Source organism: Ptychodera flava, chromosome 7, assembly GCF_041260155.1.
Source record: "Ptychodera flava strain L36383 chromosome 7, AS_Pfla_20210202, whole genome shotgun sequence".
NCBI lineage: Eukaryota > Metazoa > Hemichordata > Enteropneusta > Ptychoderidae > Ptychodera > Ptychodera flava.
This window is the reverse complement of record NC_091934.1, coordinates 10,585,597-10,644,036: the sequence shown is the minus strand read 5'-3', so window position 1 is coordinate 10,644,036 and position 58,440 is coordinate 10,585,597. Positions and strand designations below refer to the sequence as shown.

At 37.1% G+C, this 58,440-nt stretch overlaps 1 protein-coding gene across 1 annotated transcript; it reads left to right on the top strand.

The window, feature by feature from the left end:
* Window positions 1-20,729: 20,729 nt before the first annotated feature.
* Window positions 20,730-46,725, top strand: LOC139136753 (paired box protein Pax-3-like). Its single transcript, XM_070704570.1, has 7 exons — window positions 20,730-20,985; window positions 21,501-21,992; window positions 24,752-24,939; window positions 29,694-29,862; window positions 31,453-31,628; window positions 43,895-44,072; window positions 45,390-46,725. The coding sequence occupies exons 1-7, from the start codon at window positions 20,940-20,942 to the stop codon at window positions 45,500-45,502; spliced, it is 1,362 nt and encodes a 453-aa protein (XP_070560671.1). The 5' UTR covers window positions 20,730-20,939; the 3' UTR covers window positions 45,503-46,725.
* The last annotated feature ends 11,715 nt before the right edge of the window (window positions 46,726-58,440 follow it).

Genomic DNA, 58,440 nt, shown 5'->3' with positions numbered 1-58,440 from the left:
ATTCGGAGTTCCTGGTGGTTCAGCAACACCTCCTGCAATTTCACTATCCAATATATCTAAGATGTTACGCGGCACATTATAAGGCATGAATTTCTGACTAGCCGAATCCCATGTCAGAGCAAAAGGAGTAGAATCATTCGAAGCCTTTGTGGCGTCAATTACAGTTTCATCAATGTCTTTAAGTTCGGAAAATTCTACAGCATGTTCGTGGGTTGCACCGCGGCATTGGCTAAAACGAAATATTTTTCGCGGGTCCTTGTAACGAAGGACGTAATCCTTATTATGATTAGCAGCCATCTTAGTATTATTGTTAACTTTAACATCACTCAGATCTTCAAGCTCAAGATTTTGCATACGAATTGTACCTAGACCGAAGCCACTTGGATCAGACATACTCCGTAGGGACCTATATACAGTGAAAATTAAAATAATACCTTGTAATATACAACTAAGAATCATGGCTTCAGCTATAGGAATGACAGTTCTCGGTGCTGTACTAAATGCAACAGCATTCACAGGAGGAAATATTATCGGACAAAAGCTTTCTGGGAATGGTGATGCTCTTATTGAAGAGAAAGTCCGACATGATAAAGCATTAGAAAAATTTGAACATGATCGCAACGTCTGGTCAGAAAAAAGATTACTACAGGCTGACTGGGAAAGAGAAAATCAAGCAAAGGACGCGCATGCCGCGGTAGAATTAAGAGATACAGATGCAGAAATCCTGGAAGAAGCAGAAGCGGTGCAAAGCAACTCTACGTCAAGTCCAGCGCAAGCGTTAGCGCAATTCTCAGATTATTATCAACCCAGTCCTGAGCAAAAGAAATATGAGATGATCTATATTGCTGGAGGATTGGTCGTGGGATGGTTTATCTTCCGATAGAGTTACACCGGTAGGCGGAACGACTACAATAATTCAATACAAAAGCTAATTGGCCAGTTATTGAAATCGATCATGTTCCCATCCTGATCTGTTATCCAGATACGCATTGAATTCATGTAATCTCCCCCTTTTCTCAATGGCATAGAAATTGCTCCGTTTTTAAAATCGTAAGTAACCTTTTCACTTATTTCTCTCGTATCCCGGATGGGAAGTATTTGTAAACAGTTCGATACTTTCCCCTGTATGTATCCTCCGGAGGCACCCGAACCAAATGAAACATAATTTCCAGTAACATCGACTACATCTGAATGAACTATATATTTAGTGACTGTTAAGAAATCCACTTTCTTCGGACTCATAGTACTTTTATAACTGGGTTGTTCTCAGGTTTATCTGAAAAGCCGACGACGTTGGCGAAGCTACTGTGGCATTGAAATAGACTTTAATATCTTTAGCCAAAGTTAGATAAACATGGTTTGTCGGCAGATGTTTTCAAAATTAATTTTTGCTTCAACCCGATTGCTTTGTTTAACGTATCGATATTGTAGTTACTGGACGTATTGATTTAGTCTTCTTCGGTGGTCACCTTCTTGATATTTTATTACATTATTCGTCGATGTTATGTTATGCCATGAATTATATAGTCCGCACTCTAGCAGTCTTATCTTCGTAAACTGTGTGTCGTGTCAATGCAAGGGTAAAAATTAACAGTGACTGGTTCACCTGTTTGGCTTTCAATCCAAATGATCATTGTTGTGCGCTGTATATATTACTAAGTATAAATGTTCGATGAATATTATTATTATTCCGAAGGTGCCCATTACGAAGTATAAGGTTCTGCAGGAATAATATTTTTCTGTTCAAGGAGATCTTTGGTTGCTACCGCGGCAGCAGTCGCACCGCCTAATTTTGCCAATCGAGTCAAATTTGGACGACTTGGATCGCCAACCTCTATTTTCAGAAATTTGCTGGAGATCATAAGATATCCCATCGCAAGTCCTGCGATTACAATACCATCGTACATTGTGTTTACAACTGTTTTAATATCCATGATTGCTGACTAGTATATAAAATAAAAAATAAAAATAAAAATATGGGGAGTTAATCCATCTCATACAATGTAGAGGAGCTGGAAACCTCTCCCTCCCCTCCCGTCGGAACTGTTCTGGAGGGAGCCGCTACTGGCTCTGTTTTTTCCGCTTTCTTATTTTGGGAGCAGCCCTTTCCGATCTGGACTCGATCGATTAACGGGACAGGGGGTATGCCGAGCACGCCCCCAATATAGCCCTAATGCAGTCAATGAAACTCCCACAATTCCTAAAACAAGATAACATTTATTATACCAGCGTGAATTATTATCACACTGTTCTTTCATTGTAGGCGGTAGGCTTATACAGTTTGTCGCTACTGCATCGCTATCCCTCCCTCCCCCTCCATTGCTTTTAGTTTCTTCTCCTTGTTTTGCCTGTTCCATTCCGCTAATTTCTTGCCCGCAGCAACTCTCCCTGGATGCTTCGGCGGTAACGTCACTTTCTCTATGTTGCGCTGTGTCGGTGGTAGAGTCGTTGTTTCCGTTTCCGGTGTGGGCTCCGTCGTCGTTTCCGTTTGCTGAGTCGGCGAAGTTGAATCCATTTATTTCAGGTACTATATTAAACCCGATTTTTTAAAATTTAAATGTTTACCCGTAATTAAACGGTGGAAATTAGAGCAAGTATGGGGCCCCACGTGTAGGCTATCCGTCCTGATAATTGTTTTATTTCACTGTTTAGAATAAAATCCTTTTTAAGATCAGTGGCATAGTTATCTCGGTCATCGATTGGAACTACCTGACTGATTGCACGGGCTCCTAGATCTATGAAACTTGAGTGATATTATCACTTATAAGAAAACTGTATTTCGCTTCATAGACTTTAAATGCTTTATTCACCGTTTCATCTCCCCATTTTTCTACGTCAGCAATTGAAATCTCCTTACCAAAAAATAACTTGCTTTGACCACTTGCGATGACACAGAGTATTTTTCACGTTTCGTCTCTATTATGGATCGATTATTGTCCGACGCTGCGGTTGGTAGTGCCACAGTTGTATTTGCCGATGTCTTTATTAAATTCTCCATTGTTTGCAGTATATTATCTATTCTTAGTAAAAAATAAAAAATTCGTTTAAACCTGAATCCGAAATATAATATTAACATGGTCTGGAATGTTAGTACCATTCCGAAGTATGGAAAATTCTCCTCCATTTAAATCTATCTGTATATAGAAACACAAATCATGAGTACAGACTTATTCCCAGTTGCTTTTCAATTGAATAAGACGAGCATACCAACAGTACAGCATTCTGATATTCCTTCCAAACCGGACGGGGGAATAAAACCTATTCTAATGGACTTAGAAATATATGTAACGCCGACAGAAAAATTTACTTTTCATCCACGGGATGTGTTCAAAGATAATGTAATCACTCATAGAACAGCAAAAGAAAGTAATGTCTGGCTGGGCGGACCAAAGATGAAATACTGGGACCAGCAATTAAATTTCGCCGTATGGTGCAGCACTACTGGTTGCGGTATATCATTCGCCCATCTCGTCGATAAGAATATCCACCACAAATACGATCATTCTGCCGTTTCCATGTATATTTTACAATACGTCGGATCCTTCACGAAATGGGCGTTGCACTTCCAGACGATACCCCCACCTTCAAAGCGGGCGACAATCCGTACAATCTCGTCCAATATGAACTTCTCTGTACAGAATTTGGAAATATAAGCCCAACGAAGTCCGACTTTCGTATCGCAAAGGTCAAAATAAAGGTCTTGGTTATGGTTATGAATATTATACTAATCGTGGGCCTGTTCGACAGCCAAAAGCTATATACAACGGTCGGGACTTTTTCCTCTCCTCCGACGGAGGTGTTTTCTATACACATACCATTTTTGGAAAGAAAAAACATGTACTGCCCGACAAAGAACGACCGCACTACTATTTCTTCCGAAATGATGGATCGGAGGGACAATACAATAGTTTCATTCCTCTGACAGGAGACTCGGGACTAACAAAGGCCGGTCTCGCTCGCCTCAATGAAAGCCTTGAAGCCTACGTATATTGCATACTCGGCGCACAAGCAAATATTCGTAGTACCATAGTAGGCGATACTGGCAGTGCACAGCAAGTCCGAAAAGAATTCGGTGTTCTCCTCGAAGATGAAATTCGTAATACAGACAAAGTAATTAGTTATAGGCGATATCAAGACACAATAATGAATACTGGTGTGAAACTTGATATGGCAGTTTCGCCAAATTTACTTCTCTTACCGTCTGAGATGGTCATCTTTCTGGCCCGGCAATCTCGGGTTATAATAATGAATTGCAATACGCAACAGAATCTATGTCCTTCGGGGTGAACGGTGATATAAACACGGAAGTTCGAGAAAGTGCTGTACACGAGATGGAAGGGGAGGCGGATCCCGTGAAGTGGCAGGACGAGCCCGGAGAGTCACCACCACCTCACAATGACACGACTCGGATTCCTAAGCAGCAGCCGTGACCGGCGCAGACCCTATTCACGAATATGGTAAAATTGGTTTGTTATCTTTAGCAATATTCATTACTATTGTAGGTACTGGAATAAAGTCACTAACTATATAGTTCATTCAGATGCTGTCGATGTGACTGGGTTTCATCTAACTCGAACCAGTAACTTAAAAGAACTAGAAGAGATTCATTAATTTACAGTATATAGATCCAGAGGAAATGTCAATATACGTAACCCCACCATTCAACATGATTATAACTGGACCGACATATTCTGGCAAAACAGAATTTATGTTGGACTCCTCACCGGTCCGTACTTAAGGAAATTCGAATATGTGATATTCATTTGCCCAACATTCATGAATAATAAAGCGTATAATAGAAGATTCATTTTCACCGATGATAATGTGTTTATATTTCCAGTCGGACTCGATGCAGTGGATGATACATTAACCTACGTGCATAAAGAATGGGCTGGCACGAACACTTTAATAATCCTCGACGACTGCGCCTCGTCCAAAGATATGAAGAAGCGCAGTAACGTTTTAGTCCAACTTGGTTTCAGCGCAAGACATGACGGATTATCTGTCTGGGTTCTGACTCAACAATATACTAGTATTAGTAAACCATTTAGGGAAAACATACAGATGTTAGTACTATTTTACACACCGAACAAGATAGACAACAAAACTATTATAAAAGAATATGGAATGGAGGTGTCAGAACGGGAAGCCGTGGGTCTAATCAAGCAATTGAAAAGTAGACCATTCAGTAAACTAGTATTTCGTTTACGGCAACCGTACGACATAAAATTATTCGTATAATATAACAATTATGGAAGCTGAAGGTACTCTTAGAGAATTATATTACAACCCGAAAACTGGTTTTGGAGGTGTACAAAAATTGTATGACGCAGCACGGGCCAGCGGACTGAAAGTGACCAAGAAAGAGGTGCAGGAGTGGTTAAAAACTCAGCTAACTTATAATCTACATAAACCGGTACCTCGTACTCGTGGGGGTGCCTTCCGGGGCGGCCGACGCGTTTTTGTAACATCGATAGACTCTCAATGGCAAGCGGATCTCGTGGAATTCCCTCCCACGTTCGCAAAAGAGAACCGTAACATTCGATACATGCTAACAGTAATCGATGTGCTCAGCAAATACGCATGGGCCAGGCCGATACAGTCAAAAACGGCTGATGATACGTTAGAGGCGCTACAAGACGTGATTAAGAAATCCGGGAGAAGGCCGACAAACTTCAGACAGATGAGGGGCGGGAATTTACAAACCGAAAAATGCAGGGGTGGTTGGAGGAGGTGGGAATTCACTGGTTTCACACCTACAGTGACAAAAAAGCTAGCGTCGTTGAACGTTTTATCGGACTCTTAAGACGATGATGTGGAAATACTTCACATATAAACAGACACGTGAATGGCTTTCTATTTTACCAGAACTTCTCGAGAATTACAATAACACCGTTCACGGAAGTATCAAATGAAACCCAGGGACGTAACAGAGGAGAACGATTGGCAGGCATTTTATACACTATTCGGTCCTGAGTTGGCAGCCGGGGGAGCCAACCCTGAATTCAAGCCGGGAGAACGTGTCCGAATTACAAAATACAAGACCACTTTTAAGAAAGGATATTTGCCAAATTGGACAGAGGAGATTTTGTAGTTTCAAAAGTTGTGTATGCAGCTGGCTTGGGAACACCACAGTTTACAAAATAAAAGATCTGAATGGAGAGGAAATACTCGGCACTTCTATTCTGATGAACTTCAGAGCGCTGCTGGTGCCGACGAGCTGTACAGAGTAGAACGAATTTTGAAGACGAAAAAAATTAGAGGAAAGAAATATTATCTGATAAAATGGAAAGGTTATCCAGAAAGTTTCAATAGTTGGGAGCCGGAGGAAAATGTTATTAGAACTTCGTAAGTTCCTGTGCTGGTACTACGTAAGTACTTCGTAAGTTCCTGTCCATGGTACTTGTCAAGTACTACGTAAGTACTAACGTAAGTATTTACGAAAGTTATTCAATAAGTACCATGGAAAAAGTCTTAATTTCTTGAAAGCCGAAAGTGTCAGTTACCACCCCACTTCCACCCCCACCTGGCCAAGTATTTATCATGTACTGTCGTAAGTAATGTTCACTTACTGCATCTTTTTCAGCCGTATGTGGATGAGGTGGTACCCCCTCAGTTCCTGAACATATTAAGTTTGCAAGATCTTCAAAACGACTTCTCATGTTACCACAGTCCGTTCTTTCGAGTCCCCCTTTTTCAGCTTTATCTATAAGTTCTGGTTGAAGTATAATGTACACAACTGACATGAGCCATAGACAAGTAACTTCAAAGTCCCCCTTTTCATAATGTCAAGTGCTCGTAGGTCAAACGGAGCATTATAAGCACACACAGATTCACAAGCGTTAAGAAGTTTGTGTATGTTCTTGAGTGAGACTCGAGGTTGTTCTAGTTGTTCTTGATTAGGTGGGAAGTACGCTTTTTCAAGTTCCTCCTCCTTGAAACCGTCTATTAAAAATCCCTGGCCACAGCTATCGCGTGCCGAAGGGCCGCCGCTCCATGCAATTCCAAAGTCAAAAGCTTGTGGATATTCTACTGGTCCGACTGTCTCGGTATCAATTGTTGGATTAAGTATATTCTTGAGAACGAGGGGGGTAAGAGCGTTCCGAATTACCAAACATGGAAGCCTGTAGTCGTGGCAAATTTCTAAGAAAGTCTGTTTGAACTTGTTGTGAATCTCTTCTAGTTCTTCTAAGGCGGCTATTTCGTACGACCTGGCTCGAGTCAACACATTCCGCCTGCAATAATCCCAAGGCATATCTTTGAATATGATAATGAAACTGGGTAAATGGTCAAATGCTCTAGAAACAATCTTTTTTTCTTCCGACTCCGTGGAAACGCCCCGGATTCGAGAAAAAGTCAGATGTTGAATTATGGAAGAGTCACAAATAATGTAGTGTTCTGAAGGGAGGGGGGAGGAGGTTTCTCCTCCTCCCTCCTCCTCCCAGCCTGACATTGTAAACTAAGCGTATGTTCTATAAACTGGTTCTGAAAATCGGCAATCGAAACGTGGGTGACAGCCCATTATAAAAGTCGGCAATGTTGCTGGAAAAACTAGTGTCAAATTCTGGTACGTGATACGGATCCAAATTTACTGCATCGTAACTCTTACCACTTCCAGTTGGTCCATTTATGAATATGTATGACATTTTAGGATACTATATCATAGAAATTTTTTTAAATTTTTTTTTTATTAAGATATATACTATAAGACAATGACAATCCTTTCTATTTCAGATGCAATAAAAATACTTGAAACCGGAGAAAACATCAAAATTGATGATGGAGGCAAATTAGTATTTGGTGAATATGTAGATCCTTTCATATACGTAGACAGTGAGCTAGAAGTAGTTTTCAACATCGGACCTAAGTACGGTTCTAGAGATCCAGCTACATGTGATGGGGTGTGTGTCAGTTGGCAACTGAGTCTTCAAAAGTTTACTGATTTAATAATATTCCGTACCCTAGGTGAAAGTTTCGATGCATCTACTGCTAAAAGTTATGCTCTAAGCCTGGCCGCTCACTCCAAGAATCCTATCGGAACGAATTCCTGTGGATTTTACAATCCATCTAAAGTGTATCAGAAGCGAGGGAGCGAGGCACAGCCGGGCATGAGGTATTTTAAATTTCAGTTTAAAAGAGGGAGAGGGAGAGGGAGAAATAACGATTTCGCTACATGTATTGATATGGTTCAAGAAATTGACTGCGGTTTTAAAACAGTGAGTCCGTTACTACCAGTCCGAGAAAATCCTGCTATTGTACCTCGTAATATCCGAAAAGGTAGTAAGATAGAATTCTTAGCATTTAAACCGCGCTTAAGTAAGCGTGGCCTTTCTTTCACTGTTGAGAGATTAATATTTTGTGCTGCGCCTAATAAACCAGAAATTCAAGATGTGGAAGAACTAGTCGACTTAGAAAGATTAGGTGAGATATATAAACAAATAAATGCTGACAAAAATATTATAGTGGATTTTGATGACCTATCATAGAATAATTATTTTTCATTTTAAAAATTTTTAGGATAGTATATATCATAAAGATTATTATGGCCCGTCGATTACATACAGCATTCAAGGGAGCAGTTTTACGAAAAGAATTCCTGAAGTCAAGCGAGTCAAGGATATCGGGGAGCTGGTGGATATTGAAGGTATGGTCAAAGAAACGGAACGAAAGATGTACTCTGTTTATACCGAAATGGAAGTCAAATTATCGGATCCGAAAACTGGTAATACACAACCGCGTTCATTGTATGTTAAATTAAATGATACATACACAAAGATGTAAGAGGATCGGGATTGGATGTGGGGCAACAATTAATAGATCGCTACGATCGTATGCTTGATACAATTGAAAATGTTGAGGGTTCTGGTCTCGTTCTCGAGGAGATACTTAATTTTGAAGTAATTCTAGTAGAAGTTTTACTCGGGGCTGGGGCTGGCGCAGTCCAACTTCCGGATGGTTAAAAAATAAGCATTGTGTTAGCGATCTGGTGCTACCTTCGGGCAGCGAGAACTGTTTTCAATACGCCATCGTAGCAAGTTTAAAGTTGACCGACCCCGAGTTTCGTGAAAAGAAATGTGGTCAGGTAAGGAGAAAATGGAATACGTACGCCCCATTTATTGCTGACTACTGTTGGGAAGGTATTCCCTTTCCTACGCCCGCCGATCTGACTGTATTCAGGCGCTTCGAGCAGCAAAATCCAGGCATCAAACTTCAAGTATTTCAGATCTACGAAAATGATCCCGCTCCCCCGTCCGACATAACTGTGTTATATAGTGCCCCTGGCGGAGCCCCTGACGGAACCGTTCCGATAGGGGAAGGTGAAGCCCGTTCCGAAGGCGGAGCCCGTTCCGAAGGCGGAGCCGATAGGAATCAAATAGCAATATCTTACTGATAGTTGGCCGAAGACGGCGGCCGTTCTCACTTCGTACCAATTACTGCGGAAAATCGCCTTCGTAATTCTCGTACTAATCGAAAGAATGAGCGCAGACGGAAGTGTATTTGTATGGTTGTAAAAGAGGTTTTAAGTCAACAGAAGAATTAGAAAAACATCAGGTATACTGTGGAACAGAAACTGCCCAGCCAGATTTTCCTAAGGAAGTGTGTCAATTTGAAGGACATCGGAAGAAGGTTCCTTCTCCTACGTCGTCTATGCAGATACTGAGGCAATTATTGAGAAGGGGACCGGCCGGCACATTCCAATTTGTCTTTCGTATGTTATGGTGGAACGGGGCCCGGGCCGACCCACTGTTTATGGTAAAAGAACATTCACAGGTCTCTCCTGTGTTACAGACTTTCTAAAGGATATGAAAGAACGGGCCGAGTATTATTCGAAATCGTATTATTGGAAAATAATACCGATGAGGGATCCTTCTAATTACCGGCGCGACGGATGTGATCCAGTCTGTATTGCATGTGGAGAGCCGGCAGGATACCGAGTAGTGAAGGAGGAGGCGACCTTCTATTGCGAAGGATGCCGGCCGTCGAGAACCATTCCTATCTACTTCACAACCTCAAGGGATACGATGGTTCTTTTATTTGAAAGAATTACATGAAATCGACGCCGGAGGGGGACCAGAGCCTAAAATCATAGCTAAGACGAGCAATGGAGGAATTATGGGTCTCTCGAAAACATTTATTTTCACGCCTCAATTGTTGTTTCCGGAGGGAAGAGGGAGATAAAGAGACGTTTCTTTTCTATAAAGTTTATGGACAGTGCTCAGCTGATGATGGGGTCATTGGCGAAGTTGGCAACGACTGTGCCGGACCACGGATGGACGGCAGTACCACTTACGTACCCGGACATTCAAAGGGCGAAAGGTTTCTTCCCCTACGAATATTTAGACTCGGTTGACAGACTAGAAGAGGAGGAGCTCCCGGAGAGGGGCAAATTTTATAGCGAATTGACGGAAGAGGGGATTTCGGAGTCTGATTACGAACATGCATTAAGAGTATGGGACGAAGTTGGATGTAAGACGATTCGTGATTATATGGAATTCTATTGTGAGACTGACGTTCTACTTCTTGCAAATATATTCGAAAATTTCCGTGACACATGTTTAGAAGCGTACAAGTTAGATCCAGCCCACTATATGTCAGCGCCTGGCTTGACATGGGATGCTATGTTACTTTACACGGGTAATAAATTTGGGCTCATTCAAGATGCTGAGCAGATGACTTTCGTACAGAGGGGGATTCGAGGCGGTATCAGCCAGTGTAATATTCATTATTTACAGACAAATCATCCGGCCGTCGCCGGCGGAATACTTACGTTAGTTACGATCCAGAGAAACCAGTGACCGAAATAAAATATCTCGATGCAAAACAATCTCTACGGCTGGGCAATGAGTCAGGCAATGCCTACGGGCGGACTTCATTGGATGACGATGGAAGAGTGGGAGGAATGGGAAGGCGGGGCCCGAGGCGGAGCCGGTGGAGCTGGCGGGGCCGGTTCCGGAGGGTGGGGACCTGGTTCCACCTTTCCACCAAGTTTTCTAGAAGTAGACTTAGAATACCAGCGAATTACATGAAGAACACAGCGATTTGCCATTAGCACCGCATCACTATGAATTTCCGAGGCAGGGCGGTCGACTGATTACAAGTGTGATGGATAGAGAGTCCTATGTCTTACACTACAAGTTGCTGGAATTCTATCTTCGGATGGGAATGAGATTGAAAAAGATTTATCGGGTGCTTGCTTTCGATGAGGCTCCATGTCTCGCGAAATATATTGACTTTAACACTAAAATGAGGGCAAAGGGGAGGACAGATTTCGAAAAGAATTTCTATAAGCTGATGAATAATGCAATGTTCGGTAAGACAATAGAAGATGTTCGAAAGTACAGAGACTTTAAATTTGTTTCGGACTGGAACGGCACGGATAGTGGACGTAAAAAGATTCAGAAGTATAATCCAAAGATGAAACATATAACTTTCATAACTTCCGAAGAGGATGGCGATTCCTGCGACAGTGCCCTACTGGAACTGAAAACGGATGAGCATAGATATGTAAAACCAGTTTTCATCGGCGCCGCAGTACTGGAACTTTCTAAGCTGCTTATGTATGAGTCGCATTACAATTACTTTCGGGTCAAGTTCCCTGGAATACGATTAGCCTACATGGATACTGACAGTTTTGTTTACAGTGTACCGATCCCGGACCCGGACGGCTCACGCGTCAGCACTTTCAATGATATAGTCCGAGAAGATGTTGAAAAGAATGGTGAGAAGTCTATATATGATACTAGTGGGATGAGTGGGGCCATGGTGGCCCCCAACTTTCCGAAGATTAATAAAAAAGTGATAGGTAAATTTAAAGATGAGTTGAATGGTGAACCTATTCTTGATTTTGTCGGCATACGCTCAAAAGTGTATGCTTTTCGAACTCCAACTTCGGAGACGAAAAAAAATAAAGGGGTGAAAGATGTTTGTGTTAGAAAACATTTGAACTTTGAAGATTATAAAGATCTATTTGAAACTGGGAAAAGCCGGAGCCGGCACAGTTGTACAGTTTGTACGGAAAAAGGCTGGAGAAATCCGTAGTGAAAAGCGTAGTAAAATCATGATGGCGCCAAATGATATCAAACGTGTGCAGTTATACAATCCAGACACAGGCGAATGGCTGGCAGAAACATGGCCGATAGGACGGACGACGGGTCATGGTTATGGTTAATATTGTAAAGACATTAATCTACTATTTTCAACAGTGACCTGGGCATCACTGATAACATAAATGTGGGCAAATATATTATCATTGTGAGCGTCATCGCCACCCCACTCGGTATCTTTCTTCAGAATTTCAAGTTGAATTCCGTCCTTTGTGTTCATTACTTTAAGACCATTCCATGAAACTCAATATCTTTAAAACTACGCAGATCGATAAACAGACAGAATTTATTCTTCAAATAATCGACCTCATCTATATCAATTTCACACCAATCTTTATCTTCAGCAAAATACCGTCGCACCTCTCGCCAAAATTGTCTTGGTATCATCTTCTGAGCGTACACTTTATTTGCAATGCCTTCGATTGATACAGACACAGATTCAATGGATGGGTTAAAGAAAAGTTCACTGTTCAGTTCTGCCTGATTCTGATTTTTAGTGAAGAGTATAGCGATACCTCTAATGCTACGTCGTGGTACATTTATATTTTCATTGATAACCGTGTCCGATTCTTTGAATGGGATTGTTCTAAAATAATGTATATGCTCGTAAAGGTAACTTTTTCCACCGTTGTAATAACCAGCAGTTGACCTCGCGAGATCGAGGTCAGAAATTGTTTCGTATTCCATTTGAATGTTTTTTAATTTATAATTGGCTGTAACAACCTGATTACTGACAAGTAATTGGGGGGCGGGTGCTAACGTAATTTCCCATTCAATATGACTCCCTAACGCTTTTGGATATGCAACTCCATGACCTGTTATTAGGGGATGAGTAAGACGAATAGCATATTTTGTTCTATATGTGTTGAGAAGTAAAATATCACCCACGACGGCGGCATCTGCATCTTTCGCAACACTTCTCAATTTTCTTAGATTTTCGTTCTGAATTCCGTACAGTGTCATGTTAGTTCTCTCCTTTTATGTTTGAAGAGATCGCGATAACATTCAATAAGGTTATATTTATTCAAATCGAAAAGTGTCTGACCCTCAAATGTGAGTTTCATACGCTCCACCAAATTTTTTGCAACATTTTGTACTACTCGGTATATTCATCTCCCATTACTTCGAGATCAAAAACCAGGTCGAAAGTATCTGGAACTAAGAGTACTCCGCTTTCTAACTTTGGACATCGTATGATAAGTGTCTGGCCTGGATCTGCCTCACTTGGATTATGAGCAATCACGTGATGAGTTCTTTCTGACTTCGTTCCATTCGGTATTCGGTTGGTGAAAGTCGGTGATAATGTTCTATCGTACCCATTTTTCGTGTAATGTATATAGTAGAAGAAAAAAAGAAAATAAATCACATCTTTACATAAATATTTCCGTCTGCCTGAAAGATAAATCGATTGCCTGTGTCGCGAATCAATCGAAGGACCCAATATTCTTGGAGATGATGAGCCTCTTGGTCATCCTCAGTATCCTGGAATACAGCTATGAATTCTAGTCGCTTAAAGAAGTTAGTCTTCTGACATTCCTTCACGAAAGCTAAAATGTTATGATATAGATTATCATCTTTGAGTCGGACACCTGGATTTGCTCGAAGGATATGTCGATTTACCCGTCGAAGTTTGCACCATTCCAATTCGACAGAGAAACCAAACAGGTCTTTATTTTTAGAAAGAAACTTTGCAATATTCTTTTCACCAAACATGTTGATGCCATATTAATACATAATTTTATTTATAATGACTAATGTTAAACCAGTTAAAAATATCCATAGCTGTTCTCCGACAAATCCGACCACCGATCCTGCTGTTTTTAATAGAAAACTGACAAGGGAGCCGATTAAACCTGGTATTGCAGCAGCACTTTTTGCGGCCAATGTTTTTAACCATTCACCAAATTGCTTTACAATTTCTTTCGCTTTTGTATATACTTTGGGCGGACCTGAACCTCCTGCGTTTGCGCCAGTTCCTCCCCCTGCTCCCCCTCCTCCTCCTCCTCCTACTTTAGTCACAGCCAGGGCAATTGTTGATATTGTCATTCCAAGGGCAGTCAGTATTGCAGCGATTGTTATACCATTTCGTTTAAATAACTCTGTCAGCTTCAGCCTGAGTGACAATTCTGGATCGGAAATTACATCACGAAGAGACCTAGTCGACGCCAGTCTTTCACGTGCCCCACTGATCATATCAAGTTGTACTTCAATTCGATCATCAATTTTAGCTAGTCTTGTTCTGAGTTCGGGTGTAAGTTCTGTCTGCTCTAACAGATTTTCTCTTTCACTGTAAAGCTCATCAAGACGCATATTTGCTATCTTTAATTCATCAACAAAAGCTCTATATTCTGGGTTTAGATTGTTCCATTGTTCGATTTTATTTTCAAAAGCTTGTATTTTGTGTGCATTACCAGAAGCATCTTGCCGTAACTCTGTCAGTTTATCTTTGTATATACCCATGTCTTTTGGTGACATCTTCTCAGCCGGTATTTTATCCTTTTTCACATCTTCAGAATGCAATGTACGTTTCACATATTCGGGCTCTGCGCTAGAGCGACCTCCGAGTACATCTCTAATAAATTCATGTCCTCCTTTTTCTCTCATTAGTGTGGTGAGCTTATAAAATCCACCTCCTCTATCTTTAGACAGCTTGAGGTTTTTATAATACAGCTTTCCATCCCTAACCTCAGATTCCATAGCCAATACATTTAGTGCATCCGGATCAGTAATTTTATTCTCATCTAAGAATTTATTAACCATTCTTAATTTTTCATCTGCTCTAAGTTCAGTCAAACGATCGACCTTTGGGCTAGCAAGGAAAGGATCAGCTTCTGCAAGGGCATTATCATCGTCTATGAAGTATGTTTCAGCAGTAGCGTCATCATCATCATCATTCAAATTTGCATCATCGAAATCCTGGAGTGGTATATCTTCTCCTCCTTCTGCCATATTGTATTTCTATATTACTACAATTATTTTTATCCCCCCTTACATATACAGTAAAAAAAAATGCACATCTCAGTTGTTGAAAGCGTTGAACAATTGGCCGACTATATCGAAAGAACTAGCGCTGCATATCGACGAAGTTTAAATTAATGGGTCGAATTGATATGGCTCTTAATATACTAAAGGAATTCTTGTAAGCTCTGCTGTAATAGCGGCAATTCCGACAGTTCCGGTACTGTTAGCCTTAACTCCTATACCAGGTGTTGTTATTGATGTAATACAAGGAAAAACGGGTGTAGCAAAGAGACGAGAGAAATATAAACATTATTTGTCAATATAAACAGCTGCTTACACAAATACAAGAAAAAGGCGCAACCCTTCGGAACGAGGAGGCTCCGGAGTCAGAACTTATTCAGAACATATTTCATCAGGCGCTAGAAATACAAAAACAAGAAGGATTTAGTCCGCCGCTGGAGCGATATCTACGATATTATGGATTGAATGGATATGAAAGTTAGTTAACTAGAGTCGTTCAGAAAAAATTCCACAGAAAATTTTCTGAAAACTGTAGAGTTTCAGACCTCTGAAACCACGTGACAAGTTGCTAAGTAACTGAAGTCCGGTATTGCGAAACGTTCCGTAGGGGTATTGCGAAAGTCCTGGAAAGACTCTTCTGGAAAAGAGGGTTGCGCAACATCCCTATGGTTCCGGTAGGGACTAAAATCTCGTTCCGATAGGCGTAGGAAAAACACATATAAAACAAGTATATACTTACCTCCAGAAGACGAGAATCAGCACTGGAATCCTTAAGGAGCTGTACAGAGCTGCAGCACAGTCGGAATCTATCTAACAAATGATGATCCGATAATGTTGTTCCGACAGATGTACTGATAGTGAGTCATAGCTAGTGTATTGCGCAAGTTCCATTTGGAATGTGAATGACTCAGCAGGGATTTCCCTGCTTAGTTCAGGACAATGCACTGCTGCGCGTGCGTGAGTTCGTATATAGGTCAGGGTTATACTTTAGTTACATGGATGGTTAAATTTTCCTTCGCTTCATGTAGATAAATGAATAAAATGGGGTGTAAAATTCTTACTTCATCCCAGTTGTCCACTCTTTCTTTACTACTCACATCTTAAGCTTATCCTTACATTTCCAGTCATTGTTTAAAGTACACCACCCAGGCAATGTCAACAAATGCGACTGAAGACTGTACACACCCGATGAATATCACAAATCATACATATATGTAATGAGATATGAATGGGATATTAATAGTCTTTTCTTCATCAGAAATATCTGATCAGATGGCATACAACATGACATTGACATTCACCAGTTGTTTTGTTTCTAGTAAAATTTGAGACAAAATGTTAAACTGTAATAGACATAATCTACTAATAAAATATTCTTTTATATACTTGACAAACATTCTCACGTTTATTCTAATACTGGCAGCATTGCATTTATAGCACAGTGCAGTCAGGGAGTCTAGCAGCAGAATACAAATACACATTCATGTACGGTCACTCTGTATGCACGGTCACTCCACACAGAGTGACCGTGATTCATGCTACTGAGAAGAGGTTTCTGCTTCTATAGATACCCATTCAAAAATGCCACCGCCACCGTAGGCGGCAGCTCGAAAGATAATAAATAATTCTGATTACATAGATTCTTGTTCCAAAATGCCGCCGTAGGTGGCAGCTCCAAAGACCACTGAATGCCGGTCTACCACTCAAGGGTGTATCACAGCACACTTTTTGCAGCTTTCCTAGAAGCATTTTTTCGGAATTCCTTTCCCCTCTGCGGATACAATTTTTTCCAGCTTTTGGCCGGCAACAATTTTTTTTCGAAATCCTTTAGCCCCCTCCCCGAAATCTAATGGGCCACCCCTTATCTTCCAAATTGCAGTAACGGTAAACTATTATTTATCGAGATTTAGGACTGAGATTTTGAACAATTGAAAACTGTTTGAAAGCGCATATGAACTTACTTCAATTCTATCGTCTTATTAATGTCTTAATTGCATCAAATAAAGGACAGAGTTTTAGCAAACTGTTTTTTTTTCACTCGTAAGTATAGTGAACGCGATGCATGGTTGAGTGATCACCAGTCTCGCCTGCCAGATGCGCAAAATCTTTTTCAGTGAGTTAACTTTGTCCACAAATGAAACTTTGACAGTACGCCAGCAACGGCCAAAACGCTGTTAGGCGAGAAACCACATCGCAGCGGCTCCCGGCACTCTGCACCCGACCAACCCAAGCCCAGGTTCGAGCGTCGAGGTCTGGCGTAGGCGATCGACTCTTCGAACGCATATGCGCCCCCTCCGATCGATTCGACATACAAGGAAAACACCTTATGCAACGAGAAAACCTCTTCGCCGAAGCGATCACAAGCGATTGTCCACCTGAATCGTGCCTGTCCTTTCCACAAAGTTCTCTCCTTGGAAACCATAACATAGAGATAATAATTTTACTGCCGTCAAGTTGATAACCATGAACGTACAATATATCCATGTTGAAATCCAACTTCGTTCAGCCTGATTATATCGTCCGTGGTTGTACTGTTCTGGCTCGGAGGCCGCGAGACGTTTTACTTAAGTTCACAAATATCGAGCCCCGGGAGGGGGGAGGGGCAGGCTTCCTCCTTATAACTACGAACAGCAAGGTGTCGCCCAAAGCGTATTTTTCGCAAAATATATAGACTACCAGCAAGGTCACTATAGATTCTATTTTCTTTCTGGGACCCGGTCTGGGATGTGCCCGTCGTTTATGCAGTTTTAGGCACCGAAACAAGAGATAAATCTTATTGTTGTCATATCGTTTGAAATACTATTATTTTATCACCTGTTTTGTCATGATTTGAACAGGGAAAAACTGAATCAGAACATACCAGGCAGCCCTTTACAAAATTCTAGCTATCACACAGTTGAGATGAGTGTTTGCCATACGAACGAAATCAAAGGAAAAAATGTAAAAAAAAAGCAAATACATGTAGTCCAGAGATCAGCACAAAATTAATCTACAAAAGCAATCGACAGTAACTAACTATCTATGAAAGAGCGATTTGGAAGCAAGTATAATCCAAAGTGGCAAATGACTCCAACCCAACTTTCTAGTAAAACGTCCAGGGTGGTTTAATCGCCGAAAACGTCTAGGATACTTGATACATTTATATCTCCCTTGGCCGACGTTGGCGAGACAGAGCGATAAATTGCCCCTCCTCTGAGTATCAGCGACAGAGTGTTTGCTGTGTGATGCAATGGATCCCCAGGGTTGGATGTGTTGTTGCGTGATAAAATAATAGCACTACATGAGTGGCATGTTAAATCTATTTCATACAGGTCTCGGTATACGATATATTTCTCTGTTCCTATCGTCGCTAGGGGTCGACCAATAGATATGGGGGCTAAGAAGATCGACTCTAGAGCGTTCTATTTTTTCTCCATGCTTCACCTGTAATTATTTTTTTTCAACTGTGTAAATTCTGGCATCTTTTTTCCACTTCCCGTCTCAGAGGAATCTTTTTTCGCACGCTATGCGCGCTGACAGTCCAACATGTAAGATTATTTACTTCCATATGACATGGAATAAGCAGCACAAAGTTTACACCGAACTACAGGTAAACAGCGTCTGCTTCAGAAAGTTGGAAAGTCGGAAAGAAAATATAAGTACAATTACTGAGACAAATAAGAAGACGTGAAGTGTCAAACCACTACCAGTGTTAATGGTTAAGTTTGTTCTAGGTATTAGGCTACAAGCATGTGGCAAATACCGACTTGGGATTTGAAATAATGGATAATACAAATGGATAGAGGTAGTTGAATACTGACATGACACAATAAGTCTTATTACTTGAGGGTGTTTAGGAGGGGTGTCCCCTACCCGATAGAAAAAACTTTTAATTTTACATAAATGGGGTTTTCATGAAGACTCAAAATGTATTAGAGACGAAATTATTTCCATTGTTACCTTGTCGAAAGAGACAAGTGAATATCTCAATAGGAAAAAACTCTACTTTTTCACTACTTATGATGCGAAGAAGTCAAAATGCAGCTTCAAATTCAGGGTATAGCTTCATTTTGAATGCAGTTTCTATTTTGATATTAACAGGTTTTCCTGGAACACTACATGTCTATATATCATGCGAAATATCATAAAAGTAAGATTTGTTGGAGGTGTTTTCATCGTCACTTTATCCCTGAAGTACGCGGAAGGATCCGCGAGCTCAACGCATGCTCTCTCTCTCTCTCTCTCTCTCTCTCTCTCTCTCTCTCTCTCTCTCTCTCTCTCTCAAATTTAGACCATTTCCTTACGACCGGGCCGTATGAATTATATTTATAAACTTATAATGTTACATTATTGTTGCCACGAAATGGTAAATAATAAGATGAAATCTTGTAAAAATTGAATATTTTTTGTTCACAGGGAAACGTCAAAGTTATGGTTTTGGACAGTGCAAATAGCTTCAGTTTATTCTTGGCTGCGCAAAGTGCTTTGCTTACGAATGATATTAATATTATTTTTATTTTCTTTTTGAACAAAAAACTGCGGTTAAAATTGGGGATTACCTGTTCTTTTGAATATTTCATAACAAAATGGGATTGAGATACGTCGCTAATTGTAAATTTACTGGTCCGCGGTCACGATCGACCGTGATCATATGCAGTCCTTGAAGTTGAGTTCCAGAATGCAGAACTGATGATGCCGCGAAATGACTGATGTCGTAATTGGTGGTTTTCAGTCGCACTCCCTTGGTATCGCCGTCACAATTAAGGGACTGCCGTACAGGGAATCTTAATGCTTGCTATAGCCTCGGCGTTTATTGTGCAGAAATCGTGGCATAAAGACGCACTTGTGTCGCCTTTTCTGTGCGGAAATCGGTGGAACAGCGCGGAACAAATATAGCCGACTATTGAAGCGTGAGGCGGCGACTGCACAGCCAAGCTGACTTGAAAAGCCACTCAATTTATGTCGTGTTACGCGAGAGTGGGCTCAAAAACTACCACTTCTTGTTGCTGGCTGTAATTACAAGCAATTGGAAAGGAGACAACAAATAAAATGGAAATCAGAGAGAAAAGGGATTTTGAAACCTGATCGTTAATGTAATTACTGGAACAGTTTGTTGTGTGTGGGTACTCGATATTGGAAATGTAAGCTTCATGGAGAGAGTGGCCGATATGGCAGACTGGCTAGCAATATAATAAACATTTCGGAGATGTGATCCGAAGTACGTATGTTTAGATGAGAATCAATAAAATTGTCCGAGACGTTCTCTTTATTGCATATCGAGAATGGAATCTCGATCACCGTCTTAACGAATTGTCCGCCGTCGGCCGTCCAGCGGCTTTTGGTCAGAACGTATATCACTTTCCATTTTTATTGTGGTCGAAGTTTTTGGGGACTAGTCGATTTCAGTAGGGGTTAGTTGGCAGACAGTATCGTAATTTCCCTATATATGCCCGAACATGTTTCGTTCAGGCTGTTCGATAAATATACACGTCTCATGCCTTTAAATATAAAGATAGTAAAAAGTGCTATATATCCCCATATATTATTAATTATTGAGGGGCAAGGTAAAATTTACAATTTCGAACACCCCATCTCCGACAATGGTATGGTCAAGTCTAACTTAAATCTTGTTGCATTGTTCTCCACTCCACACTTTCACCAAAACGTGTCCGCCCTTTCTCTTGACAGTCAAGATTCTTCATCCAACAGTTTAGAAATCGTTCGATTTTTATTTTATCTTTGAAATTGGTGTAAATTGAGAGAGGCTGGAACATTTTTTTTCGTGGCGACGCAAATGATACAAATCTTTTGGTGTTGCTGCTGGTGTTCTAGGAGTTTACTTTACGCAAGGCAGTTTCCATTCTTTCTACGGCTATGAGACCGGTGCGACCATTCACCGCCCCTGGGTTTCCTCTTGAAGGTAGGAAACATTGTGTAGAAACCACACAAAGATTATTTCATTTGAATTAGTCGAAGTAGTCTGCCTTTAACCCAAACATGCCATTAATGGCGAGGCTGGAATCAAAAAATGTCGTCTGCTTGTTAGATTTGCAGTTTTTTCTCCTTTGAGGATTTTTTACACGTACGGTATCCGCAGGTGTCCTCTTTAAAAATACCTTCAAACTTCTAGCCATCAGTTTAAAAATTCGTTAGGCAACTCGTCATGGTGAAGTTTGAATATAATTTTGCAACTTTGTGACCTAAACTTTTACACAACTTATGTATTGAGTGTGAAAAGAAATTTTGCAACTTTGTCTCGTATTGTCATGGTAGCGTGATTGATTTGTATATAAACAAATTTTACGGTTGTTATTTGAAGTGCAGCAGCTAGCAGGCAGAGAGATGGGGTAGAGTGGATATGGTCAATCAAATGTCCCGCTGAAAAATCACAGTTTTCCAAGTAACTTTCTATCATGGAATATCATCCAATTACAGGACAGGGGCGAGTGAATCAGCTGGGCGGCGTATTTATCAACGGTAGACCGCTTCCCAACCACATTCGTTACAAAATCATCGAGCTGGCTCACCAAGGTGTTCGGCCATGTCAGATCAGCCGAACTCTCCGTGTTTCGCATGGCTGCGTCAGCAAAATCTTGTGCAGGTACCAAGAAACCGGCTCGATTCGACCGGGTACGATCGGAGGCAGCAAACCTAAAGTGGCAACGCACGAGGTGGAGAAGAAAATTGAAGACTACAAGCGCGACAACGCTGGGATCTTCAGCTGGGAAATCCGAGAGAAACTTCTGAAAGACAAAATCTGTGATCGCAACTCGGTTCCCAGTATAAGCTCGATCAGCAGAATTTTGAGAGGAAAAACTTCAAAACCTGGAGAAGATGTCACAGAAAATGCGAAAGAAGTAATCGAAAATGGTATCGTGGAAAGAGCCAGGAAAAGCCATAGCATTGAAGGGATATTGAGCAGACAAGGTGAGTCGCCCCTTGCGATTTTTGTTGTTGTTGCGAGGTAAGTGGGAGTTCTGAACACAGCGAAGTTGCTCACGAATAACTGTTTACACGATACATTCACAGAAAGAATTAATCAGACGAAAAACTAACAATATAATGTGGATTTTTGGGTCATAAATAAGTGTATTTCAACATTTTATCACCATTCGAACGCAGTGACTGACTAAGTAATCAAACGGCGTTTCTTATATTGCGTTCCAAGCAAATCCCGAGTCCACCACGGATGGTCAGGCAAACGAAATCAGTGAACAGAACCAAATATTTATCGTGCATTCTGAAACATCTTTACTCTTAAAATACCGAGAGATTTCATAAACTTGTGTAATAAGTCTTTGATCTCTCAAAAATAGTTGTCTGGTACCTTGAATACTTTGTGCAGGTGTAAGAAATGTAAAACTTAAAGTTTGCTTGTCTTTCATTCCGCAGAGAAGGAAGCAGAATTTCATCAAAAGCCAAATAGCACATGTCAAATATGTTTGCGGAAATTTTTCCTCAATTGACGTTGAGATTATTTATTCGCAAGACTTTCCTTCAGAACACTGTAGTTTGTGTACAAAAGCAGTTGCATTTTACAGAACAGTGCTAACAAACTTTCACGGTGTGTAATGTATAGGGAGCCAGCTTTGTGAAAAATAAACTAACAAAAGACCCACTTATTGGGTTAAGGAGGTACTTCACTGGTCGGTTCGCGTGATAAGCACTTGCATACAAGTCTAATTTAAACGAGATCATTTTGGCCACACAGGAGTGTTCAGATGAATCGATCCGTGCGAAGAAACAGTTCTTGACCCTCCCACCATTCACAAAGACCAATTCACGCTGAGGAAATTCACATTACAGGTTCGCAAGGTTTAAAGAAAGCGATATCTGTGGAGAAGTGTCATGCAAGTTGAGTCAACTGCGCTTTTGAATTCATTTTAAAAATTTTGGTCCTGCATTTTGTAGTTTGTTAAATGTGAAAACTATATCATTTCCATGATTTCTATTTATACGGCTGATAACTTGCAAAATGTTAAACATTTACAAAAATTAGATGTTTGTGAACAGAGTGCCCTGTTACATGTTGACCTGGAACTAGCATTTGTAGTTTTTATGCCTGTATAGCCAAGGAGAGTGAATATTTATGCTGTTGCATCATTGTCATATATGATATTCATGATTTGAAAAGACTGATAAGTTGTAAAGAAATGATCACATACCAGTGTCGGGACAAAGACACTGTTATTTATCAATATTACAGAAAGTCTTAATTGTGTAAACTTAAGATGGCAAACCAACTCTTACATTTTATCAGTGAAAAAGATTGACAGAGAGAGAGAGAGAGAGAGAGAGAGAGAGAGAGAGAGAGAGAGAGAGGTGTCCGTCACGGAAGATGCTATCTTGTCTGCCTGACAAAGCGTGACAGTTGTCAAAAAACTGACTTAAATCCAGGGTTGTTTTTATGGTGTGAAAATTTAATCCAGGGTTGTTTTTGTGCTGCTGTTTCTCCTGGGATTTTATATGGTCTCCTTGAAGGCAATTATGTCTAGACAATTACTATCGGTTAATGAAATTAATTGTTCATTGACACTTCCTGCTGTCAGCAAACAAAGGCTCAACAACTGTGTAGTTGTACATAACAAAGTTTATAAGTGTGCTGATAAATTTATTAAGTGGCGATTTAGAAAGCTCCACATATATTATCCTTCTTAACTCTCTATTAATTACAAGTTTAACTTCTCAATTGCAATCATGTCTGTGTACCTGTAGAAAGTATCCAGTGACAGTCTCTGTGCAGATGTCTGTAATATTACTTTTTGCTCTGTCAGCCAGTGTGGTAGGGCTTGACCATTACAAGTTTTGAGGGATTTGTCAGTAGGAGAGCAGACAAACTTAGTCTATAAAAAGTTTTCTCAGTTCAGAACAAGTTTACTGATCTTCCCCTCCCATGCACATGCCGCCATGCATACAATTCAGCACTTGATTGTCAATTTACAATCACAGAACATGTGACAAAAGTAGCAAGACTTCAACAAGTTTTACCAGTTTGATTTTTTTCCCATTTGTTACCAACCTCTCTCAAGCCTACTAGTCCATCCCCCTACATTACCATTGCTTGCCAAAAGGGCTAAAAGTCATGTCACAAATATGTCATATAGTATGCATGGAAAATAACAAAAAATGCTAACTTTTTCCATTGTGATCAGCTCAATAACTTCTTCCTGTATCAAAACTGGTGTAAGAAGTGAAAAGTATTCTTGTTAAGGTAGAATGTGCCTGTGGATACAGATATTGTTATCTCAAATTTTTAACAACTCTTTTCTGATATACCACTTGTGGCCGTGGGGGCTCATTTTAAAGCTCTTTTGGGTAAGTAAAGTTTTTACAATCTTAGTTCTGTGAAAATCAAAAACCTTTTCTACCCATAGAGTTAATACATGAATGGTGGCCATTTTGAATTTCAAGTATTGGTAAATGTTAGATAATTTGTTTTTCTGCTTCCAAACTTTGTATGATGACCTCTGTTTTTTTTTGCTTTGCTAAGAAAATGGTTGAAAGTTTCATCGAGGAAACTTCGAGTAATAGTGAAGTCTTTCAATATCAAGGCGTGTACCTACCATAAATAGTTTTTATTTTAGAAAAATAATTTTTTTATCTATCACTTTTTAGTCCATGCTTGTAAAACATACTGAAATTTTCAAATAGAGAACATTAAATTATCATTTCTTTTCAATTTTCAGATATTGAGTCAGACTGTGACTTGCAGCCAGATTTGCCATTGAAGAGAAAACAGAGACGTAGCCGTACAACATTTACCTGTGAACAGTTAGAACATCTTGAAAGAGCTTTTGAAAGAACACACTACCCTGATATTTATACACGGGAAGAATTAGCACAGAGAGCGTCACTTACTGAAGCCAGAGTACAGGTAAATCAAACAATCAGACAGTTTTTTTTCCTCTCTTTATTGTTTAGTATTTCAACTTTTATGTTTCATCTCTACGTTAATTTTTGTGACCATATTTAAGTATGTGGTCTTCAGAATGTGAATGTTGTTGGTGTATTGATATGCATGTAATGCTGTTTAAAACCAAAAGATACATGTGGTGAAAAATTCAATTGTCAACACTTTATACCACTGTGTGTTGACAATCTGAGTATTCCACCATGCCTATGAGAGAAAAAAGGAGTCTGTAGTTGATACACAGAAGATTGACACAGTAAAACTTACTCTCAAAAGCTAAATTGAATTGGACATGAGCACTAAAGAAAAGACAATTTTTCAGTACTGTTTGTAGAAACATGGTTTAAATAGGCTACTTGAAACTTGAGATTATTTTTGACATAATGCATTGAAGGAAAAGGCAAAACTGTTTGTATGTGATGTATCCAGTATTGATTGAGAAAGAAGTTTAGTTGAACAGATCCCAATCATAAATTTCAGTTTTACTTTTCTTAGCGATGTTCTTTGTATTCAGAAACATTGCTCACAGTCATAGTTTACAATGCTTGTCAGAAAGGTGTTACAGAACAGTTCTCAATTATCTTTTACCGTTGATTGTATTTTAAACCATTTAAAACAATGAGTCTCTAACTTGTCTTTTTCCAAGCAATTCCGTACTCTAGGTGGTAGCTGTTTGCTATTGATAATAAATACCATTAGGTTTCTATCTTATTCATGAATGTTGGTGGTCAGTTTACTACTGTGTTCTGCTTTGAGGTTATTTTTATATAGGACGTCATAGCGGCAATCTCAGTACACATGATTACTCTAGTATTGTACCTATTCTTAGGCAGTGCAGTTATATGAAATAATTAATCACCTAAATGCCAAAATGTCTCACATCGCGCTGTAGCAAGATAAACAATTCCTTACAAGAAAGAAAGAAAGTGCTTGAATAATATTGTAAGGTTGTTGACTTTTTCCCATTAACTCTACTCTTGAAAATACAACAGTGATTTTGAAGTAGCTTGCTTGATGGTAGCTCTGTATTTCACACAAACGTAATCGCCACAAGTTGTTATTTTACGTAAAATATTTCAACTTAAATTCAAATGTTTTGGGGCAGTTCTGCACCGTCAGAGAAAAACAAAACCAAAACAATCAAGAATATAATTTACAGACTTACCTTTTAGGATGTTTGCCCACCAAGTGTGTGGTTGTTTATTTATTTGTTTAAGAGGGATCCTTCAAGGACAGTGCTTAGCCAGGTAAATCCCTGCTGCTGATTTACCAGCTAAATCTGTGCTGTGCCGCTGGTGTACCACCGCCGGTCCTTTTGTTCTGTAGTCTGTTGTTGTAATGTGTACCGAAAGTTCATGCAAGAAAGTGATATCTTTTTACCAAACCTGACAAAATAGCTAAACATAAAAAAAAACTGTCAAGTTTAAATGGAAAAATGAAAAGAGATTTGAAATGTGTGAACAAAGCTTTTAAAGTGATATCCTTTCATGTAAAAAATCCAAAAACCCTGTTGTTGATAATTTTGAGTCACTCAAAAGTTTAGACATGTGCAGGGTAATAATGAATGAAGAATTACATTGTTCTTTCACTAAGATATGAAATATTATGTCAGGATCGAACTGCTAATGCAGGTTATAGTTAAAATCTAATATAAATATGATGAATTCATATATATCAGCAGTACATTACTGGATAGTAAATGCTAATTGTATGCAGATGAACCAAAAAAAATAGGTAAACATTTGTGAACTCTGTAGACAGGTCATATATGCAGAAAAATTTCAGAAAGTTTACTCGGACAGAAAAAAATGCTGCAGTAGTTTTGTACTGACAGCGACTGTCTGTAGCAAGTTGCTTATAGCCTGTATTAAAGTCAAACATACATGGGAGACTGTTCTTTGTGAGTTGCATGAAAGGTTTCAGTCCAGTGAACAGAAGATAACAAGCATTTGGTGGTGGAGTCAGTGAGATGATGAGAGTTTGGTATTGCAAGGAACCAGAAACCATCGCAAATTGCATCGCTAATCAATGAGCCACAGTTGATTACGGAAACACACTTGATACCAGCCAAGAGTAAATTGAACCAGTATAGAATGCCAATAATGAGAAAACAACATCTCCAGACACAAGTGTACCCTTGTAGCTGATGTTAGTTTTGGTCTTGCTTTTCAAGAGTTGGATTTCAAACTGGTAAACTAAAAACTACTCAAGCTTGAGGCAGCTGCTTGCTACCCAGCAGTTTTTAAAATTCATGTTTTATGCAGAGGTCGGCACACTTAAAAATACACGAGGTATTAGAATTTGGCAGAAATGCATAAGATATAGCTTTTAACATTACCAACACCACATCATATTTACTTTTGTCACGGCCATCGTTTGTATGTCCAATTTTTCTGCTTTTCCAACTATACTATCTTGTGTTTGTCACACAGCCAGTCATTTCCCTGTTTTGAAAATCCCAACAGGTACAAATATTAACTTGCGTGATGCTGCAATTCACAAGCATTAACATACCGAGGCTCAAGGGTGTGAATTTAACATTTTCGCGATCAAAAATTCAATGATCACAAAAAAATTGATTCTCATGTCAACCACTACAATGCTACTGTGAAAGAACAAGTTTTTTCCAGCCTCTTCAATGTCATATACAACATTATACAACATTTTATTAAGTTTAACCAAATTTTACTGGTAAAATAATTTTCATGCCTGCAAGCACAGAACTGTTGATATACTTATGAATAGAAAAGTAAAGGAATTTGTCATATTTTGACTTTTGAAGCTTTACCTACACTGGAAAGAAAATTTTTTAACATCCTTGATAGCTGATATATTACGTTCTGCTACGAGAGGAAACTTTGTACCATACTTACATTTACAGTATGAAAGTTCACGGGCTACAAAGAAATCTTTCAAAGTTTTATTATCAAGCCAATCAGTTCCACAGTAAAGAGAATTTAATCGTAGATCAGTGAAGCGATAAAAAAAATCATTATGCACCATAAGAAAAAAAAAAAAGGTAAAAGTTATGAAGGAGTAAAAGTCCCTTTCATACAATATATTTCCCAAAAAGGTCGCATCTTGTAGCACAAGTGTAGGTATGTATTTAGAGCTCCATTAGCTGTCACTTTTCATGTATTTTCTGAAAAATTTGTTCTGTTTGTAAAACAAAGTTTTCTTGTTGTATTCCCTTCGTGTCAAAACAACCTTGGCATAACTTTTCAATACAGTTTGTATGTTTCTATTGTCCAATGTTGTCAAAAAATAAATTTTAGTCAGGATTGGAATTCATTTAATAACAATTTGCATATTGTACATTGTTTTAAGGCCCCCCCCCTCCCCCCCAAAAGATCATTTCTGGCCATCGTGCGCATCATTTCAGAACCTGCACGTCATGGCTTTTTTGGGGTTACAATTACTCATCAGTACAGCTATCGTTGATATCCCGGATTGCATGTCCAAAAATGCTTAAAAGAAAACAGAAGTATTATGCAGCAATGGTAAAGACAATACTTTTTCATCAATAGTGCAAAACCAGCATTGTTAGGAATAAAAGAAAAGAGAAAGGAAAAAAAAAGTCAGGGACCAGAAACAATTTTTTTTGTCTAATATGCTTGTAGCTATACTAGTATTTTTTACTTCAGCTAGAGGGGAATGGTGAAATAAAATGTTCCAAAATGGTGACATTTATCCCCTTGAAGTTTATTTGCCTGGTCAAAAATTTTATTATGCCATAGTAATTGGCTGTAATCGTGAGTAATGGAGGCAATTCAGTGTAGTTGGGATAAATGAAGATAGCCAAAAATGAAATTTCCTGGTTCAAGATTCTCAGGAATTAATGTCCCTCATCTCATAGGTAAGCCTGCCAGACTCCATACTGCATGTTTTGATCGGTCAATACAATATTAACATATGGATCCATGCAGACAGGTGAAATATTGCTGCTTAATTTTACGAGATTCATAATGCAGCTACAGCTCACAGAATTTTCATAGAATTGATCTGCTGGCTTTATATGTTATTTTATTGTTGTTTACTGGCCAGCTGCATGGTCACTTTGTTTACGATGCATTGTAGGTCAGTACGTGTCTCTATCCAGGTATCCCAGTCTTTCCTGTTCAAATGATATCAAAGTGAACTTGCATTGATCAGAGGAATGAAGGTGGTTGGCTTTTACTTTAACTTCTTGCCTTTTTCCCTTCAAGCCTCTGCAAAAACAGACGCTTATCTTTACAAAAATAAGGCCTGGGGGAACAACCACATGTCATTCAGTCACAGGTTTTTGGTGAACCTTTAAAGTAAACCTATGGAGATCAAACAGCGAGTGCTAGCACACGCCATTTAAGCCTCTGAAGCAACACAGCTGCCTGCTTAAAAACTTTCAGTCTTCAAAAGAAAACAGACCAGAGGTCTTTCTTCAACATGCCTTCTGGGGAGACGTTCATCGAGGAAAACTTCAGGGTAGCAAAAAGTCTCAACGCCAAATAGAGACGAAAGCTATCCTTTAAAGAAAAGAGAGTCTTTCTCAGCCAAAAGCTTTGACCACACATTAATATAGCTTCGGCCACTGAGATGCACTTGATAAAAATCTTCAGACCCTTTCAATTTTCCACAATGTATCCCAGCAAAATATTTTCACAGGGAGTAGTCTCCGGGATCTCACCAAGGGCCAGTATTAAGATGTTATCAGCCAGTCTCTATGTACTTTGCTTTCAAAGGTGTGGTTCAGCAACCGACGTGCCCGTTGGCGAAAGCAGCTCTCTATGCATCAGCTAAGTGGTTACAATCCGTGGTATGGAGCTCTGACTCCCCCTACTCAACTCATGTCACCCACTGGACCCTGCGTCTTCTCAGATGTCCCTAACTCATATCCTTGTAATACACAAGGTGAGTACTTCATCAAAAAAGGAAAAAAGCACTACAGACTGTAAAGATCTTTGTCTTTTACCCACTTCCGTTTTCGAATACACTCTTTTAAAGATATTCTCCTTTCAGAAACATTATGCTTGTGTATTTCCATTAGCATGTCTCAAGGAGGAAGGATCACTTTTTTAAAACTTCACAAATTTGTCAGTGTTGCAGACTTTTTGTGGAAGTTTCTTTTTCAGGACGCAGGTGATCACGATTGGTCAGTCAGAATGTTAATTACAATTTACTTGATTTTGAATTGAGTCCACATATACAGTCTTAAAAAAGAGGCAAAAAATTCTCAGAATTTTTTAAATTGACGCTTGAATAAGAAGATATAAGAATGTTCAATGTGTTCATGTTTATTAGCCACTTGCACAATGTGTAGTGATTCTGTAAAGACAATATTTGCATATGGGCGATTTATACAATTGAAATTGTAATATTCTCTCCATTTATTTTTGCAATATGTTAACTTATTTCAAGAAAATAGATATAAAGACCACAGAGTGAAAGTGTGAAAAGGTTGGTTAACCTTGAAGAAGTCAGTTATAACTTTTCCCCTCCCCCTCCCCACATCCAAAAGCATGATAAAAATTGAACATCCTAGATAAATGATAAACAGTGTATTAAAAGTAGAAAATGGTAGAGGCCAGAGGTGAAAATGTTTTTCTCTGCAATTAGCTTGAAGCAAATTTAGGCATAATGTAAAGGAAAGTATATTTTAAAAGATATATAAAATTCAATTAAATATTTTTAATCAATTAATGAAAAAGATAAAGTCTATGTTACACACCTAGTTTAGATCACTTAAGCAATAACTCAGCTGCAGGCTGGTACACTCAAGATAAGATACAATACCACACATAGGACATGTGACTGTAGGCAAGTGTGATTGGAGCAAATTATGCCCAAATTAAGGGTATACCTGCCAGCAGAGGGGGTGTATTGCTGTCGTATAATACCAACATATGTGTTTTCTAACATTTAAAGATAGAAACACTACAAGAGGAGAAAGCAGATTTTGAAATAGAGTGAGTGACAGTGAATGAAATTTCATGGCCTGGGACAGAGCATGTGTACTGCACACAATCGGGATACATCACAAAATACGCAGCTATGACAGAGGATATGAAGCCAATCATAAAAAGTTACAACTTTAGTATATTGGCAAAGGGCATGCAAAGTGGTCCAATGCAATTTCAAAAGTTTATGCAGCTTTTTAAATAATCCCTGTTTTTAATGATGAAATTTGTTTTAACCCTGCATTTTCTGTGTCATCCAAACACACTGTATTTCAGCATCAACTTTCTCAGTTTCTATGCTAGTTTAGGGGCCTCTGTAGCACTGGTATATTTATTTTACCACAGTTATTGTTGCAAGCTCTCATCCAATCAGAACAAGTCAAAGTTTGCACGCTAGACAATAGACACGCAAATATAAAATGATTTTATTTTTGCAAATATTTAATCATGAAGTCGTATTTAATTTAAAAGATTTTACCACACAAGAGATTGTATAAATGTAACGTCGACAAGACAATATGTTTTTTTGCTTTATTTACTGCAGATACCACTTTCCTGCCACCACAGTATCCTTCCGTGCCAAACACCAGAATGTTTCAAAGTTCTTTCTTCAATACACCAAACCCTACGATGTGTAACTCCACCAGATTCAGCTTACCAACCTTGGAGACTTCAGCGCTCAACTCAAAACCAACTGTCCCAAGATTCAATGGTCACCAAGTGAGTTTTCAGACTACAAAAGTAGCTTTTCCTCCAATGGCTGCAAACTTTCAGCAGCCTTGAAAGTAAGAGCGAAAAGACACTTTTTGTCAAAAAATGATGATTAAAATTGTATTACAAGATTTTCAAGAGTAATTGTGCCCTATGCTGACAATATTAAATTTGTAACTTTTACATGCATTTTCAGGGTGATAAAATCAGAGAACTGTGAAGAAAAGTTCATTGATCTTTGACTTTCAAAATTTAAAAAAATAAGAATTTCAGTCCTTTGGGTTTTTTGAGAATACATAACCTGTAACTATGACACTGTTAAGCATCAGGAGTGCAATGTTGTGATAAAATTTCCTGAAGTCTGAACTGTCCATCCCTTCAAACTAATCTGCTGGACCTGTTTACGTGGGATTTGGAGTGAACAGGTATAGCTTTATCTAGTGCCTACAATTGCGTACATGGCCACATGTGTTTGAATTCACCGAAAAATTCTTTTGTTGGATGAAAATATTTGTGGAACACAAGCCTCATCCACTGTAAACTCAAAATATTCAGTTCTTTCAACAATGTTATGGAACATTGAAGACTGTTCACAATAAAATTAATGTACAACCGGACCAATATGTTTGTTTGTTACCATTTGTCGTGCAACTAATTTGGTGTCTGACAAGTTCAATCTCAATAATGAACATTTCACTTTGGTCAATTTTATTCTCCATCGCATGGCTATGTAAGAAAATCCTCTAAAACCAATAAGACTGTGCATTTCACTATCATCTTGGTGACGTGGATGTTTGTTTTCATGGCAGTGTAGGCCACCGAGTCCCGGGGGAGAGTAGACTAAGGGGTCAGAGGTTAATAAAAATTACACACACTTGATTGGACACAAAAGAGACATTGTAACCTGTGACTGTAAATTGTGGAAATTGCAGTGAAATTTGAATGAGCTAGCCAATTTAGTTGTGGATAATTATGGACTGCACAATGTTATCCGACTCACTCCTATTTCCTCACCACTAACAGCAAAACTTAAACATAATACGTTACTGTTCAATTTAGTGATCATTGGCACCAGAGGTCTATCAGTAACGGAAATCATTTAAATTGCTGATTTCTTATCATATTGGGGACATATAATGTTATGCTTGTCTGTAAGGAAAATGGTACTAGTTTTGTCTTCAGTTGATGACAAAAATGACTGACAAAATCATACAGAGCAAAGTTCCCATGATATGATCAGAAAGTTTTATCACCGCCATGTCAGTAAAAAGTATATATGTTGTCCTGTAGGCTTTTGAGATGTTGTTTTTTGTCAATCATTTGAAAGATACTGACTGTAAGTGGTGGAGACTGAGATTTTGAAAAAGGTTTTGAAACAATTACAACTACAGTACTGTAGTAATGACACATTTGTGAAGACACTGTAAACTTTATATTTAGAAATGGCTTCAATATACTACCAACAAATGTTACACATAGATCTATCATATCGCAAACTTTTGTCACATCATATTTGCCGAGTGGCACCCACTCCATTTAATCAAACAGTCCCTGACAGTTTGCACAGCACAGTTGTACAAATGCAACGGTATCAATAGCTAGCCTACCCAGGATGTTATCAACAAGTCTTTAAGTTTAATGCTTTGTTTACGCAGTGACTCCTGTTGTTTGTAATTGGATTGTTTCTCAAGTTTGCTATTGAGGGCATTAAAATCCTATTACACTGATGAGGGTCACCCCATTGTTGTTTATTTAGTCCTGGCATAACAGCAAAATGAGACAGCTACTGACAAACTCTACTCTGCCAGGTGTCTATTCATCTGCTGTGAATGTTCCTGCTTGTGTTGACTTTGAAAAGTATGAAATCTAGTAGACACTAAGTGCCCAATGAATTTTAGGATCTGTCTGCTAACTCGGTGATGCAGCGGCTCCAGCAAACTATAATAGTTTGCATCCTGAAAAGGGGTAGGGGGATGGGGGGGGGGCCTAATACTTTGGACTTACAAACTAGATCTGTGTCGTCACAAATCTTTATTTTATGCAGGCACTTGCTCTAAAGATGATGTACTGAAAACCTGTGTTACATTATAAGTACACATTTTCTTCAGTAGATCATTCCACAAGAGAGAATGATAGCTTAATAGTTGCTGGATTTGCTGCAATCTGAACACACCAAAATCACTAAATACTGCAGTCAGCTATAATTTCTAACACTTATAACACGCAACTTACATGCCACTGATGGTGGTGTTTGACTCCTTCCAAACTCATTAACCAACCATCATCTTTCTGCTGTAAAGTCATCCAGAAAGTTGCAACATACAAGAATACCGGAAACGTGAAAGCATGTTGGCCTTTACCCTTTTGATGTGAAGATATTTGACGAGTCTGAGGTTTTAATCTTGCTGACACCAAACTTTCAACTGTGCTCCTAACAGCAGGCCGTGCATTCAGATAGGGAAGCTTTTCTCTTTTATTATGAAATCCTTCGTCGAGAGAAAGTATTGACAAAGGAACAATGAGATATTTGGATTTTAGATGGAACATAGTTTCATTTTCAGAACTATATTGAAACATAAAGTAGTTCTGAAGTATGGTATTCACATGACAGTGTGTTTCTATCTGCTGCCCCAAAAATTGTATGCAATCTATTTGCCAAAAAGAGATAGAAATATAATATTGTGCAAGATTCAGAATTTTTCAGAAGATTATCTTTAAATGTTCAGATTCTGATGCACAGATATTAATTGTCACATTCATTTTACAGTTTTTCTGAATATAAATTTCACGGACATTCAACATACAATAATGCAATCACCAGCTGTGATACTGTCATATATTGGAAATCTCTCCATGATAAAATAAAACAACCCTGAAAATTACAGAAAGAATTTCATTATTTTGTTTTGCAGGCAGTAAACAACAAATTCAACTTGTGTATGAGTAATTTAAAATTCTATCTTCAGGTGGATTGCTCTTAACCTTGTCCAACCTACAGCTTAGTTTGTGAGTTTAGTGTAACTATTGATTGCTATAGGGTAAGACTGGACCATGTCTGTGAAAAGTGGGTAAAGTGTACTTGATAGTGCAGTATTTGTGAATCAGACAAACAGCTAAAAAAAGAACAGTAGCCGGCGTAGTATCTTGAATTAATTGGACGAAGCAGCGGGTCTGAGCACATGAAATTAAGATTTTCTACTGAATTGACCACCAAGTAGATGGTCTTTGTCCCCCGCCATTGCTAAAGCTCTGCCCTATTGTTGTATTGGTAGCGTTGCCTGCGGCAAGACTTGCCTAACTGGCGCCCACCCATACAACACAACAGAAAACAACCCTACCTGGCAAGAAGGCTCAGCATAATGGTGACTTCAGGCAAAAATGACTAAGTTTCCACCACAATGGATGAAAATACAACCCCTCTCACCAGTAATACAGCTGTCAAGTTTTTGGACTATTTTAATGGCCATCTTGTAAACATATCTTGATTTGGAAAACTAACACTTATGTGGTTATAATTTCTCCCACCATTTCAAAGAAATACTCCACACCCTGATTGAAAGCTGCTACCTTTTAAGAATATATACCCTTTCCTTGAACAGAAACAAATGGGTCAAACCACTCAGTCATGCAGGGGTGTCAGGTTAGTTGTAAAGGGGCATGTTAATGAAGAATAGGAGATGCTTTCTCATTTAATGTTAAGGCTATGCTATTGCCAGGATGTAAAGCGATTGACAAATTGTTGCAGAGTTTCTCAACTCATAAGCGGTTTCAATTGGTAATGCATTCATTGTATGCTTTCATGGTCATTGACTAGTCTGTCAGAGAATTGTGAAATGCTTTGGCTTTTACCATGTTCACCAACAAAATTTCATGAGACAGGATTGCAACAACTTTGTCATGAGAGCGTTAGAGTGAAATTAGAAAACTAAATTTTCATACGATCAGTTGTGTATCCAAGTTATGTTTTCTTTCCTTAAAAACTCAACATATCTCAAATACAACATGTACTTCTTGTCACACTGATTTCAAGAAGGGAAAGCAACAGTGAACTAAGTGTAATGTTTGCCTTATTTCTTCATAGGTAATCAAAACTTTCAGGAATCTGAAAACTTTCAGTATACAGGAATGTTCAGAGGTTTGTGAATACTGATTATCTTTGAATTGAAAATGTTTCTTACAAACCACTGCGACTGACTATACTTGGTATGTTGGCATACTGTATTATCTGTGGCACATGATGATTAAAATTACTTACATGGAATACAGTTCAGATCACAGTCTGTGATGGATGATATTGCTGTAGTAGATTATTCCATTCTCATGATTCTTGCACAGGTTTTCAAGAAAGCATTCAAACTTAGGGAGTACGTAGCACAGATAAGTAGCACAGATAAGTAGCATATTGCTAGGATGGAGTCATCAGAAATAAGTCAGTTTAATGACTCTGTTTGTGAAATCCTTTGTGATTTCTGTTAGTTTGATATTTTGGTTCAAATTAACAACCTTTTTAAATTGTCACTGAACAGTGAAATTGATTTTTCTGTTGTTATGTGTCACATACATTTTAATACAGACGAAAATTTGCTTTCAGAGAAGTTTCCAACATGTGGTTGTACATTCAGCCGGCCAAGTTGGGAGTTTGCCAGTTGTCATGGTGCATAGATTATGTTATCGCCTACTCTATGTGTTTTTGATGAAACCCTTTAGTTGTTGTTTATTGTGGTGATGGCACTACATATCAAGAGATAGGAATAATTGATGAAACTTGTGATAAAGTAAATATTCCGTACCTCTTGAAGATGGTAATCTGTTTATAAAATTTGATTGTTGAACCGCAGTATACCACCCACATTGTTATCTCCCAATGCAGTGGTTTGTGTTGTTTTCCTGTGCAAGTTGTATTTTGACTTCTATTTCTGTTATTGACAGTCAGCGTCTTGTTTTCACTGCCTTGGAATTCTTTCAAAGAGTAGATTCCACACAAAAAAATCAAGTTGCTTCACGCACAATCTGGCCAGTTTTCAAGTAATGAAAGATCATGCAGTCATGGTAGACATTCAAAGTCTCTTGGAACAGTGTTTACTCCACTTCTCACTAATCTTGTCTTAGTTTTTGTTTTTTCTCTCTATTCCTAAATATCTGCCAGGACTAGTACTAAATTTGTCTAGAAATCTGTTCAAAATCACCAGCAATAATCAAAATTGTTAAAGGAAAAACTATTTTTTGTTTCTGTAAAAAAGTTTGCATGAACTCACATCTGCATTCATCTACAGAGTTCATTAATATCTTGGAAGTGCTACAGTAGTTATCCATAGTAATGCCTGATTATTCAGAGAATGATGTGCCTGCATTCTCGCATACTGTGGGTCACCAACTGTGTACAGTGTAGTTAGCAAATAATATCTGAAAATGACAATGGCCTTTGTTTTGCATTGACGCTTATACAGTATGTATGAACTTTTGAGCCTGATTTGCAACAGATATGGTATATACTGCTACCACTGCCTGAAATTCAAGTGTAGCGACGCGGTCCCAGTAGCTTGAATTTTGTCTTGTGAAACTAATATGTTACAAAATAATACAAAATTTGATTGAAATCTGACTGCGTTGTCCTCAAAGTGTGCAAAATATCCCCCAAAATAAATGGTAGAGGGACATAGTGTCCCCTGGTTTAAAAATCCTGGTTGCAACAGTGTAGACGTACTAACATAACACTGCATATGAATGTCAAAGTGCTTAAATTTGAACTTTATAAAAATCCTGGTATGTAAATTAAACAAAACAGAAAAAGAATTGGTAGAGACTTGCTGTACTTTCAGTCTTTTTAAGTTAACTTTGTTTTAAATGTGTTCTTACTAGCATTATTCTGGAATGTAAATTGTTGAATGTTTTTAGCTTCTGTTATAAACCCTGTCTTGAAAATTCCACCGCTGGATGGACATCCACTCATCCAGTCAAGATAGTGATGTGTATCATTGTGCTGAGTGTTGTTGTGAATGCCAAAAATACTGTGCATTCTTTCCATAGAAACCAGGATTTTGACTAAAAGTGTCCCTTTTTCTATATTTGTACAAGCTTCATACGTTCCTGACATTTTGAACCGTGTTTGTATACACCTAGCATCTGTCTGATTTGACGCTGTTATCGTATTTAGCCATAAAGAACCAATTACTTGATTTGATTTGCCGTGTGTCCGTCGTGTTTTTCCGTGAAGTCGGGCACTTCACCTCCATTGAGAGAATAAAACGAAGTCGTGAAAAGAAAAGCGTCCATTACATCAGGTAGCTGTAGCTCATCATGAGGAGCTGTCGATCACTTGAGAATTGAGAGTTTGTATGTATCATGTAGGAGGCAGTCTCAATGACTTGCTATTATATATGACAGAAGCTATGTCTAAACTTTATCAGTGCCCAAGGGCACTACAACCTATCTGTATACTCAATCCACGCCACAATGTCTAGCACAGACAAGACATTTTGTCTGTAAGGACATTCCTATCGTAGTAAACTATCAGACAATATCCCGTACATTCCAGCACCCTTTAAAAATTTGGAGAGGTCTTTTTCGTCGATAATTTGGTCCAAAAGAGGGTAATTTACTTAAGCAAATAAAGTATTAACAGTATGTCTAGCATGCATAATAGTTTGAAGAATTTTGATTGCAGTCTTGCGTTGTTGATAGGCTTGTGTTTTTCTTACAGACAAGATCTTGTCTAGTTGTTGTATTTTTTCCAAATTTTTTCAATTATGTAGTTAGTTACTGAGCTAATGTTGCTGGTATTTTAACCCTTACTTTTAACAATAAACAGCGGGCTTCTTTGTTAGCAGCTTGATGTAATTTTGTTGTCGAAAATAAAATGTTTCACGTGAGAGTGTAGGTTGATGAGATTGAGAAATACCCTGGGTTTTGTGTGACCAGAGCTGTTGTTCAATTCTGGAGAATATTTCAAAACGTTCATGTGAGAAATCAAACTCTTTTCAGTAAATTGATTAAACTTGAAAAGTAATTTGTGAGAACACAGTCACAGGCAAACTGGGTGTTATATGTTGATTTTTCATTTTCTGGTAGAGAGAAGTATCTGGTGTTATGATATGTTAAGATGGATGTATTTGAAGGGTCTCTAAGATAAGCAATTGTGACCTAACATTTCAAGTTCAATCAATAGAGTATTTTAACTTCACCTCTTCACCCCTGTTTCTCAGTGAACCGGTCCAAAATTGCCATTGATAACATTATGGGTTTGGGCCAAACCATGGTGGTGAAAGGGTTGATGCCAATGTGTCATGTAATGTCTGACTTTGCCTGAAGCAACCGTGGATTTTTAGATGTCAACGCATGGGTTTATATCTTTTAGACCCAATGTTGTTCCTACATGTATAGCGTTCTCAACAACTAAAATGATACGAGCATATCGGTTAAACTTGTTTTTTTTACCGTACATTCTCATAGTTAAGACTTATTACTATAAATAAGTGATTAAAAAATTTTTTTTTATCCCTTTATTAATGCGGAAATTAAATTAAAAGAATATCAGTTGCATTTCTCCATGGAAGTAAGAAGAGAGATGTTTCAAGATTTATCTATTGAGGGATTCCATTTTTCAGAGCATATATAGTTTCCGCTTTGTTTCATTTAATCACGACTTGTAGGACATTCTATACTCTGCATAGAAAAATATATATGAACCACAAAGGACAACCACCTGTTGATTCCTGTTGATTATTTTTGTGTATCCTATTTTTTGTCAAATGTCAGTAATTTTGTGTACAGAAAATTAGTTCTAAATAAGATTTTCAATTCCAGATCAAGATTTTAAGTTCAGAATGACACTCTGGTTACAAAAATATGTTTCTGTACAATTATCTTATTTATTGCAGCATTTTCAGCACAAAACGCGTCTTCTGGATTTAAAATGTAGTGTGGAAAAGAGGTATATGAAAGAGATCGGGGGAAGTTTAGATGAAAGAAGCAGAGTTATGGCATTGTCAAAAGAGTAAAACTCAGTCTGTAGGAGAGAAATCAGTTTCTTAGCAGGAGACATACTGTTTCTGTTTGATGCTCTAAGACAACATTTGCTTTGGGCATAGAAAGTAATAGCTCCAAGTCAACTTATCATAACAATTTCCATGTTGTTGTGGAACAAATTCAACAATGGTGGCCAAATTCAAACAGTTCTGCCTCCCCCCTTCAATACCTCCCACTACAGACAGCGGTACCACTCAGGATAAAATAGCTTTGGGGGGATCACTTTAATGGGACTATGGGGGACTTAGGGGAACAAAGCCGGCGGAGATGCGACTTTTCATTGGCAAATAAAAGGGGCTGAGACAAATGGGCTTACTCCATGTAATGGGATCTGATTGTTGTGTGTGTAAACATTGCCAACACAAAACATGTATAGCTTGTAGAGAGCACGGTCCCCCAAAAGCTAAAAGGAGCGGCAAACCAGTTAATTATCTGAATGGGTCGGCTGTTTTCAAAATAATAAACTAACAAAGTAAAGTGAGCCCAGGTGAGTGTGTGTAAACGCTGATCAGTTTTGCTATTTAATTGCCATGGAAAGTTAGAAAAGAAATGAAATTAAGTGTTTTGGCTCACCGGAACACACAAAAGATGTGCAGATTGTCAATACATAAAGGTTTTGTTCAACATACTCTTTCTGTTTCCTACCTTGAAAATACTGTGCTCTAACACTGTAACTTCCAAAGGCAAGATTTTCTGTCTGCCACGTACGGCTTATTTAGTGTGTGATTTTTTTTCTTGTCATCACGCTTACCACAGTTGACTGCATTTTCAACTATCAGCATATTGTGAAATATTATACCAAATGTTTTTATTCTTCAGGACTTTTTGTCAACTCTCTGCACAATGATACGTGTCAACAAAACTGTAAGAGTGGAATTTTGCCAAGGCCAGTGGTCAAATGTATGCAGTAGTTTTATGTAAAACTATTGTCAGTCTATTTTTGACTAATTGTCACCGATGTTTTTAAAGTCAAGTCTAGTAGATAAGTTGGTAGAGAGGTATTTTATCAACAAACCGAGTACTTTTTATGTTGTATGAAAGACTAAAAGTCAAACAATTGGAAAAATGCATGACTTTAAAATGTAGAGAGTCCATTGGTCGGCTGATGAACCCCTGTCTGCAAGATTCAAGATTCATTTAATGATACCTCATAATACTTCAATGTAATCTGGTCTATAGTAATTCTGCATTCTAGTGCACATGTTTGTACTTCAAAAGGATCAATGTGTTGTAGATTATTGTAAAATCTAGATTCAAGCTCTTTGCAAGCCTTAACTGTTCTATGATTTCTTTGATGTGGTTCCCAAAGACTTCATATGAATCATATAAAAGCAGGGCAATACGGTTTAATCTTCATCATGACAATATTTAAAAGTTTAAAGGGCCAGTAATGCTAACTTTTGATAATTTTTCATCTTTTTGCTTTGAATGTCGACCATAATTCCTTGTTCTACTCCCCAAAGTATGTTATATACACAGTGTTAAGCTTGTCAACTCAGCCTGTACAGTGTGTCTACTGTGTTGTTATTGTTGACAAGTTACTTCTGGTCCGGACTAGAAGTCAAATGTGAACAGTAACAATGCATTTTACACATATAGACGCTAAGTTGACAAGCTAAATAGTGGGTGTTTCAACATTCTTTGGGGAGTAGAATAAGAAGTTGCAATTGATTTATAAAATAAAAAAATGAAAAAAAAAATCATCAAAAATTAGCATTACTGGCCCTATACAACTACCGTATGTGATGAAACAGTAACGTGAACATCAGGTTTTACTACGTGAAACTTTTACATGTACATGTTTATTAAATTAACACGATTGGAACTTATTTGGGATAATTGGATTTTTATATTTTTCAAATTTCTCAAAAGTGTTAGGTGCCGTATAGCTGAATGTTGCAATATTGCAAATTACTCATAAAAACAAGTGTGTAACGTAAAAAGAAAAGCAGATGAGATTACATTTGTAGATGAAATCGACATTATTTCACCATCCAATTATCTCAAATTAGTTCCAATCGTGTTTATTAAATTATTTAAATTTACCAAAGGTTTGATAATAATATATTTCATTTTTTAAAAGAACAATGTTATAAAATGTTAACACATGTTTTAAATCCGTGTCTCACCAATGACTGCATGGGAGACCAACCTGGTAAACCCAAATGAGTGGCACAATAATTGTGTAACCATCCAGGTTGAATGTCCGCCCAGTAGACTAGAAGACAGTCTGGCTAAAAAAAACAAAAGCACTTGTAAACATGCATGTTTAGAGAGGACTGGATACTTCACATTCTATTCAAAAGCCTGACTTTACAAAAAAATTTGCCAAATTCACTCCAAGATATTCTGCTAAGTGCAATGGCAAAGATGAAAACATTGTTTTTTATAGTGATTACCTTCTGTTTTCAACTCCCGCACAGTTTGTCTGTAAACAGTAGATGTAATTTGTGAACAATCTGTTCCAAAGACTACATGCCATGCATGTATTTCTTACAGTTTCATGTTGCCTTTCACTAGACCGACTACAAACTTGTAAGCTTTACAGCAAAACAACCAGTGCTATTCGCATGTGTTGTGTATAAAGGTATTCATACTGCGTGTCACAGTATTAGGTATATCTTATGTTGTGTGGATTTATCATATGTACCACTTATGGATATATAGCAAAATGAGAGACTATATATGGATATAAACTGTATACCATGAGGAATACAGTGTGCATTTGATGCACAGGTTTTTTCGCAATTACGCTGTGAAATTTCAAATATTTGCAAATTTTACTTTGTTTAAGGGAAGCTGTGGTCTTTTTGGTGCTTTTTATTGCATTGAACATCACATACACTGATATCAGTAAACACAAAAAGTGTGAAAATTACCTATCAGTGCTACAAATCATAGCTATACTTGTTAGTAAAGCTTCAACTCATCTAAAACAAGTACAGCCCATCCCTGGAAAGAGTTTTACAAGGTATTGTAGATAGTGTTTGATTTTACACCTGCATCAATGCTACATTTATTTTACCAAGAATTTATAAACAGTTTTAAACAAAACAATACGATTTGCCTGTGTTGTAACTATAAAGTTTTAAAACTATCAAATTGTAAAATTGCCACAAGGAAAACTTTCATGGTCTAAAAATGTAAATTCAATGCTTGATCTTGATGTGATATAATGAATCAGGTTGCTTTATGTAAATAGCAGCAAGTGGTCACACCCTACAAGAGTGTCATTGTGTCAATTAATGCATTGTGATAAATATATTCATCAATTAATATCTCACCGATGTTGGGTTTTGGCCACAAGCAAACTTGAGCTTCCAACTTGATTTCTTGAAAACAAGGTACATGTATAGGGAGGGGAAGGGAAAAAAAGGTGAGTTGTTAGAATGTGAGATACAAAGAAGATGAATAGACTTGCCAAAGAAAAACATTTTACTTGACAAAGTGTTTGCTCATTTGCTCGGAATGAGCTCTGAATAACATCCCAATGTTTGCTGACTTCCAAGTGTAAATTTGTCAATTTTGCTAAGCAAATATTAGAATTAGCTGAAGTCTAAAGCCTTGAAGGGTTTCACTTAATTGGGTTACTCAGTAGATCTGTTTTTCAATACCACTACAACGTCACCACAAAGGGTCTTGACTACATGCTAACAAACAGATTTAACTACTGGTATACAGAAATCAATGTGAAGGAATATTCAATGCATGTCACTCTCCTGGCCTTGCTAGGGATGCTGTCTTTTGCTCTGCTGTTGGGTTCAAGTTCAATAATGTGCACTGGTAACTTTCCATGATTTTTAAAATCGTTGAGTCAATTTTAGAATTTCTGAAAACTTGTGTGAGTTGGCTGATGCCAAATATATTTAACACTTTTTCTTGAGTGCTAGTGACTCGCGAGACAGAAGCGCATCAAATTGGCTTAGATGGCCTACTGAAATAAGGGTTAATCTCACTCTCAGACTGTGTGTCAAACAGAATATATATATATTTACTGATTGGCAAGAGAGACAGCTTCCATACCAGGAGTAAGACTAGTCCAACAGGAAAAAATAACATTTTTGATTATTCTTGTGTGAAATAATACTTAGCAATCAGATTGTATTACTATGACAACATGAAAAAAGGGGATTTCTGACAAAAATAGACAGGAGATTAAAGACTCGTTGATTGAAAGAAGACCTGAAGTTTTCAAAGTGTTTTTAAATTGCTGTGATTAAAGTACTTATTGGTACTGTTTTGTGTTGTAGATGTTACATCATACTCCAGAGTACCCGCCACAAGCACCCCCTCACATGACCATGCCCACCATAGCAACAAACCTAGCAACAAGTCATGGCCAATCAGCAGGCTTTTCATCACCAGCCTGGGATGTCAATGTGATGCCCTCATCATACCATCAAGTATCACAGTTCAGTCCAAGTCATGGTGAGTAAATATCACTGTCATGTGGCTTTCAGTTTTTGACATTGTATACTCCCCTTCTCTGTATGTACATTTATAAATTTACAAATTTAAATGAAACACCAAAATATCTTTACAACAAAAAGTGCAAATGGTATAAACCATGCAATATTTATAGGGAGACTGACCTTGAAATATTTGACCAGATTGCTTTTTTCTGAATCATCAGGTCTGATAAGTGTGTTAGTATGTTTTTTATAATTCATTGAAGGGGTGATTGAGTATATTTGCAAATATTTGAAGTTTGCTAATACTAACATTTCTCTGTAGCGACTAAAGCAAGTGGGGGAATGAAATCACGTAGAGCAAAGACGGCATACTTCAACGGCATAGAGACTATGTGTGAGAATGATTAAATGGATAGGAGAATCCTCTGTTTGCAGTGTCTTTGAAAAAATTAGAAACACTTTAGTCACTCAACACTGTGATATTAAGAACACATGTGACATTCAGGAATGTTATGGTATAAATTACCGTTGTTTTGTTGGATACAACAGTTCATCAGACATTACGATTTGTGTTTCTGAAATGGTATGTAGATATTTCTATAATCATGTTACAACTGCTAAACAATCTGAAGATTAGACGTGACAGATTACTATTTAGAGCAACCATCAATTAAATTGTGGAGTGATTGTGTTCTCAGAACTTACTGTTTTGAAGCCTTTATAAGCCACCAAGTGGTAGGACTTTTGTGTGACTTTTGTTTTTTTTAAGTATTATGGCGATGAGCTATCACTGAATTTATGAGCAGTTGCATGAAATTTCACTTCATAGTAACTTCTTCTGGTTCTCTTTTTTTTCTGTTCTGACTTCCATCTACGTTATGGTGAAAAAGAATTCAGGCGATTGTTTTAGAATGTTACTTCACCTTATAAGTACAAGTACAGATTAATTTTTGTCTGGTTTTATAAGCAAAGGAAATTTGGACTTTACATTCACATTTTGCTACAGAAACATCAGTTACTATTTCTAATAAACATATCAGGCCATGTACCTTATAGGTAGGATAAATTAAGAAACAGTTGCAGAAATATAATTTTTATTCTGTCTATGCATGAGTTTAGCCATCACAATGTTTTTGGCTCACTGTAACTTCCACTTGGAAACCTGCAGTCGACGGATTTGAATATTGAAAATTAAAAATGATAAAACCAACAGTAGCAAGGGCTGCCATACCTCTAGGAAACAAAGCGGAATGACCATGACCACCATAATTAAGTTCAGGAAGATATATATGGAGTCAGTTATTCACAAATTACTCTGGTTTGTATTCTACAGGCAATGGACCAACACAGCTCAGCACATCAGCGTCTGGTATTGCAGCGTTGAGAATGAAATCCCGGGAACATTCTGTAGCCATCGCAAACGCAGCTCCGTACCATACAGAGTGACAAAGACCTAGCACTTCAGAACAAGACAGTTAATTCTCCATACGAAAGCTTACCAAGATCCATAAATGTGAAAATGAAAGATTTTGAAAAGATGGAACTTCAAAAGTGATACATGTATTATATTTTTTTGATATCAATTCTGAAATAAGTGCATCAGCTATGTTTGTTTATGGTCTTTCATTAACACAGGACAGTTTTAGTGGTTCCCCTATTTGAATGTCCCTGATTGAAAATCTCTGGTTGACCACCCTATGTGACATAGATTTTTTTCACTCTTAGCAAGAAAGCTATTCTTTTAATCATTTTAGATCATATTTTCTTGAACTTTACCTTGTAATCAAGGTATCAAAAATATTTATCCTCTTTCTATTCTACTTTCCTTCTGTGAACAATAGCTGTCACTATTGAAAGCAGTAATTCATTTGAGATTGAATTAAAAGCTCAGAGGCATGTATTTCTCCGACGTCATTGTATTCTAATTTATATGAAGAGACAACATAAAATAGATTAATTTATCTCCAACTGGAAGAAAGTTGTACTCTTTGATATTCATAATTTTCTCAAGAGAAACAGTAGATAGTACATCATGGGTTACTGTGTGGTGAAAAAATAATTGCCTAATGTTGGCACATATTTGTTGCAGAGGCATTTTGTTGTATATGGTGTACAATTATCCTTTCCTGTTCTGTCGTCTGAACTATGTACCATTGTCACAATATTCTAAGTTTCATTAAGCATTTGATAAATGTCCATTTTTGAATTGTTAGATGTAAAGAATGTGGGAAAATACTTTCATATCATTTCCAAAACGTTTGGAAATTGCAGCTGGTTTTTGTCTGTGAAAGGCTTTATTGGACAAGTTTTGTTGTTATTCATGAATATGATAGTTATGTAGTATGTTTACTGTTCTTGACTTGAAATGTAGTCAGTCTTGTGAGCAGAGTATGTCAGTTGTTTGAAGATAGTGAGATAGTCATGGCAAAGGTGAAGTAATATGAACATCAAGTTGGCATGGCAAAATCCATATTTAGCCAAACTTTGTATTAACACCAAAGGATGTACAGATTGTAAAATATAATGCTGTGACTGTGCTGATATGGAAAACAATTTTAAAAGTGAATTTTGAATTGTTTTTGGTAGGTGGGTACTGAATTTCAGTCACTGATGCAACTTTGCAAGATAACCTCGTCAATAGAGGGCTCAGTATAGTACAGTATAATATACCCAAACACTGATATCTTCAACCCTGTGTAATATTCAAGCCCTCAAGTTGAAGGTGTGAAATCTCTCCACTAGAGGGCGGCACAACAATAATTCCATCAATGAGTAAACACATCAACAATGAATTTCCAGTCTCCAAATAATTTCCTGATGAAATAGAGAGGTCCAGCACATGGGAGGCATGTAGCATGCACATGATTGGAAACTGCCTATTTTTCTGAGATTTCTGAGTTTCTCTGCACGCCAAGCAACTGCATTGCACCAATAATTCAGTGGTATTGGAATTCACCACACTGCTATTTCTTGTTTTGTGTATATAGCCAAAAATGTTGACATTATAACTTGTTGACATTACTTTATAAAATAGCAATGAAAATAAAAAGCATATATTATATTGATTAGCAGCATTTAATAGCTGTAGCTAGGGACTTCTGTGTTTTAAAAAGTTTTATAATTGTTATTCAGTTTTAAAAGTATCCAGTTTTAAAAGTTGCCTTTTCCTAAATTATCTGTACAGTTTTAAATTAAAAGTTTTATCTTGTGCTAATTCTAATATTAACTGTAAAACTTTTAATCTCAACAGGCTTGCATTTTAGGTAGTTTAAAACATTTTATGCATTTCAACTCAGTGTACATTTTTTACGAAAATATTTTATACTACAAGAGTAATTTTATACTACAAGAGTAATATTTTAAGTAAAAAATAATTCCACTGTAATTTTCATGAAGAATTTTAATAAAGTTATTAATGTGATGAAAAATTTATTGTTAACTTAAAAAAACAACATAAAAATTAACTAAACTAATTATCCAACTGGCACTTGTTCGGGTAGAAAAGAAAAGAACCCATCTGACAGTAACTGAGATACTGTTAGTGGGATTACCGTGGTTTGTTTTATTATTAGCGTGTAGACTTTCTCGCATTCTCTGTTCTGTATATTTGTTGATATGACTCACGTTTTAACATATGTTAATAATATTTAAATCCCGCAAACCTTTTATTAAATTCTGTTAAAAAATCTAAAAAAATTGCAGACCGAAAGTCTACTGTTGCTATGAGAAGCAGTGCTTGCAGTTATTTTGTCACTTACTGACAAAGCTTATGTGTAGGCTGCCTAGTATAGTTTGCAGTGTTGTATCTTGTGTTTGTAACCGTACATTTCAGGGGGAAAGTTGCCTGCATTCATTGATGAATTATTGTATCCAATTATTTATGAATACATACAGTATTAATGTTGGTATGTCATTGACGTTATGTCTTAGCAGTGATGTCTTTCTATGTGCTGTGTACTTAATATACTTTCCGTTCCACTGCCAGTGTATTATCTCTCAGAGGGAAAGAGATACCTTGAATGGAAAAGTTATTGTTGGATAACAAACTATTTGGAGATAAATTGCAGGTCTTTCACGTTACATTGATCTCTATTTCCATGGTGATGTTATTGATGAATATCTAAAAGATTCATAAAGTAAGTTCAATCGTCTTCGGTCACGGCAGTGACTTGTCAATCAATGTTGAGGATTTGTGATTGTTAACTTGGTAATTAAAATATATCAGTGATCTACCTACTATCAAAACAAATGTGGTTAATACAAAAACAAACTTTTGATTGCATTCTCTCAATATTTGTTCAAAGACTTGTACAGTCACTGCATTAAAATCATACTTAATTATTTCATACAAATATTTTTGTAAATGTTCATCAAAGATACAAATTTTCCAAATCAGAAAAGCTACATGCTAGTTGCTTGATTAAGATCCAGTAGTTTATTGTTGGCTGCCTATTGCATTCATATGCCAATATTTGCTGGCCTGCAGCAAAGTGACCGTAATCAAACTTTCACATTTTGGATAATAGGCTAGAAAACCTTGTAATTTTGACTGGAACTTGTGAAAAATTTGATATGATATTTCATTACAGATTTCAAAATTTTCTGGAAGGATTTGAAGTATAAAAAAGTATACTTCAAAATTTTCTGGAAGGATTTTGAAGTATAGAAAAATATGAAAAAAACCCCCCTAATTTGAGTTCAGGTTCCTTTTTACAGTGAGGCATGGATGTGCTGTGTAGTTCTCTCGCAGATGATCAATTTCTCAAGTTTAACTGTCACTATGTAAGTTGACGACGTAATCAAACTGACTTTATATTTGACAATACTGCTTGTTACTTTTGATAATTTATAAGTCTATTTTTCTACTGTACTTTAAGATTGAGACTACATGAACTTAGTAAACACTGTCATGTGTGTCGTGATTGAATATGTTGTAGGTAGAATTCAGCAAAAGAGAAAAATGATGACAAAAGTTTGCCCATATCAACACTTTAGAAACATCGCATGTAAATATATCTTGTTGCATTTTTTTACAATTCTCAGTTCATGTCATTTCCTGACAAATTTCAAGCTTCAATGTGGCTGACTATGATTGTCATTTCCTTCGAAATCAAATTTTTGAATACACTTTCCATGACAACTTTTTCTATGCAGATTTCTGTGAAAGCTTGTTTCCTGTCTTTGTTGATGAAATAAATTAATTACATGCAGAGTTTTTTCAAAATCTTATCAGACTAAATTTCGATGGAAATGAGCCAGGGTAATAAGTCAAAGTGAAGTTTTGATACAAAGTTGAGAGTGAGATAGAGTTCAGAAGTATCCTAGAACAATCTATCAAAGAGTACTATCCAGAACAAGGAAGTTTGAGTGTTTGGTTGATATTGCTGTTTTATTAAGATGTATTTATTGTTCTGTTTTGTTAATGTTCTGTTCCTCTTAAATAAAAGTTTTGTTTTGCTATATGTACTTGAATTGTGTCAATTATCAAAGTTTTTCTGCGTATATTCAGAGGCCATTACCAGTTTACTGACGAATGCTTCTGTTTATCTCACTCCACATCTAAACCTTCAACAAGATGTAGATTCTATGTATCTGACATGACATATACATTTCACAAGTGGACCTGAAGGCTCAACTACAACAAAATACAAGATTTAGGAAAGTTTCTCTCCCAGAGGGAATGTACCAGTGTTTTAAAGAAAACTGTAGAGATAGTTTTGCAACTAGCAATATTTTAGTAGATAATCTTTAATTTGAATGCATGAAAAAGGGTCTCACCTAGGACTGGACGATCTGGTCGTAGAGGGCGCTGTTGTGAGGACCTCAGTCTCTCAAATCATGGGTCTGCAGGAAAGTCTTCTCTGGAAGTATTGGGACACATAATCTAGACAGTGGAACTGGATATACGCTTTGTGTAGTAAACTTTAACTGTGGTAGGAAACATTGAAAGTCTGTTTATATTCAAATTAAAATCCAAATTTACTTTGGAGTGAGCTCTAGACTAGGTGTTCCTTTCTCCTAGTGCTCCCTATAATATGGACTTGTTCAAAGCATAAAATAATACTAAAGAAACTGAACTGATTACACTGTAGTTAACTATGGCACAAAAGGTAATGATAAATGTGCAAGTATGTAACTATGAGGTGTATAGATACTCTATCTGTCAAAGAGTCCTGTGTCCTTCGTTCTGACATCAGATCTTATTGACCTAGCTTGACTGTTTGGATGCCGTCTGCTCTGTTTTATTTAAAACTTATATGAAATTATGTACACTTGTTTTGAAATGAAGCTAATAAACAACCCTTGCCTGTTAAAGTGAGGCATCTGCTGAAATCTACGAAGCATTGCAGCTGCTCTCACCATACAAAGAATCTTAATTCCATAGTCTGATATTTAGTAATGAGGATGTGGGGATGGTACAACAAAGTCTGTGATTTCTTCATCTCAAAGAAGGCCATAACACTTGATAATTGCTATGTGTAGCATGTGGGTCTGTCAATATATTTTACCATGAATATAACACTAATAGTATAATTGGTGTCAATTAAATAGCTGTATGGTTGTTAGCAGAAGACAAACACAGTGATTGTAAAATGCTGATATACCATAATTATGTGCTGTGGCTATCAAACCGTGCCTCTTTTTGATTGAGTATATCTATGTCCCCTTCATGGTTGAAGGTCATTTTTTTCCTCATTTCCCCTAAATCAAAGAGTTTACTGAGTAACATATAATGCACCTTAAGGACAGATAAACGGTATTTGGATTCTAATAATACTTTTAGAATATGATACAGCTACTATGCTGGTATGTGGATTCAGTTTGAACCTCGTATAAAAAATGAAGTTTTTAATAACATACCAATGACAGCCATTTTAATTTCAATTTTTAATTTCATACATCAAGAAATTTTTTGTAAACTGTTTTATTACCAAAATTTGCAAGGTGACCCCTGATTGTTTTTCTGGATTTGGAAAGAGAATAGTTTAAACTTGTTTTCAGAAAAGCTTTGAGCGAAAACTTTCAACTTTCAGTTTCCAAACATGTTCTACCATACTGTAACAGCAATCAGAACTCTAAGAACAACACTTGTACAAGATAGACATATGCAAGACATTTCATTTGTATGAATTACTCTTTTACTTCAGAAATATCTCACATTGAAAGTACTGAAGAAGGATGACCAAGATTGGAAAGACAAGTTACAAACATGAAATGTTAAGAGACCAAACTAATATATACATAAAATTAGACTGATTTTAGAATTTCAGGAAACCAAATTAAAAATCTCAATAACATTATGATTTTTCAAAATTTACAGATAATTCAAGTCTTAGAAAGTAAAAAGATAATACATTTTGCTGAAAGTAACTGGAATGTAGCAAAAGAAATGGTAGACATGAAATTAAAATGACGATATATACAACTATTTTCAAAAATTTACATATTTGGCTACTTAACACTACTTTACTGTTAAAGCCTAACTTGATTATTTTCCATCAGGGCTTACAACTCACTGTTTTTGCTAAAATATGACAATAAATAAGAATGCTTCAAAGTTCTGAAAAACTGGCTTTAGAAATGTTGACAAGTTAAAAGTTTCTATGAGAGATGCTTGCAGAAATCATTGCATGATATGATGGCAAAAGTAATATCTGCAGTTTCCTAGCAACAGAAATGGTGACATAGTATCATGGCAACAGATGTAAAGATTTGGAGTCATGGTGACAGAAAGGAGTAAGACATGATGAAGTTCCATATTATTCACAGGAACAGAAATGATGGTACAGTGTCATGGTAACAGAGATGATGACTTGGTATCATAGCAACATGACTGACCCTATTACAATAGCATGAGATTGTATCTGAGCAACAGACATGATGGCACAATGTAATTGAAACAGATAAAGACAAACAATGGCACAACAACACAAATGCTGGTAAAGTGTGACAGGAAGGGATGGTATGGTGTCATGGAAACAGGAATGATGGCACAGAGTGTCAAAGTGATAGATATGAGGAAACAGTGCCATGGCAACAGAAATGAGGGTATGGTAACGTAGTAACACCAATGATGGCACACTGGCTTAATGATAGCAATTAGCATAATTACATATTGATCTGAAAGTTTCAAATTTTGAGTTTCTTCAGCAAACGAATTACTTTCTGAGTTTACATATCCTGTACATGCAAAAGGCAGTAGCCTAACTTTATCAGTTAATGTGTACTGAACAAATTTTGGATTTACAAACATTGAAAGGCACAAAATCTCAAACAAACAGAAATCAAAATATTTCTCTAAAAGTCTATCACACATTTACAGTATTTCTGTTGATAACATGGACAGTCAAATCACACATATGTCTGTACAGATACATGTATGTGTCTTATGACTCCAATTAGGACTGCTTTATTTATGAAGAGTATCACTCTCCGTGATTCAGTAGAACATGTACAAAGCATATGTATTTGCCCTTCAATGAATAAGTATGAAGATTTACAGTATGTATATCACAATGAAGATGATGATCAAAGGAGAGGGTTTGTTAATGCAACAGGCCACTTCCATGACCCCGAGTGACCTTACATCCTGGCATTTTTGATGGCGAGGCATTATACAACATAAGCTTTTCTCCCATTTGTAACAGAGAAAATTACACATTTTTGTTTTAAAATGACTTTGAGTGAATAAATCAAATGGTACAGTTTGCCGTTGCAGAGTTTGAACTCAAAATAGTAAACTCATACCAATAAAAATGCCAGGATGTAAGGGTCACACAGGGTCATGAAAGTGGCCTATTATACATGCTTGTTGACCAAACTATGATTAGAAATAGCAATGTAAAAAAAGTACATGGATTGCAAAGAGACGGTTGATGTTAACTGATATATGTGTGGTATATTCAAGGGCTTCCATGACTGTCACATGACTTACTTCTTGGTTGCCATGACACTTTCAAGATAGGATGGATAAAGTCTACAGTGATCCTTCCTTTGTGACTGTAAATATGCACCTTAATACGATTGCATTGCTACACACAATTGTGAATTAAAAACATTCACCAAATCTGTGGATAATTTGTAATCAAGACCATGCTAAAAATGAAAATGGTTTATAAAATGGAGATGTTTACATGATGCAAGGTAAAAACACCGTACAGTGTTGCAAAAGTCTAACCTTATTATATTGCATGAAAAGATCAATTTGAACTGAATTCTAACAGTTTATATTAATCTACTTGTTTTCAGCAAAGAGGCTGCTTTCTCATGCAAGGAATATAGATAAATATCTTTAAAGTAACTAAAAATCAACCATGCAGTATCTATAGGGACCATATTGTGTCTCTATTCCCCCCTCCCCCCCTAACATACACACAATGGAATAACCCTCACAGCTTTATGATGAGAATGGATTATAGTAAAGATAAATAAGGGTGACAAGGTGTGAAACTGCAGCAAATGAGATGATAACTTATTTTACCAAAACTTCTGATTTGTAATTTTGTTTCATAAAATAATACTATACATTTACATATACAAAAATCACTGCTGTTTTTGAGTTACTCTGTATACTTGAGGTTGTTATCATCCAAATCAAGGTAATACATACAGGTTTTTGTAATTCAGTGAGTTAAAAATGACTAAATGCTTTCCACTTGGTGTGAACTGACCAAATGACTTGGTGTGCTTTGTTGGTACTGATTTCATGGTATCTCTTGTAGTGATGATACTGTGTATAGGATTGTTATAGTTCTTGTCTCATACAGTAGTGCCTGCTCTGCCAGTTTGAAATACTCTCGTACCCTTCTACAACCTACATTTCATCACACACTATTATAAAATCTTTCCCTGGTTCAACCACTGCAAAATGTGGATGACAGGGATTTGACTGACAGCAACACTGTGTAGAAAACATTCAACAAGTTTTGACAAATGTATGCACTTGTCTGTCCAAAACTAGAACTATCTCTGTGTGTTTGTAATATGAGATCGTTACTTATGACTAAAAATTATGGGAATCTGCATGGACATATGAACTGTATACTGTAAACCAGGACTTTTTGGGAAGTGAGAAATTTTCATGAATTTCACAGGGATTGTGAAATCTTAGAAGAAACTGATAAAAATCAATCAGACAGTATAGCAATGATGGGTCTGTTTGAGATTCAGTACCAACTTGAGTTTTTTACTCGGTAGTTCATGGTTGGTACTTATACTGCAATGTAGTGGCACCAGTATTAGACAATGTAATGTACATGCAGGCAAATTATTATAACCACCAAAACTATGAAATGGAAAAATGCAAATCACACATCTATCAGACCAAATTATTGAAATTTCTCTTCACAGAAATCTAGTAGTTTACAATACACATGTACATCTATGTTTTGCCGTTTGGTTATCCTATTTGTATGAGTATTAATATTAGCATTGATGAATTGTAAGTTGTTTACTTTCATGGCCGTCAATAAAGACATACTGATGGCTGTATATGAGAGTTGAGTATTTTCTTTACAATACTAAACAGCGATAATAGTCAGGTGGCTTAACAAAAATATCGTTACACGGATGACAAATGTGCCAAATTTGCTACAGGTGTTCGCATATATGTGTACATCAATATTAGCTATTGCTCCAAAAATTTTGGCCACCGGAAAGGCTCGATGACGTCATAAATTGAAAATGGCCGCCATTATAAGGCTTAAAAATGGTAAAATACGTCTAATTCAGGCAGTTTTCAACATTTTTTTAATAAACCGACACAAACATCCCAAATTACAAATACAACATAAAATTGATGCAAATCAATTATTATGATGACGTCATAAAGCCAAAATGGCTGACCAAATTATCCCCCATATTATCGTCTGATAATGTTCAAATACTGTTAATTAAGCCTGTTTCCAGCATTTTATCCCCTGTACTGAAAATAACACCCAAAATTATAGACAAAACATATAATTGATACAAATTCATTATTGTGATGACGTCATAAAAGCAAAATGGCGACCGAAAATTACAAAATGACCTATTATGAAGTTCACTGTGCTTAGTAAAATAGCCAATTTACGTGACAAAATAATACTTTAAAGGTAATCTACAATTTGTCTTGATAATCCATAAACTCAAAATAAATGATGAATGTACGAAAACTTAGCCAATAAGCCCAACACAAATTACAAAATATTATAAAATTATTTATTTTTAACAATGACCTCTGTCTGAAGAACTGAACCAATATAAAGGAAATAAAGTTATCTCATAGGTTCTACCTTTGAAAGTGTTACGTTATAGTGAGTAGATCAATAGTGATGTGATTTCATGATAACGAAAAACATGGCGAGAAACCGGTAAATAAATCATGCCTTGACCCTGGTCATGTGACCTTGGTCCCTGAAAAAAGGTTTTATGTTTGTGATTTTGGTCTAGACTTTTGCTTCCTTTGTTTCAGAAGCCTTTTTCGTTTGAATTTTCTTGGATTTTTATGTCTCGATGTGTGGTGACATAGTTTTGTGCTACAGTTACTGTAGTTCTCTTTCTGGAGGATGTGCCGGCCTGAAAAAGATCGTTCGGTCAGGGTTTTATGAACAAAAAGAAGACTATTTTTTGCTTTTTGAATCTAGCTTAGCTTACTTTTTGAATTTTATGAAAAGCGTCTTTGCCTTTCGTTGTGCACTTACCAGACTGGTTAGGAATTCAAAGATGAAGGAAACTGCAAAAAACGTGACCAGACGAGTTTTGCTGTTTGGAAACCCAAAACATAAAAACATAAAAAATTACCAGGAAGAACATAAGCAGAAATGGAAGGTTAAACAAAGATAAGAACTCAGAAAGATTCTCAGATTCATCAACAATCTTGCAAATCAAACCTTAATCAAAGCATTAAGTAAAGGCTTGAAATTTATTCCCACTCTGGAGTGTCTAGAAAAATTGTCGTATGAGATATCAACAAATTTATTCGCATCATAAGATTATGATATATCATGAGAAACAATCAATCAATCAATCAGACATCTGTTCAAAGATAAGTACATGTTCAACACTAGTAACCGCGGAAAACCCAAAAATTGTAAAACTGTCTCGAAACAACTTACATCGATAGAGGAAATTCCATTCGCTACCCACTTCAGAAAGAATATGGCAGAAAAGACTGCCCTGAACAATCTGTCTAAAAACAAACAAATCTTAGTGAAACCCATCAATAAAGGATGAGGCATAGCAATTGTGAATAAGATAAATGACATTAAAGAAAGTTATAGACAGCTGCGAATTGAAAAATGTTCACTAATACACTTGGCGACATTGTCTATACAGTGGATATTGTATACGAAATCATTTATCTGCGACAAGAAGATCATTGACGAGGTGATTTACAGTTTCCCCATTTCCATAAGTAGAATAATTTGTACACCATGATGGTATCTCCTGCCAAAAATACACAAAACTAAAGCAGAAGAAACAATCATCACCCAACGTCTCAATAGAAATGGCTGCTCAAGCCCAATAAAACAAATGTCGGAATTTCTAGACCTTGTCATAAAACCAATCGTCCAAAACGACTTAAATATGCCAGGGACACAAAAAACTTTATTCTCTAGGTAGAACCAATTAAAAAAACAAGCAAACTCTATTCTGGTAACATAAGACGTGGTATCAATATAGAAAAACATGCCAAAAATGAAGCCATAAATGCAGCGATCGTAGCGTTGGACTCTGAAACAGTACTGCCAACTGGTATGATACAAAAACCCACCATCAATGTACATGAAAGCCTTGACTGTCGATTATTCTGAAACGCAACATATTTTAATTCAACTTAGAAAAGTACAAACGAATCTATGGATGCAGTATGGGCTCACCAGAAATAGCTGATATCATATACCATGAAACGGAGAAAGTTATATTAAATTCCAAATCCGGTCAAATATTCGTATGGAAATTTAAAAGGTGACATGTTCATGGTTTACACAGGAATCGATCATCAACTTTTAACATTCAGAACATTTGTCGAGGTGTGCAACACCCTGTACTCTACGTTCAACTTGGGAATTCATAATTGAACATTCTATCGACAAAATCTCATACCTTGACGCAATTGAGAGAGATGGCTCGATTTTAAAACGAACAAAAAACCATCTGACGATATTTATCTGCCACCGACTTTCAAATGCTTAATTGAAGGTGAATTACTCAGATATGTACATGCAACAACAATATGGACTTCATAAAAAGGTCAATTTCTCAACGCAAAATCTTCAACAAAGAGATTACAAAAAGAAAGACATAGCTTGTATAAAAAAGAATGTAACAAAACGTCAGCCATCCTTCATCAACAAAAGTAAGAGTAATGATGTAACAAAGTACTTGTCAGCACAACCTCATCAAAACCAGCCTAATCAAACAATGTGATAAGAATCTGGAAAATTATGAAGGGCGATTAAACGCTGGCCATGGTTTTCCAGAAAACCTATAATAACGTATAAAAGAAGAAAAAAATACAATACATCTCCTTCAAGCAAAATTCAAACACAAGGAGAGTACAAATGAACGGTCTGAGCAACAATTCACGCAAAATTCTGACCAAAACATAATTATTTTAGCATTCTGTCTTTGATGAACAATGGCTACCATTAAAATGAGCATGTGGGAATACAAAACCATTCAAGTGACTGAAGAAGGGACCCCACTTTGGCCCGAAACGCCGCTAGGAGGAATAACCAACATAAAACCTTATTTCCGGGACCAAGGTCACATTACGAGGGTCAAAGCACTATCGATTCACTGGTTTCTCACCATTTTCCCTTATCACCAAACCACATTGTTCTACCCACTATACCGTATCACAAGCAAAGGTAGAACCAGTGTGTGAAGTTGCCTTCATTTCCTTTATATCGATTCGATTTTTCAAACACAAACCATTTTTAATAATCAATAATCTCATAAGAGTTTGTTACTTGTGTTGAACTTATTGGCTAAGTTTTGATACATTTATACTTTTATTTTAAGTTTACGGAATATTAATACAAATTGTACATTACTTTTATACTATCATTTTGTCACGTAAATGGGCTATTGTACCAAGCATAGTAAACTTCATAATCGTCCATTTTGTAACTTTCGGTTGCCATTTTGGTTTTATGACGTCATCTTAATAATTAATTTGCATCAATTATCTGTTTTGTCTGTAATTTGGGGTGTTCATTTCAGTTCAGGTGATAAAATGCTGAAAACAGGCTTCATTAACAGTGTTTTAACATTTTTAGACAATGTTATGGGGGACATTTTGAATTTGGTCGGCCATTTTGGCTTTATGACGTCATCATAAGAATTAATTTGCATTAATTCAATGTTTTATTTATGATTGAGAATGTTTGAGTCAGTTT

Excerpts from the sequence above, each read along its gene's own strand:
- LOC139136753 (XM_070704570.1), top strand. The coding sequence starts at position 20,940 with ATGAGACCGGTGCGACCATTCACCGCCCCTGGGTTTCCTCTTGAAG. Across the intron at positions 24,940-29,693 it reads TTACTGAAGCCAGAGTACAG|GTGTGGTTCAGCAACCGACG; the intron begins GTAAATCAAACA and ends TTGCTTTCAAAG. Across the intron at positions 31,629-43,894 it reads CAAGATTCAATGGTCACCAA|ATGTTACATCATACTCCAGA; the intron begins GTGAGTTTTCAG and ends TTTGTGTTGTAG.